Source organism: Phocoena sinus, chromosome 13 (genome assembly GCF_008692025.1).
Source record: "Phocoena sinus isolate mPhoSin1 chromosome 13, mPhoSin1.pri, whole genome shotgun sequence".
Taxonomy (NCBI): domain Eukaryota; kingdom Metazoa; phylum Chordata; class Mammalia; order Artiodactyla; family Phocoenidae; genus Phocoena; species Phocoena sinus.
The window spans coordinates 23,993,576-24,064,911 of NC_045775.1; the positions used below are offsets into that span (position 1 = coordinate 23,993,576).

Genomic DNA, 71,336 nt, shown 5'->3' on the forward strand with positions numbered 1-71,336 from the left:
CCACTTGACATCCGAGAATGAATAATTCCTTTTGTACAGATTCATCAGGGCCAAGCACAGGACTTCAGGAATCCTGGAGTGAATGTTTGGCCCAGTAAGCCCTGGCCACAGTAGAGATAGTCACTCAGAAAGGTGGACACGTCTGGTTTTCAAATCCCTATTGTACTGATGTGTTCACCCCTAGGAAATGCGGTTTAAGATTCTAAATACCAGGAGGAGGTGCTTTGATGTGTCAGCTTGGAAAGAATGCCTCTTAAGGGCCATTTAGGACTGCAGGAGGGAAAGAAAATGCCCCAGCTTGTGTAAACACCAGCGTGAAGGCAGTTGTAATTGACTGACCCACCTGGAGATATTTAAATACCTCCAAGAACTGCGATGTGCCCTTGCAAAACCCAGACAACTTCCGGGTATGAACTTGCATCACATCTGCATCTCAACCAGCAAGGCAATCCAACTAGCTGGTCCTGGGCACACACAGGGCAAAGTGGGAAAAATATGATACTCTCCCCCAGACCCTTGGAAGACCTGAATTCTGGTGACCACTTAGGAAGTCGGACTGCTCTAGGACTCCCATTAGCATTTGAACCTCATCCATAGTGGTTCCAAGATGCGACCATGATTTGTACTGCAGGGTGGGGAAGGCCAGGTTCAGGTCCTCCTGGAAGCCATTACAACTCCATCCTTGTTACACAGAAGAAAATACTCAGAGCAGCAAGTCCCAAGACAAATTGAAGGCCTCCAAAAAGTCACATTTAATTTTGTTATTTACACATTACATCATCCTACAAAGTATTTGAGGGAGTTTACGGAAACCACATAAAAGAGAGCAAAGTTTAAAACAAAATAAGGAGAAGGAATGTGGGAGGAAGGGAAAATAAAAGAAGAGGATTAAGTCTGGTGTGGTCAATACCTTATCAAATATTTTAAGGTCCCACGCACTTGGACTAAGTTATCTTAAATCGAGCTCTGACTTCCTAACCTGCAAAGCAAAAAAGAAAAGCATGGACAGCATTCACTACACCTATGCTATAAAAATGAAGCAACTGCTTCAGAGAAGCACAGCTATTCCTGGTGCTGAGGCTCCCCATGGGGCTTCATGAGGGAGAACCAGAAGACACAGTGGAACGTCATCAGGAGTGTCCTCAACACCAGCTCTATGGGAAATCCCACGGGTTGTTTCATGGGGATGTTTCCTCCAATGCGCCCAGTGCAGGCTGATGGCCGTGCCAATGCCTAGTCCATCGAGAGCAATTGTAAAAGGTTCCAGAATGACCCCTGCGGAGCTGGCTTCGTCCCACGATAAAAATCAGAGGCAAGGAACTGCTCTGGGAATCCGACAGTCTGATTTCTAAGCACTCCTCGCGCCTGCCTTTCTGCGAATCTGAATTTAGTCTGCTCTCCAGGTCTTGTGCCCACCTCACTTAATTTTGGGGTGTGCATCCTGAGCACTCCCAGCAAATCTGCAGACAATGAAGGTGAAGACGGGGCACAACCTATAGCCGATCCCCAAGCTGGGAGCAACGGTCTGCCCGCCATGACTTGCTGGGCACAGAGCAGTCTCTTTTCCTGGGAAAGCACACGCTGAGGAGCCAGAGGACCAGTGCTGGTCCTGAGTTCACGCTCACTGACTGTCAGAACTGAGGAAAGTCAACTCCTCTCTCTGGGCCTTAATTCTGTTGCCTGCAAAAGGGAGAAGATGGGCTGGCATCTAATCTGTCCCTTCCAGGAGGATTCCCCAAGCTGTGGTCCTCCGTGATGCTCGGCAAATGGAACAGAGGCAAGAAAGCAGAGTTGCAAGCTTTGGGGTCTGTGATAGAAATGGAAATGTGCCACCTGGATCCGCTTCAGGGGAGCACCTGCTGCCCAGCTGCTGGGAGTGGGGTCAGCAGACTGCATCCAGCTCCCAGCTTCTTCAAGGTCAGCCTCGGCTAAAGAGGGCCTCCTCTGCCAAGATCAGGCCTTCCCCAGGACAGCCCACACCGCAGATGCAGGAGAACAAAGGCCCAGGCATTTTGTCCCAATGCGGGACACTCTGACAGGTAATATTTCCCCCAAAGCTCCCCATAGGCTTGGCTGAGATTTGTTGAGCCTGCATTAGACTTCCTTCTCGGCCCAAGCCTGCTTCTTCCCCTTCCTTTCATCAGTGTTGGCCTCAAACCCTGTCTCCACAGCTGCCTCTGAAGAACCCAGTCTGCAACAGCTTCAAAGCACCCACGGCACAGAGACTTGCCAGACCTGACCTTCAGAACAGAAGCCTTAGCCACCAGGGATCCCAGAGTGAGAGAAACTAGTGTGGATGGTGTGACAACACTTACAGCCACAGCCGCAACTCAACAGGCAGTCATCACATGGACGCCCCACCCATCTAAAACTGACGTGATCCTCTTCTCCCCAAATCAGTCCCTTCTGGGCTTTGTTTTTCCAGTGGATGGTGGCAGTTTTCCAGTCACCCAAGCTCAAGAACTCCAAGACTTTTCCAATTCCTTCTCCCTTCTGTTCTCACATCCAAACAATTACTGAGTTCTAAAGCCTCCATCTCTGCATGGCCTCTCACCTTGTCATCTGCACCTCCTATGGACACAGCCTCTCTCTTGGGCCATCACAGCAGGTCCCCTTCTGACCTCCCTTGCTCCAGCTCGCCCCTCCTTACTTACCGTCAGATGGTTATACCTGTGCGGGCTCCTGTCACGGTGATGGCCCCCACTGCCCCCGTCATCGCTCTATGGAAGGAAGAGAATGTCAGAGATACTGGAATCACACCAGTCCTTCACACCTGTTTCCCCTGTAGCCACTGGGAGGTTTTTGTTGCTGCTTGTGACAAACACTCATACACAAAGTGGTAAAACAACATGAATTGGATAAGTTTCTATTTCTATTTGGATTGAGGTCAGCGTGATTTCCCTACCTTAGACCCAGAAAACAGAGCACTTGTTCAACTGCCGAGGTGCCCCTGGCATGTAAGTGTATGTGCCTGTGTGGACATGTGGAGGTCCCAAGAACAAAAAAAGAGCTGGGTGACTTGCTGGCATTCAATACCAGGGTATTTCTTAATGTTCCTTGTTGAACAAATAGCTTTCATCTGCCCGTGTCCCCATGTGCAGAAGGGCAGGCTGTGAAGGCGGGATGCCATCTGCCTGCCAATTAAGGCTGGTGGAACCTCCCTGGGCTTTGATGGAAATGCAGCAGTTCACACACCGTGTGCTTCTAGCCAAGGCATTGGCAAGTGCAAGACTAGTGCAAATACTCTGAGAAATGTGCTGGGAAGAGGGAGAGATGGGTTATCAACCATTATATTTGGTATCATCCTCTTCTAAGAGAACTGGCTTGGCCTCTCTTTCTCAGAAAACAAGAAAGGGTTGCTACCTTTGCTATGTTTTCCTGTTAACAAGCAACAAAATGAAATAATTGATGCGGGTTTCACTATCCCTTCTTTTTACTGTTCATCTTCAAGCAGATCCAGTAGAGAATAATTTAACACTGTACCTTTCTGCCAAGGAAGCCGAGTGTCTGCCGTGACTCCACCCTTATGTGTGGCGAGCTGAGGGCAGGGAATATAAGGCCCATTTTACAGAGGAGCAAACTGAGGCCAGACAAGTAAAGAGACCTGTTCATTCTCTTATTAAGAATGTCAGACAACATCATACGTGGTGTGTAATTCATTAGTCTTTATATATTCTTCTTTTTAAATGAGGAAATTAGTAAGAACTGGGGAACATTAGGGTCCTGGAGGTGGAGGCAATAACAGGAGAATAACCCTGGGGAACATGTGTGGAGGAGACCCCCTCCAGTGAGGAACAGGAAGTGAAGTGGGTCAGGGCTTTCAGTTGGGTTCTCCAACTACCCCTAAATTAAAAAAAGCCTGTGGCTAGGGGCGGGGGCTGCCGGCCCCCAGCCTCCTGAAAGACTGGAATGCTCTAGCTTTTTTCAATAGTAACATCAGGGCATTAAAGAGTGAAGTTAGAAAACAGCCTCAGGAGGGTCTCCTTCCCTATTTCTGGTTTTCCTTTCTTTTTCTTTTTTTTTTTAAAAATTTATTTATTTAACTTATTTATTTTTGGCTACATTGGGTCCTGGTTGCTGTGTGCAGGCTTTCTCTAGTTGTGGCGAGTAGAGTCTACTCTTTGTTGCGGTGCGAGGGCTTCTCATTGTGGTGGCTTCTTTTGTTATGGAGCACAGGGTCTAGGTGCGCGGGCTTCAGTAGCTGTGGCACGCAGGCTCAGTAGTTGTGGCTTGCGGGCTCTAGAGCGCAGGCTCAGTAGTTGTAGCGCATGGGCTTAGTTGCTCTGCAGCATGTGGGATGTTCCTGAACCAGGGCTCGAACCCGTGTCTCCTGCATTGGCAGGTGGATTCTTAACCATTGCACCACCAGGGAAGCCCTGATTTTCCTTTCTTAAGAGGATGCCAGGGTGATGAGGAATGAGACGGCCAGGTGCTCTCTCAGAAGGCAGGTGGGGATGCAAGGCAAGAGTCCTGCAGTTCAGGCTTTGATGTCAGGGTGGGGGGGTGGAGGACGTGGGGGCCAGCTGCCCCACTGTCATCAGTAGCTGGTGAGCAGTACTGTTCCCGGCTCTGCCCAAGCCCATGTGCCACGCCGTCCACTCTCAAGGCTTAGAAACCCTTCATGGAAGCCTCTGACACCCCAGGGCCTCATCAAGCATGTGAAAGGGCATTTGGCCTTCCTCGCCATCACGACCTGTCATCAGCTTTGCTCACACTGGTGCAGGACTTCAGCAGTGATGTCAAGGCCACCTCTCCTGGTGCACATGTGGGCTACTTGGCCTGGCCTGGGCAGGGGTGCTGGGTGCCTGGGGTCCACTTGGAGAAGTATCCTTTGGTCTAAAACTCCGTCCCTTCTTAGTACAAAGGAAGGAAGAAAATGATCTGCCCAGACTTTTTATACCCCTCCCCGTTGATCACTGGCGTTAATCTGCTCCAATGCTGTCGTCAGATTTGAGCTGGGGTCAAAGATTCCCATCAGATCCCTCCAGAAGGGCTGTGACAGACTAGGGAAGTCATTTTCTATTGTGCCCATGGTTGCACCCACCCAGCCCTTCTGAGAGGTTCACTTCCTTCTCTGTCCTCGCAGGGCATAGTTTCCCCTCAGCCTCCGACCATCAACCATACTCCAGGCTCCAGGACCACAAAGATCTTCCCTCTCACCCACTCAGCCTGCCTGAAATGGCACTATTAGATGGAGACCCTGGAGGTATTGTGAGCATGTCATTCTCACAATAGTGTGAATTTGTTTGGCAGATCAAGTTCACTTGCGTGGCAGCTGCCTGAGATTAGGGTGTTGAAGAGTGGACTTTTCTTTGGAAAAGAAAAAAGATGGCTTTGGAGCTTGGAAGGCCAGTATGTAGGAGGGAGCATGGGTTTCTTGAGATCAGTGGGTGCCTGAGGCGGCTCAGAAAAAAGGTGTGAAACAAGAGGAGATGGAAAGGGGAAGTCTCAGAAGACACGATTCACATAAATTCAATCTGACCTACTTAACACTTCTGCTTAGGCCCCACCCAACTGGAGGAGAAATGCTGATATTAACTCAAATAATGTAGAGGTGAGGAAAACTGGACTGGTTTGGCTAACAGAAGTTCCAGACATTTTTCCTGCCAGAAATTTGGTGCACAGCCCATGCGGCTGAGCACAAGACCCTTTCCTAACAAATAAGTATTGCATTTCACATGCAGACTTGGAGTCCTAGGGGCCTCCAGTGTCCCCCTCCAAGATCTAGATTCTTTTGCTCTCTCCTGGTTCCCAGCACACCCTGGCACTTTCTAATCCCTGGGTCTTTGCTTATGCTGTTCTTGTTGCTAGCATCGCCTTTCTCTGGCATTTACCCATCCTTTGAGGCCAGCTCAGTAGCATCCTTTCCCTTTAGCTTCTCCTGATACCATTCATTTATTCAACAACTATTTCTCGAGTGCCTACTATGTGCCAGGCACCCTTCCAGGTGGTAAAGGTACAGCAGTAAACAAAACAGACTCAATCCTTGCCCTTGTAGAATTTATATTCTGGTAGTCAGCACCCTTCTCCCCAGGACAAGAGTAATCACGACGCCCCCCCATGCTCACATCTCTATCACAACAGCTATCAGATGGTCCTAGAGGGGCTGGCATCTCCCAATCTCCCCAGTGACGGACACCATGCCAAGCACCAGAGGCAGCCCCTGATTTCTTTATAAAGGGAACTCAGGGATAGAAAATCTGGTAGGAAGGGTAGAGGCTAGGGCTTTTTTGTTTTTGTTTTGTTTTGTTTTTTAGAGGAGGACAACACACTTAGTTTTATTTCAATCAAATCACAGAGGCTAGGGTTTTTATATGCAAACGGTACTTACATAGCACACGTGCTGTTTTTATTCGGCTTTATAATTATTCAGGGGATCACTAAAACAATTTAGTGATTTGTCTTAGATTGTCTTGTTAGCCCATCAGACCCCCTATTATCACATAGTGTGTGTGTGTCTATTTGAGATGGTTTTGGGGGTGATGGAGATGGGAGAGAACTAAAGACCTCCTAAAATAATTCCTTGGAACTCCACCATCTGGCATGTAGTAGGTGCTTAATACCTCCTTAATTCTACCTGTTGGTAGAATTGTTGTTGAAAGGTCAGGAAGGTGTCATATGGACCCAGCTATCTGATCCCAAGGCTGGGCACCATGTGGGTGTGAAGTACACGGGGCACTCCAGTGAGCTGGTGTTAGCTTGGGTTACAGAGTTGGCAGAGGCCTTCAGAAGGAGCTGCTCAGCGTGCATAATTCACTGCTTGTTCCTCCAAGGAGGAACAGTGGGTGTGAAATCAAGAGGGACACAGCTGGCCCTGGAGGAAGCTAGCTGACATCCTGTATATTTGAAAAGAAAACTGAAAGTGCTTTTCTTCACAAGAAACTATTGTAAGTGTTTTTCTCTTTTTTCCTAACCCCACAGGAGCCATGGAGTTTCTCTGGTCCAGAGGTGTGGGTGAAATGACGGGGGGTAGGGTGGTATGAAGGGAATTTGGATTGTTCTGTGGTCTGTGCTCTTTGTCTAATTCGAGGAAGGTATCAGCCTGCTGGAGTCCACCCCGAGGAGCCCTCTGCTATATGATCTGTGTCCTGGTGATAGTAACCTCTTTTCTGGCTGTTAAAGTACATTCCTGCGTAGATGTGGAAAGAGAGAAAGCATGCTAGGGCCAGAGCCAGGACAGGAATGTGAGTATTTCCTTAATTGGACACGAGAGCCTTGAACTGGTTCCAGTTTTAGTGTTTTCTTTTAAGAGCCTGGACCCTAAAGATTCCATAGAGTTTTCTTTCTCTGAAAAAATCCCTTTGGTTCAAAGCCCCCTTGATAGAAATAAAGAATAAGCCAGGGCTGAATCTCTTTGATATTTGGGAAGGCAAGAGTTCATGGGCTGCCAGATCCCAGGCTTCTTTCGGGGGTGAGAACGTTCTGGGCAGAACGGTGGAGGCTCCTCGTGAGATGCACGGGGCTAGAGCATCCACGGGCTTCATACTGGGCTGCAGCGCTCTGATGATAGGATGCAGAGCACTTCGCTCTTGAGCATTTATTAAAGCAACTTCTCTCAGCCTTATTAGTGCCCTGAGAGCTAAAAAGAGATGCTATTGCCTGCCTTATTGCTTTAGGAGTCTGAGACAGAGAGTTTACACAACTTGCTGAGGACTTAGAGCAAAGTCAGTGGAAGGCTAGAGGATTCTGTCTGGTGGGTTTGGGTTGCTCTGGACTGCTAATTCCTTAACGGCCGAGGTGGGAGAGCGTGCCCACACTCTCAGGCCCGCTCATTCATCGTGTGCCCAAAACCCAGCTGAACGCTTGCTGGGAGGCACCGAAAACTCCACGGGGTGTGAGGGGAGCTGCTAGGACTCTGGCACCACAGCAGTGCCCACCAGGCAGAGCTTCACTGCTTGCCTCTGATGTCTGCCCCGCAAAAGCTGGAAACTTCAGTCAAGGGGCTCCAGGGGAAAATGGGGCAGTCTGTGGTTGAAAATAAGTGAAAAACTGAAGCAGATGCAATCATGTCTGCCGAACCCCTTCTTTCTTCCCCCTCCACATCTTAAAAACAAGCCGTGCATCTGCTCAGTGCTTTCCAACTTACCAAGTGTTTTCATAACATTATCTCATTTCATCCTCACATCAACCCACACACATTCTTGCCTTTCAGATTTCTTATATACTCAAATGAGTTTCACTGAAAAATTGGCTAGAAACTCCCTTTCTCCCACTCACTTTTTTGTTTTTTTTTTAACCCCAAGCCTTTGACTGATAGTTTGAGAAATCCCTAGATTCCCAGGGTGGGAAATTTTATTCTGCCAGCCCTACTACCCCACTGGATGGTCACAAAGTAGTCCTGATCTTTGCTATTGGAATCAACACCTGTGTATTCAGTTTATAGATTAGCTGTTAAAACAAACAAAGCCACAGAGGGGAGGATAGATGTCGCATTGTGGGGAAAATATAGGCTTTAGAACCAACAAGCCCCAGAGTCAAATTTTAGTTGAGCCATTTGAGAGTCATGTTACTTAACCTCTCAGAACCTCTTTTTTCAGCTCTAAAATGGGGCAATAGTGCCTCTGTCTTAAAGTTGTTTGTGAGGCATAAGTGTTCTAACAGATGTGAATGTATCTCAACAAACTTACTTTGCGAAGTCCCTTCTAGCTAACCCAAGAAACAGCTTCATCACTACCAGGCAAATTGCGAGCAATACTGCCTTTTTGCAAAGGCAGAAGGGACATAAAGTGTGGGAATATGTTGCTAAATGAATGTGGATGGAGACTTTTTTACTCGATGAGTAATTAGAGACGTGTCCTGCATGCATGGCATAGTGGTGTCTGAGATAATTCTAATAAGATATAAAGCTCAGTACCTTTATTCTTTTTTTAACTCTTATTTTAGGTGAGAGTGAGAAGGAGCTGGGAAATTGGATTTGTGTTATGTTGGAAAGCATTACAACTTGGATTTTTCAAGTTGTAAAGTTCTCATTACACTTGGATTTTTATCGAAGCAGAATTGCAAATCAACTTTCTAGTTCCTGGGGACAAAGGTAGGAGAAGGGACTACAGAAGTGTATTTAGTTCCCTGGTCTGCACATAGTAAATGCTCAATAAATGGTGGTGGTGGACCGAGGGGGTTTCAAGAGACCAGGTCGTGTGTTTGACTTCTGTTGCTGACTTCCTGGCAAGTGCAATGCAAGGCGTGGGGTTGTCGTGGAAAGAACATTTGACCAGCAGTTTGAAGGCCTGCGTTCAGGTTCCATCAATACCACTTAATAGCCTGGCGACCTTGGACATGCCACTTAATCTTCGATGTCTTCTCACCTGTAAAATGAGGAGACTGGACTCGGTGATTTGGAAAGTCTCTTTCAGCTCTAAGTTTCTGCAGCTCAATGCAACTTCATTCGTTTGTGTTTCTGTTTCTTCATTTATTCAAAGAAAGCAGGGATAGAAACCTATCTCATGGGGTATTGGGAAGAAATGGTCAGTCTGCAGGTTAAAATAACCTGTGTCTTTAGAGAGATGAAGGAAACACAGTGCCCCACAGCAATGTAGTAGAGTGGCTGTGTGATCCTTGGAAACCCCCTTCATTTATTTCAGCTTCTATTGGCATATTTGTAAAGTTGTGCTATGGTAATCTTTCTACATTCTTTTGAAAGTTGAGATCATGGAAATGCTTCGAAAACCTGCAAGGTGCTATAGAGAGTATTCGGATTGAGAAATGTTATATTTGTTATAGTTGTATAAAAGTTTAGCCCTATGCTTCCCATATTTTCAAATGAATGAATGTGTCATGGAGACCCAGAGGGGAAACGGAAACTATAGATTTGGCGTCCCAACTCAAGGCTTACTTTCAACTGCATCCTACTGACGGAGGTGAAATTTAGCTAAAATTGGCATTAATACAAAATTTCCCCAAGAGGAGCATAAGATAATTACCTCAATGTTCTCCAATGTAGGAAATTTTTCCAGAGGCCTGATAGGCCAGATATCTGCTGATGGAGGCCTTACTTCCCATCCTCTTCTCAAAAATGAGGCCATTTTGACACTAAGGGGTGTGTGTGTGGGGGGGGGTAGCTTTCTGAGTTTTGCAAGTTTCACAAAGCAATAATCACAAAGATATAATGCACGGCTGTTGGTGTAAAAGTGGTGAGACAGTCTTTCATGCCAGGCCTTGCCACGGGTTGCTACTGGGGAGAGATGGCAGAAGGCATCAGTTCTGCTCACCCAGGCTCTAGCTCAGGCACTCTCCTCTAAGTGCCCCAGAAAGTCCAGCCTGAAAACCAGTTCTCCAAGCACTGGCTTCTCCTTTGGTGGAGTAGATGACATGTCACACCCACCCTTTGAGAAGCTTCCCCACCCTACACCCAAGGCACAAACAGAGCCCCCTGGCGGCAGTAACCTCACACCTGGAATCCCCACCCCACCATGGCACCTGTCCACAGAAGCATCATCGCCCTCCATCAGGACAGTACCTCCAGAGGAGCAGAATGGAGGTGGTACTTAGAAGCACAAATCAATTTCTGATTTATCTTGTGGGGAGGGAGTGGAGATGGGGGTGACGAGAAGCTCCTGAACTTCTCTGGTTGGAGGGAGCAACTAGGGGGCTGATCTTTTTAATTTAATTTAATTTTATTTTTTGGCTGCGTTGGGTCTTTGTTGCTGCACTCAGGCTTTTTCTAGCTGTGGCAAGCGGGGGCTACTCTTCGTTGCGGTGTGCGGGCTTCTCATTGCGGTGGCTCCTCTTGTTGCGGAGCACGGGCTCTAGAACTCAGGCTCAGTAGTTGTGGCACACAGGCTTAGCTGCTCCGCGGCATGTGGGATCTTCCCGGATCAGGGCTCGAACCAGTGTCCCCTGCATTGCAGGTGGATTCTTAACCCCTGCGCCACCGGGGAAGTCCCTAGGGGGCTGACCTTGAAGCTGCATTTTCATCGGAAGTTCACTGTTTTTATTCAGGTTGTATATACGAATGACTAAAAATAGCAAAGTTAGTTTTAATTTAATTATTCTTGTCAATTCTTATCGATTATTTTTATTTGGGTTGGCTTGAGAGGGCTGATCAAATTATGAGGGCCTCCTCATGGCCCTGCCACTGTTAAACCCTCACCATTAATCCTATCCCCCTTTACCTGAGATAAACCTGATGTTTCTACTTTTAAGCGCATATATATGGATTCGATACATTCACTATCTTTCAAAGAGCTGACTTCAATGCACACTTCATTTTGCCTAGTTTTGGATACCGTCCTCCCCCTGTCACCCCTCCTCCCCCCTCCACACACACATGGACTTCCTCTGTCCCCAGTACACACTTAAGTCAGGGTTATAAAGCCATTTTACAGGAGTCTCTGAGGCAGAGGTGTGAAGCAACGCACTCCAGCCACAGAGGGGCAGACTCCCATCCCTGCTCTGGGGGCTGCGCAGCCTGACCGCACGGAGGGACTCCCGGCGTTGCAATTCCCGGGCAGTGTGGGAGGGGTTCGGCTGAAGCTCTTTGTTTCTTCTTCTTGGAGGAGATCTGGGAGCCAAGGCTGGTGGGATGTGCTTGTGCGGCGTCCTCCAGCACCCCCGTTCCCCCGCCACGGGTCGGGTGTGTATGTGTCCAATGGAAAAACCCTACGACGACACCACATCCTTTCGCGCACCCTCCACGGCTCTCAGGGCTGCAGACCAGTCCCTTGCAAGCTAACGTGACCCCCGCGGGCACTCGGTCCCGCAGCTCCGCGTCCCCTCCCACCTTCCCACTGCCTCTTTTTTAGCTGTGCTCTCATTTGCACGCATCTTCCCAGGGATAGAAGAGACGCGTCTCGGGCGCAGCAATCCAGGTGCCACGGGCGAGGATGCCAGGGAAAGGCCTAGTTTGGGGGATGTAGGCTGAAGAGGGGTCCCGAGGTGTGGGCCGGGGACGGCGAGTGGGTACAAAAGAGGGCACTGGTTGAGGGATGGCGCTCGCGCCCGCGCCGAGCGGTCACGTCCGGAGCGGTCCCCGGCGCCCTCCTCACACCACGGTCCTCTGCCCCCAAATACCCACCCCCCCCACCCGGCCCCAGAGGTGTGTGCAGGGAGAGGGGCGCGGGGCACCAACGCCCGCGGGATTGTAGGTCTGAAGTAGCGTTGACATTGAACTCCGGTCCCCTTGCGTGCGTGTGTGTGCGCGCGCGCGTGCCCACGCGCGTGTTTGAGTGTGTGAGTCGTGGGGTGGGGGCCGGGCTAGAAGCCGCAGCAAACCACTGCCCTCGGGGAGCAGAGCCGAGCGCGCCCCCGAGCCGCCGCCAGCGGGAGCTGCGAGCGCCTAAGCCATTCATGATTTTGGTGACGTTATTCCAGGAGTGGGCGAGGGGGGGCGGGGCCTCTCGGAGCCGAGCCCCGCCCCCGCCCCTATAAATACGGCTTCCTGGGCTCTTTGTGGGGCCGCGAGCTCGGTGGAGAGCCGAGAGCTCCGTCTGCTTTGCCGACGCTGCTGGCAGTGGGGCTGTCTCCGGGAGGCGAACCGGCGAACGCCCAGTGCCCACACTCGGCAGCCTGCCGCGCCTGTCTGCGCCCGTGACATCCTTACCCGAGACGCAGTGACCGTGTTTAAATCACAAGGGCGTGGGTCAGGCTCCCCTAGGACTTCATGTCTGTATATTTCCCCATTCACTGGTGAGTATCCTGCGCCCTCGGCGGGCATCCGTCTCGCGGCCGTGGCTGCGGGGCCCGGGCGCCTGCTCGTGCCTGCTCTGTGCGAGGGCAGCGGGTGGCGTGGGCGCCGGGCACTAACCCGCCGCCCAAGCCGGAGCAGGAGTCAACGTCAAGGTTGCAAAGGTGGGGGTGGGGAGGTGGCGCTGAGAGCATCCAGACAAAGGAAGTGAACTCGAAGCTCTCACTTAAGTGACGGCTGGGAGGGTGTGCGTACGGCCGTAGTGGGGTCGGGGGAGAACCAGGGGTCACGGCTGAACCCGGCTAATAAAAGCCCCTTCGCGGAGGGCTGCGGAAGGCGCGCGCCCTGCCTGGCGTAGGGGGCTCCTGCTCTCCCCGGGCCCCTCCCCTTTTCCTTTTTGTTTGCATGCAAGTCTTGGCGTCGAGGCCGGCGGCAGCGGGGCTGAGCTGGTGCAGCGGCGGCGTTTGCAGAGCTCGGAGGGGTGAGGGAAAACGCTCTCCCCACACGTAACCCGACTGAAGCCACAGGCAGCAGCACAGTTCCTCGCTGCACCCTCTCGATCCCTTTTCTCTACATAGACCCTAAACCCGACGCGCCTTGATGGGGGCCCGGGTTGGGGAGGAGCCGCCCTCACCGGGCCCGCCGGGAAGGAGCCCGGGCCGGGTGGGGGGAGGCGGAGGTTTGCACCCGACCGGGTATCGGGGCTGGGAGGGATGCGCCCCGGGCGCCCGCCTCGTTGAAGAGCGAGGCCCACGGCCGCTGGGACTTGCGCACCGGCTGCTGCTTCCTTCCTGCGCTGGGGAAGAGGAAGAGCTGTCGGGGGGCGAGCGCTGGCGGCCTGGAGCTCGCTCCCAGGTGCGGGCGCGGAGAGCCCGGCCCCGCAGGCTCCATGTCCGCGCAGTCCTGCTCAGCTCAGATACCGGAAAGTTCATGCTTCTTGCTTCAACTTTTCGGCCCCGCGCCACAGCCGGGAGCGAGGAGCGAACGCCGGGACACCAGGCTAAGAGCCTGGCGAGAGCCCGGTGGGCGCTCTTCTGGCCCATTACGTTGGGGGTGGGCAGTAGCCTCTCCATAACCCAGGGGGAAACTGACTTTGGAGTCCTGGCTCCTGACCCTAAACTTGCCCGGAAGCCTAGCATCTTCTTTTAGTCTCCCCTCCCCCAATCCAGCCCGTCTCTGTTTAGAAAGGAGACTGAACTCTCAAAACAAAGTAAAAATTTCCTCACCCCGGAGGCTTGCGTACCTCTCTCCTCTGAGCTCTCCTTCCCTCCCACCTCCAGGTACCATATGGGTGAGACTTGGAAGGCAGTGGAGGCTGTGTGCCCCTGGCCACTCAAAACTTGCCAAGATGGTGTTAAGACTCATCAGGGTTATTGTCCCCTGAGAGATTAAGGTTTGGTATTATTTTACAGTCGATTGGCATTTCATAGTTTGCAATGCTTTCCCCCCCAGAGATTAGTCCTTTACCATAACTGTGAGATATGCATTATTAGCATCATGGTAACAGACTAACAGCGCATCTGCAGCTCAGAGAGGTTATATGACCTGTTCAAGATCACACAGCACTTGAGTGGCATAGCTTGGACCAGAACCTATTGCTTCTGTTTCCAAATCCTGTGCCATTTCTACTCTATGTAGTAGCTGTAAAATGAAGAAGAGTTTGGTACCCCTGTTTCCTTAGATACAGTCTTTCTAAGGCCTACCCTACATTTTTTTTTTTTTTAACCATGTGTAAAGGCATGATGGTGAAAATATTGCCTGTTGTGTAGGGAGTACACTGACTTTGGTATGTGCTATTTGGCATTACACATTCGGGACCCTGTACGTGCCCATGGCTTGTGTGAGGATAATGGAACATTTGTATCCTGCTTACAGAGTACAAAGCACTTTCACATGTCAGCCATTGGTGGGCCAGCTTGGCCCCTCTGGAAATTTCCTTTGCAGTCAGAGTCCGGGCATCCTTAAGGCTTTTAATCCAGGGGATGTTTTTCAAGCTGTGAGCTTGCAGCTGCTGTGGCTGGGGCTAGAGAAGGAGGTTGGATGGCAGATGTGAAGCTTTCAGAAAGCTGACCCTTTGGGGCTTTAAGTGGGACATTTTGCAAAAAGGAACACCAGAGACACAGAGAGAAATTTAGGAAGGCAGCATTATCGAACTTGGTTCCTCTGAGGTTGACCTGTTATCATTATGTAATAATAATATTCAGTTCCCCTAGAGACGGGTTGAATTGGTTTTAATATAGATAGACGACCTCAGCTACTTACTGTTTGGTTTTTTTTTTCTAGTTCTGTCACTTAAAAGAAAACCCAGAGTCGCTCTGTGCCAGTAGGGGCTAGTACAGGAGAGGAGGGAAGAGGAGGTTTGCCAGAGCAGGTTTTCAGACAATGGGCTTTGTTGGTGGAGGTTGAGAGCCCTGATGCTCTAGGCTTGTAAGGTGCTTCCTCGGGGCATGAGCTCGTTTTTCGGGGAGTTCTGTTTTGAACACCTCTCATCCTGCTTCCAGGCAGTCCTCTAATTTAACAGCAGAAGGCACTGAGAGTAGGCATGTGAAAGTGCGTGTGTTTGTTGACTTTTGCTCTGGGTTTCTTGGCAGCCCTGACTATCTGAGATCAGCCGAGATGACTGAGGTGATGATGAACACCCCATCCATGGAGGAAATAGGCCTCAATCCCCGAAAGGATGGCCTTTCCTATCAGGTAAGTTCAGTACTGGCTTCCTTCTGGTTCCTTAGCGCCTAGTGTCTTTTGCTGGGGCTGGAGGCAGACTTGGTTCTGTATCCCAGTGCTGTTTGTAAGAGCTATGCGCCCTTGAGAAAGTCCCCTAATGCCAGTAAGCCTCGGTTTCTTAATCTGTAAAATGGGGCAACAAGAGTCCTTACTTCGCAGAATTGTGGTGAAGATTCAACATGATGAGATGACATGGATAAGGCATTCACAGTACCTGGGAGGCAGTAAGCGTTCAGGAAGCATGAGCTGATGTTATTAGTCATCCTGGCTGCTGTGGACTCTCCCCTTCATGGTGGCAAAGGGGGAAGTGATAATGTGCAGTCAGTTCAGATCAGAACTTCCCTCCCCACCCAAGCCTTGGGCAGTAGCAACATTGCTGTGAGGGGCAGCTTATGGGGAAGGGTAGTCTGGTGGAGGCATTGCTGTGTCAAATGTTGCTTTCTTCCTCTGGTTGATGGTTGACCAACTGATTCCAACAGGGTTAATGTTCAAACTACTTAGAGTTGAAGAGACCTTTCCCAGAAGGGTAGCTCTCTCAGGGATGTTATTGCCAGGATCCAGCATAGAGATTATGCTGTGTGGTGGATCCAGAATATATAAGGACCAAAAAAGTGGTCTAAGTAACACCTTCAGATTCTCAGCCCAGTGCTCTTTCTGGCCTGCCATTCACTTTCCACTGCCCACAGCCCGCTGCAGAGACCTCCAGATAGCGCCGAAGCAGTGAACTGTTTTCAGATTTCCAAGAAGAGTGCCTACGTTATTACCTTCAGGGGAGAAAAGAGTCTGTTCTTAAGGGAAGATCTTGGAGCTAGGGAAATTGTGTAGGATGGCTGGCTGGGGAAGATGAATGAAGTGTGATGGGCTCATTGAGCAGATATTAACTGAATGTGGCTATGGGCCGTGCACTTTACAAATGTTACTCATTCACTCTTGACAGTGGGCACTGAGATGGGAATTTTTGTTCTGTTTCACAGATGAGGAAACAGGCTCAGACTGAGTGGATGACTTGAGTCTCGAACTCCAAAACCTTGCTCTTCTGATGTGTCAGTGTCTGTGCCTTGGGGGTGGCTCTTGGCTAGAATCTAGACTTGTTCTGCCTTAGAACCACTGCAGGGGCATTTGTTTTGTGAAGGAAGAGAAAATAGAAAGCTGGGTGGGTGTGATGGAGGGAGGGTGATCAAAGACAGCTGAGATAAAAGCTAAGGTTGGGTAAGGTAATTTGGCAGGTGACAGCAAGAGTCACCTCAGACACACTTGGGAGGTTAGAGAAGGCCCCTTTGTTGTGTGTCAAAATGGCCAAGCCCCTTTTGCTGGCTGGAAATAAGTATTCAGGTAGGCTGAGGGAATTCAGAGGGAGGGGAGGAAATACCCTTTCCTGGTTGGTTTTGTACCTTCCACCCTCAGAGTGGGTCTGAGAGAGACAATTGAAAGCCCCACAGCCTGTGGGAGGGTAGAAGTTTCCTGACCTACCAGCTGCGGTGTTTTTGGATACCAGTTTCCAAGGCACTGAATCAGACTGAATCTCTTTGTGGTTACAGGTGAGGTGTTTTTTGTTTTTTTTTGTTTTTTCAGTTCTGGGTTTTAGATTTCCATCACAAAACCTTTCCAAACACAGTCATCAGTATGTCTGTGTGTGCTTTTTGATATTCTCCTTTTGAACGTGTTCCAGGATAAAGGACCAGGTCCTACAGGGCAGTTTTCTTGACCTTCAGTTCATTCCGCTGGATCTGAGGGTAAGAACAGGTCATGACCCAAGAAGGGGCTGCAGTGCTGGGTGAGGACAGCTGAATTGGGGCTGCCACGGCAGGAGGAAAATAAAATCGCCTCTGGGTTCCTAAGATAACTCAATGCTGCCTAAGAAAAGGGCCCTCAAATCTTACTTTGTGCTGCTAGACTTAGGGCCCAGTTTTCACAGCCTCTCAGGAAATCTGCCCTGCTACCTGAGTGGGGACTACTGCACAGTTCCAAAATATCTTACCTAGAACTTCAAAGCACTCTGTCACAAGATTTCAGAAAGGTCTTCTGGTTGCCTGGTGAAGAGAAAAGGGAGAGGTGGTTATCATCAAGCAAGCAGTATTTATTGGACACTTGCTGTACGTAACATGCTATGCTGGGCAGTGTAGGAAGGGTCCAGGGCTCACATGGGAAACTAGCATATACATAACTGGAACACAGGCCATCTGGTGGAGCAATATGAAAGCTACGGTCAGTCCAGGGATGTGTGGCAATCTAAAGGCTTGGAAGAAGGAGGTCAGACTGGGGCTGGGCCTTGAAAGAGGCTTTGAGAGGACACTTCCACCTCTAATTTTGTTGTACCTTCAGATACCCCTTGGCTTGCCCCTGTTTCAGCCAGGCGCAGGGCTGTGCAGCGAACTGGTCTGCCAATTGTCATGAGACCGGTATTTTCTGGGCCCACTCAAAGCCAGTGCCATCCAATTAAACACATTCCCACCAGAGCTCTGGGGGTTGGCTGGGGCTGCACTTGGCTGGAGCCTGTCCATTGTACATGCTCAGGCTAGGCTTGGCTCTGGGGGCAGGAGATCTTTGAACTCTGTTCTTGGCATTCCTCCTGAGGGTAATAATAGTACATGGCTTTTACTGCGACCTGCTTTTCCAAGGAACTAAAAGTGGGAAGGAGACATCAATCCCAACTTGGCACTTGAAATAGAATCTCAGACTTGTGGTCTGACCTTGAAACAAGGTCATAAAATAAATAGGCACACTGGAATTTGTCAGTTGTTTCCCCACCTTCCAGACCTACCCAGAAGGAAGGTTTCCTGATTTCTCTGCCCCAGATGTGATCTCCTTCTTCTCCAGCACCTGTGGCATTTGTGCTTAAATGATGCTGCCGTGGTCCTGCCTGACCTTCTCCCTGCCCATGTGTCCGAGGGCAGGGGATGACTTATTCCCTCTTTGTGCCCATCAGCCATCACCCCTCCTGCAGCCCTCCCCAACCCAAGGTGCCTGCTGGCCCCGGGCCTTCACAGAGCAGGTGCTACATGGATGGTGGTGCTTTCAGTTAAATTGAGTCTTGGTTCTGAAGCTGCCCGCCTTCACTTCTGCCTTAGAATTTTTAAAGGGCCTCCTCAGGGTCAGATAGATGTCTTTTTATCCCCTGAAAGATTCGGGTAAGCCCGTCTCTTGTGCTTAGGGAGTTAGCATGTATAAAAATCCACAGAGTCGGTGCCTTGTTTTGTCTTTAACATTTATTTGGAGAGTCAATTCAGTATGTGCAATGCACGTCAGCTCTCTCGCTTGGCATGAATTATGACACACCGTGGGGTGGGTGAGTGAATGGTTACTAGAAAGTCGAGGACATGTTGGGCGGGATGGGAGTGGCGGCCAGCTCACAGGGCTGAGTGGGAGGGTCTCCAATGTGGACATTTCTGCCCCTGCTGGCTGCAGCTTGCTTCCCACACTGCATCTGTCAGCCTCCTGTTCTCTGGCCCCTGGGACGGGAACGTCTGCACCTAATGCCTTCTTCCTTTCCCTAATTCAGGGGAGCAGGTCAGTGGCTGCCTTGCAGGCTCCCCTCCCAGCACTATGGACTCTAAGAATGTGGCAATTCAGAATGCCTCTCTGACTGGGTCTCCTTCCGTGCTGGGCCTGAGTTGGCCTGGAGAAGAGACCTGAGCATTTGCCTGTGGACACTGATGCTGCCACCACCAAGGGCTGTGCTGCCCAGCTTCCCCCAGCACAGTTTGCTGAGGCTTTTACAGTTCTATCCCCCTTGCTAAGTTCTAGACAGAGATATGGCTCCCCAGTTTTCACTTAAGATTGTCCCATCTAAAGCAACTGGACCAAGATCTGATAACTTTTATCCTTCCCAAGGCCCTTTAAATTCCTCTCTGATCAGCATACATGTCCCTCCCTGGTCACCTTTTGTATTCCTCTTGCTTTTCTTGGTCTCATACTCCTACCATTTAACGGCCACCCACCAGTCAGATGAGGGGAGCCAGGGAAGATGCTCTGTAAGCCAGAGGCGCTAATTCTACATGTACCACAGTGCCCCGTGTTCTGGGCCTTCCCTAAGGGCTTCCCCTGCATTTCCCGACAGGAGGGAGGGATATCCCGGCGTTTTATAGGATAAGGAGGAGGGACAGTGGTGGGTGACCTTCTCCTGCCACAGCCCTGCCGTTTGCTTCTTGCAGTCTGAGCCTCGCTTTTAGCTCTGCATTAGGACGGGTCTAATGCACTGTGCTGGCTGAGAATAACTCCTCCCCAGATAGGAGCTCTGCTTCTTCCATCTCCAAGGCCCAACAATAGACGACTCCTTTATCTCTCCCTCCTCAAAGAATAGTCTCGGTTGAACCTCTAAAGTCAGGTAGCAACACTCTCTTCATTCACCTCTCTGCTGAGCCTTTCTTTATGAGACCCCCGAGGCTGTCTCTCCTTGCTCCCACCCGTGTAAATGCAGGTGTTGAAATCAATGATGGGCTGGGGTTCCTGTGCCTGTCTCTGTTCGCCTCCCTCAAGCCCCGGCTCACAAGGCCACTCCAGGCATAAGTCATCACCTCCCTTTGTCTCCTCCTCCTGGTGCCTTTGTCTCGTTGGATACTCCCAGCTGTGGCACCCCACATGCTCTCAAGAGTTTTGGAGGCCCAGCTGGGCAGGCGCACAGAAGTCCCACGGTCACCAGGAAAACATCTTTCACATCAGACTTAAAAAAGCCTCAGTTGTCCCTGAAGAAACATAAAGCTAAAATTCCAAAGCACTTGGCAGGAGATGTCCCCCCATGGACATGACATGCTCCTGGAATCCCAGTGAGTTTTCTTTTTCCTATCCCTACCCCGTCCACCCTGCTCCTTGCTTGGTACAATTCATAAGAACATGAGGCAAACAGGCAGTTAGGGCCACAAGGTTCAGAGGCACAAGGAGTTCATGTCTTTGGGTGGCGTTGGGCCTGTGTCTGAACGTGCTGCCTCTTTTTTTTTTTTTTGCTGTACGCGGGCCTGTCACTGTTGTGGCCTCTCCCGTTGCGGAGCACAGGCTCCGGACGCGCAGGATCAGCGGCCATGGCTCACGGGCCCAGCCGCTCCGCGGCATGTGGGATCTTCCCGGACCGGGGCACGAACCCGTGTCCTCTGCATCGGCAGGCGGATTCTCAACCACTGCGCCACCAGGGAAGCCCCGTGTGGCCTCTTTTTGAGTCAGTGCCCAGGTCACGTCAGTTTCATGTCACGTCTACTTTGTATGAGGGATCCAGCACCTTCCTTCAGTGCCCAAGGCCTTGACACAAACATGGTGTTCAGTGTTTTGCAATGCCCCTGGGTGAGGGCCTGCAGAGGGCTGGAATTATTCCCATGGGGTTCCTCCCCAACACACACACTGTGGTCACAGCAGTGAGTCTGTAGCACTGCCAGGGAGAGAACAAGCTTGCTTCACTTCCCTAGCCAACGTGACAAACACTGGAGCCATACAACCTGGCCTTCTCTCAAAGGGCCTGTGTTAGGCCTGAGGCCTCTCAAGTGGTGGTGTGTTCATCCCTCTCCAGACCCAGGGTCTGTGTCTTAGACGGCTCTTTGTTCCCACAATGCCGGGCACAGTGTCCTGTAAGTAGTTGCTTAATGGATGCTGCATGATTGATTGGACACTTCCTCTCTCCCTTTCCTGAACTGAGAATTATCCCTCCACCTTGGCTATCCCATGGCGTGGGTTTTTGTAGAATCAGCATTTTCTCTATGGTGACCCAGTCTCCCAGGTCAGATAGAGAAGAGGATTGTACCGTTAGGGAAATGGATGAGTTTGGGTGGCGAATCTTGTGACTGGAGCCAAGAGCTATTCCTGGGTGTCTAGTGAATGTCCTGAAATGATCTGTCAGGCCCGAGTCCTGAAATAATCCTCGGAGGATGAAGACAGGCCCTCATTCACACGGGGCCCAGAGTTGCCGGGGCTTCGTTCCTTTTCAGTCTCATAGACCCTGCGCCCCCCTCGGCTGTCTCTCGCCTCGCCACTTGCCCTTCCCTTGTCCCGGAGCCCAGCTCACGAGGATTCTTGATCAGTCAATCAGCTCCTGTGTCTGCTCCCCACTCCTTGACTGGAGGAGGGCCCCTCGTTGCACAGACCTATCTTAGAAAAAAATTAATATTTGCCAAAAGTTTCTCCAGCCTATTTTGACCTCAAGGGGAGTTTGGGAGCTGCCTCAGTCCCCTCACTGCTAGAATTAATTGCCTTACACTGTCAGAAGCCCCTTTTAGGGTAAACTGTGTAGAAGAGGCACCCAAGCATTTAGCTGAAGCGACATTGACTACTTGCAACTCAGCCAGTAATTGTACTGGAGCCAATGGGAAGGAAGGTTCCAGATCTCTCATCCAAAGGAGAACTGCCCTGAGCAAAAAGGGAAGTCACAAACCTCAGTCCGGCGGGGTTGGTCTCTAGGTCTGACTTTCTCCTAACTTGAACCTGAAGGTGGTTCCCAGGCAGAATTAATTAGTATACCTTGAATTCATCTCCTGTCTTTACTTTGTAGAGCTTGAAACACATGTCCACCCTGGATTTGAGAGCATCCTTGGTTTTCCCAAATTCCTAACCATTTTCTCCAGACACAGCCCTATGTGTCAGTTCTAATTTATCCGTAGGTGAGCATTAGCCCGAGGTGTGTGGGCAGCCCAGGCTCAGCCGCTGATCCCCATGGGACAGAGCCGGAGATGCCTACAGAGGCTCACACACACACACACTCGCATGCACTTACATGAACTCACACACACATGCGCACACACACACACGACCAAAAGGGCAGACAGCAGAATGTTAATAGCAGTTGTTTTAGATCAGAGTGCTGTAATTACAGGAAAATTTTCTTTTCCTTCCCCTTTTTTGAGTAATTTCATATTTTCACTGGCAAACTATGTATTTTATTATTCTTATGCTTACTTTTCAAATTTTTAAAGTAGCATAGGCCCATTATGGAATTTTTATTTTCTTCTTTAAACTTTTTTTTCCAGTCACCGTAATCTCGCCATGCATAAATCGCAACTGTTAACATTTTAGCATCTTTTCCACAGAAATTGTTTTTATATGGCCAAGATCACACAGGGTTGTGTTCTGCTTTTTTACTTAATGGTATGTAAGTCATCAGCATCACATCATCACAACTTATCTTTTTTTTAATAAATTAATTTATTCTATTTATTTTTATTTTTGGCTGAGTTGGGTCTTTGTTGCTGTGCACGGGCTTTTCTCTAGGTGCGGCGAGCAGGGGCTACTCTTCGTTGTGGTGTGCAGGCTTCTCATTGCGGTGGCTTCTCTTGTTGCGGAGCACGGGCTCTAGGTGCGCGGGCTTCCGTAGTTGTGGCTCACGGGCTCAGTAGTTCTGGCTCGTGAGCTGTAGAGTGCAGTCTCAGTCGTTGTGGCGCACAGGCTTAGTTGCTCCACGGCATGTGGGATCTTCCTGGACCAGGGCTCGAACCCGTGTCCCTTGCATTGGCAGACGGATTCTTAACCACTGCACCACCAGGGAAGCCCCAAATTTATCTTAAAAATGCTTCAAAGCCAGCATTTTAATAACTGCACAAAGTTACAAAGTTACAACATGATTTTTTCACCATTCTCCAATTGTTGAATTATTTTTAAATTGTATATATTTTTCTCTTATAAATAATGTGATAATTTATATATAATTTTATATATAAATCTTTGTCCATAGTTTATACTATTTCCTTAGAGTCTTAGGAATAGAATTTCTGAGTCAAACGGTGTAAGAGAGAGTGTGTGTGTGTGTGTGTGTGTGTGTGTGTGTGTGTGTGTGTGTTATAATTATAAAGGTGATATTAATTCTTTTTAGAAATTTAGGAAACTATAGAGAAGTACAAATGAAATTTTAAATGCCCATATTCCTATAACTGAAATATTTTGGTATGTTTACTTCCAGTATCTTATATGCATTTTTATTAAAAAAATAAAATTGAGGTAAAACTGTATGTGCCAGAGTGAATCTTTTTTCACTTCGTATAATATTGTGACTATGTTCCTGTCATTTGGTTTTCTTTGTAAAATGGCATTTCATTTTGTTATGTACCACTTATTGCTAATATTTAGGTTGTGGCATATTTTGTTCTTACAGAGAACACTGCTTTGAATATCATTTTACACAAATCTCTGCGCAGGTCTGATTTGCTTCCTCAGAATAAATTCTTGGAAGTAGAATTGCTGAATCAAAGAGATTCAACATCATTAAGCCTCTTGATTATGTATTACCTTAATAACAGAAGACAATAAAAGAGTTTATCATAGTATAAGCTCCCAGCATTGAAAGCTCTACAAATAGAATCTCAGGGTTGTAAAATCTATACCAATGGGATGATGGAGGAGCTTTGTGGAGAGAGTCAGAAAGGTGTTTGGTTACTTTAAAGTGTTTGTGAGATGTTGTACATCTTCCCCTTGTTTGTTAACTGCTTATTTTGAGCAGAGATGATAACAGTTAATGATGTTTAGGCACCATTTAGCCAGCATTGCAAATTAGCCAGGGACATTCTTGTCCCATAGTGGGTACGTTGACGTGCTCTGTGAATTACAAATGTATATGAGTTGGTGATTCCCCTACTTATCTCCTTTATTCTGTTAATGACATCGGAGCACCGTGTGACCTTGAGGAAGACCAGGGTAGTTGCCTTGGCTTGGATACCCACGAAGGTTGAACAGACGCACGTTTAGTCCCCTGAACCACCTTGGTTTTCCTGGGGTTCCAGGTCTGGCTTATGGAATGGTCATGGTTTAGAAATATTGCTTCCCTGGAATCAAGGATAAACTGGGCTCTTAGAAGTAGATCTGAACATAATGGAAGTCTTGGGCCAGTGTTCAAGGGCCTTCCACCCAATAGCACTGCAAGGCTCCAGGTTCTTTGCGACAGGTAAATGGCCTAGGCCAATGTTCCAGTAGAGTCCAATATGCCTGGCGGTTTACAAAGTTAATTTAGGTGTTACACAGACAAACTTTGAAAATGTTAGTGTATTTTATGGTTATTACCTATGACAAGTAATACTACTTTTCCATTTATGTAGTGATAGAATTTTAGTTTATTTTTTAAATGTTTTAAACAAGTGAGTAAAGAAGAAATATAATTGAGCCATAGTGTGTATGTGGACGGGAAAGCATAACCATGGTGGTACCTGACTTCCTGGGACTGGCGTCACTGTTGTTACCATGAAGGAATTTTTTTTCTTCGAGAGTTGAATCTGTCCTCTTGGATGGAAGCATTCTTAAAGATAAGCTAATACTAAATTATGATTTCTGTATTTCTTTGGTCATTTGCCCCGTTGAATATAGCAGTTAAAGCCATATCAGAAACGTTCTTGGCTGTTTTCCTTGGCACCCTAATATTGGAGGTTTTAATGCCAAATTACTTCTTAATCAGGTTCTATGTATACACCCCTTCATGTTTTAACAAAGTGTTAAAACCTCAGCTGCCCCTGAGGTTCACAGAAACTTTCAAGGGATACGACAGCAGAGAGCATTTTGGAGAAATCAGTTTCCACATCTTTAGCTTCCTTCTGTTCCTTTTCTAAAATTGTGTTTCCTGAAGACAGGCTTCACCAGTTTTCTTTTCCTACCTTTCCTATCAAGATTGCCCTCCACTCCCTTTGTAAGAGGACCTGCTTCTCACCTACGTGAATCTTTTAAGGTGCCTTCCCAGGGTATAGAAACCTTAGGAGAATCGAACAAATGGACCATTTAAAAATGTTACTGTCTAAGAAGCTTCATAAATCCCACCTATCTATAAAAAAAACAGTGAAAAATTACCTTTGCGTTTAATAATTATTTGTGGTATGTTTATTGATTACTTATATACTAATAGCTGCAATAAGCCTATCCAGAATTTTATTTTTTTAACTAACAAGCCTTAGGGTCATGGGACATAAAAACATTAAAAGCCAATTTACAAATACATCTTTTTATTGCAGAGAAGTATGAAAAAAGCTAATGACTAAAAACTTTCAAACATGAAAATACATTAATATAAAATTCTATGGATCAGTAGAATGGAAATACATTTTCAAGTAGAGAAAGGAATAAGATTTGACTTACGAGCTTGTTTATGAGTTTTTAAAATAGGTGATGGTAGATATCAAATTGCTATGGTGTTTATAAGCCATTGAGTACTTATTTAAAGGAGTGGCATAAAAGTTTATTTTAAAATGGTAATATTTATAATATAGCAGAAGTTTTAGGTGTCGGTTTTAAAAGGTGTGAAAGGAGACAGTTTTTCAAAATTCTTTCAAAATTCTTTCAAGATTCTTTCAATCTCCAAGTTTGGAGATCGTGGATATAGATATTTTCCTTGGGATCAAAACTGAGATACCGTAGCATCTCAGAGTGGGAGGGTACCTTGGAGACTGGGCCAGTCTCTATCAGATGTGAGAATGCACTCTACAGTAGCGTGGCACTGGGTCACTTACGTGTTCTTTGGACATTGCCAGTGATACGGAGCTCAGAACCCTTCAGCGCAGCGGGATTATGAAGTATGAATCTGGATAACTGGTTTCTAATCTTGGCTTTGCTACTGTCTATGTCATTTCAGGCGACTCCCAGCATCTCTTTGGACCTTGCCTTCCCCTTCTGTAATGGAGAGAGTTGATTCTATCATTTTTGTTAGAAGTTGTATAATGCAGTGAAATCCTCCATTCTGATCTTAGATAGGCCCCCTGGAGTTAAAAAAAATCTGCTCTCTCTCAGACTTCATGTCAGCCTTTTAAGTATTTGAAGGCACCTCTTATGTTCCCCTCAAATCTTTTCCAGTTTTAAAACATATTATCCTTCAACCTTGACTTATGGAGTCATCTTTGGGAAGGTATTTTTTTCTCCAGGCCATTGGCTCTCAAATTTTTAAATCTCAGTCCCTTTTACTTTTTAAAAAATTATTTAGGACCCCCAGAGATATTTGTTTATGTGGGTTATATCTTTTGATATTAAAACAGTTTAAAAATTTTATTATTTATTAATTCCTTTAAATGACAATAAAACCATTACATGTTAATATAAGTAATGATTTTTAACAAAAATAAATATATTTTCCAAAACAAAAAAAAAGTTCAGCACAAAGAAAGGTTTCACATCTTTGCAAATCTCTTTGATATCTGACTTAATAGAAGACAGCTAGAGTCTCACATCTGCTTCTGCTTCCAATCTGTTGTGATCGGTGTTGGTTGAAGTACATGAAGAAAATCTGGCCTATGCAGATATGTACTTAGAAAAGGGAGAAATATTTTAGTAACCTTTTCATATATTTTTCTTTGATACTTTGGCAAAACTCAGTAAGTGGTAGTTTCTTAAAGGTTAGTGGTAATGTGGAATCTGAAACCTTATCAATGAACTTTCTGTACTCTTACATTAAAATTCATTAGCCTATCTTGCACTTTGAACGAATCTTTTACGCATGCTTGTTTTCATAACATGCTGTACTGATCATTTGGAAAATATAGGTTCGCTGAGTTATGCACATCTTCCAAAGTTAACACATTTTGTTACATAATATCAAAAAAAATCACATTAGTTAATATGTGGTCTCATCGAAATTCTTCAAGTGATAGGAAACTGTCAAGATTATGGTGGCTGATACAAGTTTTACAAAATTCTAATTTTTGCTTGAGACCTCAGTTTTTAATCATTGGTAACAAATACCATCAGTCATTTTTTGGAAATATCAGGCTCATTTTCTTTGAAATATTAGGCTCAGGTCTGCCAAATACCCAAGTCTGAATAACCATGGTTATTGGTCATTCTTTCAACTAAAAATGGCGTCCCATGGAAAAAGCGGCTAGTTCAGCTCGCCACTCAATCCCATTAATGCTTTTCTGCGAGACAACTATTGTACTCTGATGTGCACCAGAACTGCTGTATGCTGACTTTGCATTTCATCACAGAGTATATTAAACCAACATGTACTTAACAGTCAATATTTAATAAAAATTAATCTTTACTGCTTCATCAAGGACATGAAGTTTTTTGTTTTGTTGCTGTTAGTTTTTTTTTTTTTTTTGCTGTACGCGGGCCTCTCGCTGTTGTGGCCTCATCCCGTTGCGGAGCACAGGCTCCGGACGCGCAGGCTCAGCAGCCATGGCTCACGGGCCCAGCCGCTCCGTGGCATGTGGGATCCTCCCGGACCGGGGCACGAACCCGCGTCCCCTGTATCGGCAGGCAGACTCCCAACCACTGCGCCACCAGAGAAGCCCGAAGTTGTTTGTTGTGTTTTGTTTTTTTTTAATTGCAAGTGGGAGGTGGTGAAGAATACAATGACCACCAGCACAGTTTGCAGCTGCCACCATCATTAATTCTCGCTCAGGTGCCAGCAATTTCACCCACCGTTACTTTTTATACCATTAGTGCAAGTATCAGCACAGGAAAAACGGCAAATAACATCTTAGTATTACTAAGAAAATATTTTAACTCCATGGACACTCTGTCCCTGAAAGGAGCTCAGGAATTAAGCTTTGAGAACCACTGCTCTAGACTGAACAGAATGTGTCTGATCAGACGCCAGCTGGGCATCACCTCCCTATTAGTGCAGGTGGTGTAGATGGTCTCCATGAGATTAGCGGACCTCTAGGAACATAGCCCTGTTTGCTTCAATGTTTTCACATCAATACTGCAGTTGCGATCAACTATAATCTCCAGGCCTCTTTTACTGGACCTACTATCAAGCAAGGCTTCCTGTTGGAGAGGGGAAGAAAAGTTTTTAACTTAAAGAAAGATATAAACTAGCTGATGACCTCACTTTGGGAAAAGGTGAGTTGGGGGTGATGGATGTCATCCAAGTGGAGACTTTCACAGATGGTGGAAAGGGCAGTGAAGCCGTGGATTGGGAAATCCTCAGCCTAAGATGGACAGTGGAAGCCAGGAAGCTGCCTGAGTCCAGAGAAAAGCCTAGGCTGACACCAAGTCCAGGGAGGGCACAGGGAAGGTGAGGTTAGACAGGTCAGGTGAACCTGAGCAGGGTCATGAGAATCAGGAGAGAAGCAGTCTTGAAGCAGGCTGGCCTGGTAGTGTGCTGCAGAGGTCGTGGTGACTGAAGGCCAAGCAGGGCCCTGGGCCTGGGCTGTAAGCAAGTCCTCAGAGACTTGAGAGTGCTTTCCATCCAGCGATGGTTTTGGAAGCCATGTAATAGGGGAACCCCCAGACAAGAAGAGAATGGGAGGCTATGGGACCAGGCTAAATATTTAAGATTTTTGTCTCCAAAACAAAGAATGAGGGAATGGTTGGAAATGGCAGCCCTGTCAGTCTGGGCTTTCTGAGAGAGGGTGTGTGGCTGTGGGACACCTGGGTGGCACCAGCAGGAGAGAGAGAGAGAGAGAGATAGAGAGAGGCCATCCCCCAAGGCCCAGAGATGACTGGGAAGCAAGTCTTCTTTTCAAAGGGCAATAATGAGGTAGTCGGGGGGATATTTGGATGGGGGTATTTGAAGTCATCCTATACCAGAAAGCTGCAGTGTTTTCTTACCACCCGGAGAACTTTGAGAGATGTTCTGTAACGTCACAAAAGCCCCATCAGCTCGCTGGGCCTGAATTATCTGCAGCAATTCGTGCTAATTAATTGGAATTTGGAACTCCTGACTTGCAGGATGGGTGTGTGTTGGAGAGATGTTTATGAAAGATGGTGTTTATCCAGAGGATTTCCTTTTCTTTTAAGTTTCAAGGCTGGAGGCTTAAGCATCTTTAATCCAAAGGAAGGAGATCCAACAGTTGTTAATAAAGCCCCAAATCTCTGCTCAAGTCTCCAGTAGGATTAGAGACACCAGAGAAGTGTAGGAGAGGGTGAGGTGGATAGTCTATAACTCCAGTCCAGGGGAGATTTGCGTGAGGTGAGTCTCAAGGATGGAGAATGAGGTCATTAGCATCTGAGTGGAGGTGTTAGAATGTTCTTCCCCGTCCTCTGAATCCAGGCAGTAGCCACTGTGCCCCTTTGCTATAATTCTTTCTGTTCTTGCCAGCCACGTTTCACTCTGAAAAGTCAATTAAATGCAAATAATGATGATGATGAGAAAATAGCAGGAGGCGAGGATTTCAAAGAACATATTTCTTGCCTTCACATATTGTTAGGGGACAAAAAGCAGGGTGTACTTTTCTTTTGAATTAGCTGCCCCTCATTCACTCAGCCTTTGTCAGAGCAGGAAGCTGGTAGAGATCTGCCCATTGTTAGAAACCAGCCCTTCCTAGGAACGAATAAACACACGAGGCCAATCCATTGTTATTCTCCAGGAAAAATAAGAAACCCAGGCAGCAGGCCCCTAGAGTAGGCTGGGGGAAGGAGGGGAGGGTGCGTAATGGGGAGACTTAACGCTGCAGGGGCTTCCACTGAAAGGCCAGGATCTGGACAAGGCAGTGGCTTCCATTCCAGTTGGCCTAACCCATGCCCTGGGAAGGAGGGAGAAGTGATGAACCGTTTGTCCAGAGAACCTGGCCTAGACTTTGTGAGCACAAGCCCAGGAGTGCTGCTAATTTCCTCCTGTCCCAAGCCACAGCTATAGACGTTCCAGCGCCTTACTGTAAATGCTCCCTGGGGACCCCAGCTTTACCTAATAAGAACCATCATTAGGAATTTAAAGTTTATAGAACATACAGACATACCTGTATTTAATTCTCTCCAAAGCCCTATAAGATGGGAATTAGTAGTAATCCCAATTTATAAATGAGGAAAGGGGGGCGATAGGCCTCCACATCTTTGAGCCTGTTGGGTTCCGTGCTGGCACTCAACCTGAAGGATCATGTAATCCTTTCAACAATACTGTAGAGTGGAAATTCCTTCCTCATTTTACTCACGAGGCAGCTGAGGCTCAGAGAAGTTAAAACGACTTGACCCCAGTCATAGAGATAATAAGGCACGGGGACAAGGGAAAAGCCAGATCTTTCAGACTCCTGGTCTACCTGTGGGAGTGGAGATTTTCCATCACAGGTTTGAGGTTCAATTCTACCCCCTCCTCTGGAACCAGAGAGGGGAGAGACACACTGTGTGGTTTTGGATGCCGAGGCAGATCCCTCTTGGGGCCTTGGAGAGCCACCTGGTTATTCATCGCAGGCCCTCTGTCCCACCTGCCCTCTCCCCCCCACCCCAGCATGCCTCCTTCCTCTGTTCCACCCCAGCAAAGAGGAGCAGGATGGCCGAGCTCCCTGGGTCTCAGCTTGCAGAGCTGGTAATTAGCCCTTTGTATCTAGTTAACCACCTTTCATCTCCTCTACCTGCTGGTGTCCGCTTTCCCTATTAGCATCTCTCAACTCTTTGCCGAGCCCTCCACCTTCTTTGTGGCCAGCTCGGGTTGTTTGTCAGGGGTGACGGCTGAGGGATGCACGCACACAGGGGAGGGCTGCTCCAACCAGAGTCACTCATTTTCCATCCTAGGTGCCAGGCATCTCTCTCCTCTCCCACCCCAGAGGCAGCCAGGTTTAGGTCACCTGGCTTAGAGGCGGACAGTCGATAGCTAGGCCCCCAAATTTCGGGCCTTTGGAGCCCTGGTATTACCTTTCAGTTCCCCTCCGTGGGTGAAATGGGAGCCGACTGACCGGTGACTTTTATACTTTCAACAAAAGTCTGCTGACTAATTCCGCGTCTCCAGGGGCTCACCTTCAACCCCAGACTTCTCTGCTCTCAGGCCTCCCATGTCGGTCTATTAGCCAAACATCCTGAGCTTTCCTGGACGGCCCTGCTTTCACTGTCCTCATATTTATCTATTTATTTGTGTAGCTATTTCAATTTATATTAACTTTACATATTTCATATAAATTTATATTAATAAAAATGAAAGGGAATTAAAAATTTTAGCCTCAAGTGCTTAAGAGACACATGTGGCTGGTGTTTACCATTGGACAGTGCAGATAGAAAATATTTCCATTGTTGCGGAAAGTTCTGTTGGACAGCTCTGATCTACAGGCAGCAATTCCAGTATATTGGCATCCGAACTACATCTCACAGACCATTTCTTCCTAGAAGGTCCTAAAGCTCCTTTGACCTTTTTTTTTTTTAATTTATTTTATTTATTTAGTTTTGGCTGCGTTGGGTCTTCCTTGCTGCGTGTGGCCTTTCTTTAGTTGTGGCGAGCAGGGGCTACTCTTTGTTGCAGTATGTGGGCTTCTCATTGCGGTGGCTTCTCTTGTTGCGGAACACAGGCTCTAGGCACGCGGACTTCAGTAGTTGTGGCACATGGGCTCAGTAGTTGTGGCTCGCGGGCTCTAGAGAGCAGGCTCAGTAGTTGTGGCACACGGGTTTCGTTGCTCCACAGCTTGTGGGATATTCCCGGACCAGGGCTCGAACCCGTGTCCCCTGCATTGGCAGGCGGATTCTTAAAACCACTGTGCCACCAGGGAAGCCCCTCCTTTGACCTTTTGACTGAACTCATTTGAGTTCCCAAAATGTCAGATCCTGTTGGGATTGGAGGCCACCTGGCAAAGGATGCCTTTGAAGAAGTGTCTGCTATAAAATTGACCATTACCAAGTTTTTTGTTTGTTTATTGTTGTTTTTGTGGTACGCGGGCCTCTCACTGTTGTGGCCTCTCCCATTGTGGAGCACAGGCTCTGGACGCACAGGCTCAGCGGCCATGGCTCACGGGCCTAGCCACTCCGCCGCATGTGGGATCTTCCCGGACCGGGGCACGAACCCGTGTCCCCTGCAAAGGCAGGTGGACTCTCAACCACTGCGCCACCAGGGAAGCCCGACCATTACCAAGTTTGTTTGTTTGTTTTTCTTTTTTGCGGTATGCGGGCCTCTCACAGCTGTGGCCTCTCGCATTGCGGAGCACAGGCTCCGGACGCGCAGGCTCAGCGGCCATGGCTCATGGGCCCAGCCGCTCTGCGGCATGTGGGACCTTCCCGGACTGGGGCACGAACCTGTGTCCCCTGCATCGGCAGGCAGACTCTCAACCACTGCGCCACCAGGGAAGCCCGACCATTACCAGGTTTGAATGCCTGCTGTTCCCCACAGTGGGACATGCAGGGCCCGGGATGTTCTTGGTGCATGTGATCTCCAAGATGTCATTTGCAAAGGAGGGAACTTGGTGTCCATTAGTTTCATCCAAGCCATCAGCCCTGGCAGCCGAGTGTAACAGTTGGATGTAGAGTCCAGTGTTGGTGGACAGAGGAAGGGGCAGGGCTGAGAGAATCACAGCTGGGATGGATGCTTTGTGATCTGTTCTGCCCTGGAGGGTGAGGGTGGGAAATGCTTCTCAGAGCCTCCCCATCTTCCTTTCCGGACACCTTAGAGAGGAGCCTTTTGCTTCAGAGAGAAACAAAAAGGATTTTTTTCCCCTTCTCCAGTCCAAGGAGAAGGGACGCTTTGGGGTAAGAGGTTTAACCAGAAGCAGTTTCTTTTTGGAACAGGGGCAGTGCTTTATTCCTGGCCAGTTCCTGCAGGCAAACAGCATGTTGGGCTGGCCTGCTGCCCCAACTCTACCTGTCATGTGCTTGGCAAGTCTGACTTGAGTCCTTTTTTCCACTGCCTTCCCCACCCCGTCAAACTGCCGTTGCAACCTCTCATTTTTCTGCTGCCTAGATGATTAAAAAGCATGACTTAGTGGAAAAATCTTGACCTCCTTGGGGTCAGCCTCTTAGGCAGCTGTCAGAGATAAGATTGTACTGGCAAAATACTCAGCTTTGCTCTGCAAGGCTTTCTGTCTGGATGTGAGGAAATGAGAAGCTGGTTGGTTCTGGGTGCGTTTTGTTTGCCTTTGGAGAGAGCTACAATTTTCAGAGGCATAAATTGGTATTATCTGATAATACAATATAATCTCTGATGGGAGGGTTAGATTATTATAGTGATTTTTTAAAATGTAATTAACAGGCTTTGTAAAAGAAAAAAAAGTTTTTTTTTCCATGGCGCCTGCTTTGAGCAATTCAGGGAGCAAAGTTCTCTGGCAAGTAAGCAGTATCAGAAGTTCAATGCTCAGACTTCCCCCAAGGACTTAGAAGACTTAATTGTGTGGCTCCTGGTATGAAAGGCATTGTTTGGAGTTATTTTAATTACTGTGTTAGTATTTCTGCCTCTTGCTTGGAGTTTGAAACTGCTGTTGGAGACTGCTCTCGCAGTCCTGTTGAAACTGCTCCAAAGAGGACATTCCGATTTGAGTTTAGCATATGTCTTCAAAGCATTTTATCATCTCTGTATTTGCCCAGGCTTTGCACCCACCTAGTGAGACCAGAAGGCCACTTCACTTCTTAAAAAGAGAAACTGAGGCCCGGGCGTTTGAGAGGTCTTGGTTAGGGTTGTACAAGTGATGTCAAGGTTGATGTGGCTTGACCCAAGTGTTGTCAAATGAGTGCCTCATTCGAAGTCCTGTGGGTCTGAGTTTGGGTCCCTGTTCAGCTGCTTCCTAGCTCTGTGGCCTTGAGTAAGTCACTTGCCCTCTCTGTGCTTCAGTTTCCTCATCTATAAAAAGTGATCACACCACTGCATACTTCAGAGGATTGAGATTGAGATTGAGATTCTGCTCAGCAAACGTGCCTGGCATATATCTTCCATCATCAGCAGCCTCCTTATTTTAACACTTTTCCCCCTACTTTTAGTTAAAGACGCATTCCCGGCTTAGAACAAAATCATATGCTCTCCGCCCTTGTCGTTGTCCTCCTCCTTCTGCTGACCTTGCCGCTGCCTCTCTCTCTGGCTCTTCCTCAGAGGGTGCGATCCTAGCTAGGAGCCGGGCGCCACCTCTCTCAGCCAGGGGGTCACAGTGCAGGCCCAGCCCTGGGCTTGAGGTCAGAGGGTAGAGGCAGGGGCCCAGGGCTGTCTTGGGCCAGGTGTCCATCCCCTCTTGATATTTCGCAGCTCTGTCCTTGAAGATTTAGAACAACTGTTTGGACAGGGCAGCTCATCTTCTGGACCTAGCTGCCCAGATGGTCATCCTGGGGCCTGAACTGCCAAATGGGCCATTAAAGCCCAGGGTCTTGGGCTTCCCTGGTGGCGCAGTGGTTGAGAATCCGCCTGCCAATGCAGGGGACACAGGTTCGAGCCCTGGTCTGGGAGGATCCCACATGCCGCGGAGCAACTGGGCCCGTGAGCCACAAGTACTGAGCCTGCGCGTCTGGAACCTGTGCTCCACAACGAGAGAGGCCGCGACAGTGAGAGGCCCGCGCACCGCAATGAAGAGTGTGGCCCCCGCTTGCCACAACTAGAGAAAGCCCTCGCACAGAAATGAAGACACAACACAGGCAAAAATAAATAATTAATAAACTCCTACCCCCAACTTAATCTTAATCAATCTTAAATTAATTAATAAACTCCTACCCCCAACTTAATCTTAATCAATCTTAAAAAAAAAAAAAAAAGCCTAGGGTCTTGCCCACCCTCCCTGGTCAGTTTTCTGTGAAGTGGGCATGTTGACCCAGTGGTGTCCATTCATTGTTCAAGAGGCACAGGTGTTGAAGACAGGAGATCTAGGTTTGAATCCTGGCACTTCCTTGTGACCCTCAGAGCCCCAGGTCTCTCTGCTCCTGGGCAGCGGGGGAGGGGGAGAGGTGAGGCCTACCGGAGGTATCTGAAAAAGCTTTGTAAACTGTAGCATACTTTCCACTCGTGGGGGTTCCCCTCACTCATGCCCAAGGCTTGTGCTCGGAAGGGCACCTGTGTCCTCACCCACAGCAGGAGGCTCCGGCTCCCCAGAAGAGAAGTGAGGAGGGGCCCAAGTAAGCCACTTGACCTTCTCCCTGCTCGGCATGTGGGTCTGTGCGCAGAGCCCAGTCCAGGGGCAGACCTGTAGGGCTGGCTGCATCAGGAAGAGAAAGCCCGCAGAGGGGCATCATCTTTCCCGCGCCTCCCTTCACCCCACTAGCCTAGCCCCTCCCTGCCTTGTTTTCCTCCTGGCCGCCATTACGATCCTGTTTATAAGCCCCGTTAAGTCTTTAATGATGCCTGGTTGTGCAGCTGGCTTAAGACTTAATCCCTCAGCAATAGGGCTTTATTGGATAAATGGTTAATAATCACTCGTCTGCAGGGATTGGGGAGGTTGTGTTGGCCCCCTGATTCCCGGAAGCCCCACGTGGCCCCTGACATGGTCAGGGACTTGGTGGGGACAGCACTGCGTGGGGCTAGGTGCAATAAGATTGGGTACCCTCATAACACCCCAGAAGTTGGGAAGGCCTGAGTTTCCAGGAGAGCACTTCTGCTACCTCCAAGGAACAGAGCCAGGCACAGGGAACCCCTGGGATCTCTTCAAATGTGTGTCTCCACCCCCTCCAGGGTCTGCTTTCCTTTCTTTTGCCATTAACAAGCTGTGTGACCCTGAGCAAATCTCCTGACCCCTCTGGGCCTCAGTGTCCTTATCTATCAAATGGAGAGGTTGGAAGAGATGGCCTTGCAGGTGCCGTGTGATTCTGTGAGCCCAAGCGTCCCAGACAGTCTCCTCTCTCCGGCTCTCTGGCGTGTCCCCAAGAGCTATGTGTGGCGGGAGACCAGCAGCCCATTGGATTAAGTACTTAAGCTGCTGGGCAAAGAATTGGGTCAGCTGTAGTCACAGGGCAGTGTGCGCAAAGGGAATCCACAGAGCCTGGATTTTATAGCCTGGTTTGGGGTTTCTCCCAGCTCTGGTCAGGACACACAGTAGGCATCAGAAAAAGGAACCTCGTTGACAGGACTGTGGAAAGAGAAGTAGACTCTTTCAGGTGTAGAGCTGTCAAGGAGCCAGGTGTTGTTTACAGGTGAAAAAAGAGCCTGGGATTATGTTCCCATGTGCCTGTGTCTGGGGCCATGCCTTCAACCCTGATTTGACTTTGACTTTACAGCTGCAGCGAGATCAGAACCCGTCTCCTTGAGAGGCACGTGATACTGGCCACGGACTTGGGAGTCAGGCAGACCTGGGTTTGATCCCATTCTACCACTGCTCGTTTCCAGGCTGAATGGTTTGGGCAACCTCCTTCTCCAGGAATCTCCTGGGATTCTTTCAGGTGGCGTGAGCAGCACCTATGTTTCTGCCTGACCGTGTTGGGTCCAAATTATATATGTAAAGTACCTGGTAGGTGCCAATAATTATCCTGGGAGGAATTTAATGTTATGGCACCTGTTGTATGCATTGTACTTCTAGAGTAAAATGCTTGCTGCAAATGGAGATGTGACTCACTGTGGACATGATTTTGAGTTCTTTTATCTGAAAACAAGACCAAAAAGTACAAACGCAAATTTGGTGGCACTGCCATGAAAACTTTCAGCTTCAGGATTAGTCTGGGTTTCCTTTGTTGCCCCAGAGTTTGTTCCCTGGCTCCTGCCTGATGCTCTGCAGTATCCCACCTGCTGCTCCCCAGTATCCCAAGGGCGTAGCACGGTCTCTGGTGTATAGCGGGGGCTCGGTCCTGCACGTGTACCTGATGGGGTTCTCCGCTTTTATTTCAGATCTTCCCTGACCCGTCAGACTTCGACCGCTGCTGCAAGCTGAAGGACCGTCTGCCCTCCATCGTGGTGGAGCCCACAGAGGGGGAGGTAGAGAGCGGGGAGCTCCGGTGGCCCCCCGAGGAGTTCTTGGTCCAGGAGGATGAACAGGACAACTGTGAAGAGACACCGAACGAAGACAAGGAACAGTAGAGTCCACGCCGGCTCCCACAGGGTCACACCAGACAGCATCTGTACCTGAACTGTGTTCTTTCCCGCTACCATGGAAGGAGAGCATGAGCCACAATAGTTCTGAAAAAGTCAGACGATGGCTTCCGTTTTGCACCTGCAAATCACTGAGTTGGTTTTCTTTTCTTTTCTTTTCCTTTTTTGAGATGTCGGGCAGCGGAGCCCTCTGCGACAACACGCCAGACCTTTGAGAAAGGAAGCTGCTTAGAGCAGGGGTTGGGGGGGTGCGGGGAGGCGGGCGTCTTGGAGATCTTTATCTGAACTCAAGCAGGCTGGGGGCAGCCGTGGGATTCCAGTGGGCTCTGGGGGTGGGCTGGGATGGGGGGATGTGCAAAGCTAGCAAGGAACGTCTGGGGCAAGAAAACAAACAGGAGATGAAAGAGAAAATACACATTTTAAAGAAAACATTGAGCAGAGAAGTGCAGCCAGGAAGTACCGACCCAGCAAGCATTCGCTCTGGCTGCTGGGACATCAGACAACAAAGTCTTCATCTCTCTCTAGTTTTGCCCACTGCCAGCCTTTGTTTTTGTTTCAGGTGTGTTGGTCTGTAATGGGGAGGCAGGCAGAGGAGAGCAGTGGAGGCTGGCTACCTGCAAAACCAGCTGGAGGTGATGCCGATGCCAGGAACGCCTCCCGTTTCCTTCTCCAGACCCTCCCCTCAGGCCCTAGCAGGTGCGTGTGCCCCTGTAATCTGGAGGTTTTTAAAGAGGCTGCAATGTTGAGCGCTCCCCTGATTTATCCTTTTTGCCCCCCAGCTCTTCTGGAAGTAGCGAGAGCCCTTCCCACCCTTGTTGGAGGGCCGATGTAGATGCTTGGACACCAGGGTCCATCCCCACCTGCCCCCCCACACACTTGCTCTCCCTTTGGGCAGAGGCACAGAGTGGTGGGCTCCCCCAGGCTGGCCCTTCCTTCTCATCTCCACCCTCCCAGCCCTGGCACAGCGGTCAGGCCGGGTGGCTGCCCGCCCTGCCGCAGATTCCAGCCAGCCTGGCCAGCCACAGCACCCATTCCCACGTGGGATCTTGGCCTCTTTTTCCGGTGGGAGCTGAATGGCGAACGGAGGAGGCTTTTTCTGTTTCTTGTGGGGGAAGTGAGCTTTAACGCAGGTCCTGAGAGCTGGCAGAGCCTGGGAGTTATTGGATGGCAGTGACAGGCTCTCATGCAGCAGCCTGGGGATTGAATTTGAAACTAAAGGGTGTCATGAGGTCTTGGGCTTCTTCCGCGGTGTGTCTGGATGCAGGGGGCAGGACGAGGGAGCATGATAACCTCCTCACCTCCCACCTGACCCCTGCAAGGGCAAGTTGCAAGAGAAGGCTAGCTTGGACTTAGAGCTTCTCGTCATAGTTAAGAACCATCTGGAGCTGCAAAGATTGCAGGACAAGCCCTTCAGACCATCTCTATCTCAGAGCAGGACGGTGCAGCCAAGAGGTGTGCTCAAGACCCTCCCTTGGGGCTGTACTCGGCCAACGGAGGCACCCACCATGTCCCCTCAGGGCTCCAGTCAGTCCAGCTTGATCCCAGCTGGGACATGCGTGTAGAGTTGTACTTAATACCTCAAGGTTAGTGTGGCTCTGGAGAACGCTGGTGCAGGAGGACCAGCGTGTGCTGTTGTCACATCAGCAGGACTTGGTCCTGGGAAGCCAACGCTCACCCCCTCACCCCTCTGCCCCCAACCTCTGTGTTGTCTGCTTGTGTTGCACACACCGATGGCAATAACTTCCTCCAGCTCCTCGAGCAAGTGGGAGAGGCCTGCAGCCTGCCCTGCGAGGGGGCTTCTCACTCTCGCTCTCCCTCTCCTTCTGTTTTGGCTGCAGGGAGCCTTTCCCAGTTACCCTCACACCCCTGCAGCTGCAGTTCTCATCCCGTGCCTCCCTGTGTGGATGGGGTCTTGCCTTTGAAAATCCCATGTTTCTGTGTCCCCCTCTCATCTGCTCCCCTGTATCATCTGTCCTGGTCTTGCCGTCTGATGGGAACGTGCTTGTAAACTGCATAACAAATCTACTTTGTGTATATGTGTGTTTATGGGGGTGGTTTATTATTTTTGCCGGTCACTAGACCCCTTTGTACGGTCACGTGCAGTCTGAGCAGGCCAGGGGCTGACAGCTTAAGTCAGGACCCTCAGCGGCGAGCCTCTTGGGGCGACCCAGCTGCTCTTGGACAAGTGGCTGAGCTCCTGTCTGGCCTCCTCTTTTTTTTTTTTTAAGTAACTTGTGTGTATTTCTAACTGATGCTATTGAAACAAAACAAAACAAAACAAAAAACCCCCTAGTATTTCAGTAAAAATGCCTGTTGTAAGATGAACCTCCTATAACTTCTATCTGTTCTTTTTTGAGGCTCAGGGAGAAACTAGCATTTTTTTTTTCCAAACTACTTTTTGTCACTGTGACAGTTGTAAATAAAGTTTGAAAATGCTTTCCACTCTTGTCTGGTTTCTTTCTTTCTTGCTGCTCCATTGGAACAGACAAAGCACAGGAGATACTCTTGCAGGAGGCTGAGTTCAGTGGAGCCCCATGTGAGGGTCCTTACATATCTCACCTTCTGGCCCTTCTGGGGTGAGCCCATCCATGGTTTTTATCAGCTGGTTGAATGAAAGCAGCTTTTTTCTTCTATGCTAGCGGTTCTAACTCTGGATGTGCATCAGAGTCACCAAGAGAGCTTTAAAAAAATACAAGTAACCTGGATCCTACCCCCACAGACTTGCATTTCAGTTGGTCTGGGGTGAGGTCCAGGCATTAGCATTTTTTAGAATCACCTAGATTTTAACACACAACCATGGTGGCGGTTGTTTTTTTTATTATTATTTTATTTATTTATTTTTAGCTGTATTGGGTCTTCATTGCTGCACGTGGGCTTTCTCTAGTTGTGGTGAGCGGGGACTACTCTTCGTTGCGGCGCACAGGCTTCCCATTGCGGTCATTTCTCTTGTTGCAGAGCATGGGCCCTAGGCACGCAGGCTTCGGTAGTTGTAGCATGTGGGCTCAGTAGTTGTGGCTTGTGGGCTCTAGAGCGCAGGCTCAGTAGTTTGTGGCACACGGACTTAGTTGCTCCACGGCATGTGGAATCTTCCTGGACCAGGGCTCGAACCCGTGTCCCCTGCATTGGCAGGTGGATTTTTAACCACTGTGCCACTAGGGAAATCTCACAGCCATGGTTTTAAACCGCCCTTCTAAGGGAAGAGAAACATCCAAAATATATTGTAAAGTTGTTCACAAAGACTGGGAGTGAATGAATGGGTGTGTATATAGCTTGAGAGAAATCCAGGAATCATTCAAACCGTTGACTGAGTGCGTAGGACTTATCAGGCATGGTTAAAGAGTTTGGGTGAACAAAATAGCAGTGGTCGCAGCTCTTACTGCACTGCTTTAGTGTAAAATTAAAGGAAAAACAGGTGCTCTGAGAGTAAGTGTCTGTTGGAAGGGTCAGGAGAGGCATCTGAAGAAGTGACAAGGGGTAGGAGAGGAAGCGGGTGAGGTGCATGGAGAGAGTACTTCCGGCAGAAAAGGCTTGGGATGAGCTTGACTGGAGGGAATGGGGAGGAGGAAACAGTGCAAGGAGGGATTCTTAGGCCTGGGTGAGGAGTTTGGGTTTTATTCTAAGTGCAGGGCCTAGGACAGCATCATTTACATTTTTACACAATCTGGCTTTATGGAGATGGGATTGGAGCGGGCAAGATGGAAGGCTAAGAGACCAGGAAGGGGGCTTCATGGAGGTCAGAGTGAGAGAAGGTGGTGCTTTGTGGAAAGGGTTTTTGGACATTTGTTGAACCTGAGGCTGGCTATTTTTGCCTTCACTCAGCCCACATCTGGGCTCTTAACCATGGGCAGTATAAGTGATCTGTGCTGAGCTCAATTGATATTAGTGGAAGATCAGTCCATTTTAACATTAGCCTGTCAGACCATTAGATCTATGGATCTGCTGCCCTGAAGATAACGTTCAAGCCTTGATCATCCTCATCTTGGATTGCCCTCTGTGTCCCCCAAACAGCCTGAGGATAGAGTTTATTACAACACAGCCTCCTTGAACATAGCCCCACAGAAAACTGTCTTTATTCACAGATGATATCATTTATGTAGAAAATTCCTATGAAACCTACCCCAAAAATCTACTAGAGCTGACATGTGAATTCAGCATGGTTGCAGGATCTAAGATCAATATACAAAAACCGACTATATTTCTGTATACTAGCAATGAATAATTGGAAATTGAAGTTTAAAATTCCACTTATATTAGCATCAAAACATAAACTATTTAGGGATAAATCTGACAAAAGATCTACAAAACCTATTCAATAAAAACGACAAAACACTACTGAGAGTTATGAAATAAGACCTGCGTAATCAGAGGGGTATCCCTTCTTCATGGCTCTGAAGACACCATGTTGTTAAGATGTCAGTTCTCTCCGAATTGAGCTATAGATTCAACACAATCGAAATTCCAGCAAGTTTTTTTTTTCAGAAATTGGCAATCTGATTCTAAAATTCCTGTGAAAATGCAAAGGACCTAGAATAGCCAAAACAACTTTAACAAAGAACAAAGTTAGAGAACCCAAATCTCAATTTCAAACTTTATTACAAAGTTACAGTAATCAAAACATTTAGCATTGGCATCAAATAGACAAAGAGATCCACGGAACAGAGTCCAGAAATGGACCCAAACGTAAATGGATGATTGATTTTTGACAAAGGTGCCGAGGCAACTCAGTGGAGAAGGGACGGTCTTTTCAACAATTGGTGTTAGAACAATTGTACATCCACATGCAAATATCCCCTGGGGATGGAAACATGAGTCTTTACTTCTGTCTCTCATTGTCTCCATGTGACTTTCTAAATAGAATATTTATTCATTTAGGAAAAAATTCATGTTCATGGTTGGTCAATCGCTTCAATGCTGTCCCCACTCCACCCCAGGTCACCTCCTCTGTCCCTAAAGGAGGAACATTGGTGGCAACCGGTGACCTTTGCTGTGTTATTCAGGATGACTTGTATTCAAGTCCTGCTCAGCCCCTCCATATGTTATCTGGGGCCAGTTTCTTAATGTCCAGGATCTTCAGGTTTCTTTTCTAGTACCTCTTGCACAGGGATGTGAGGATTGAACACTCAGTAGGCACTCCACAAGTCAGGGTTTTACCTCTCTTCCCCTCAAAGATCTAAGGAACCGGCCCCTTCCTTCTCTCCCCTGTTTTTTGCTCTGAGTCCTGTGTGCACACCAGAGTCAAGGAGAGCTTCAAGGTGAAGACAGCTCCCTACTCACAAATGCACCTCCCTTAGTCTGCCCCTTTTATTTCTCACCATGAAGGAGGGGAAAACAGGGAGAAGAAGGGAACTTTAATGCCTTCTGTCCACCGAAATATTGGAGAGGGAAGGGGGAGACATCTCCCATCAAGCTAGGCCTGATGTCTGGCTCCTTTTTGGAGAGGAGATCCTTGGGCAGAAACCTGTTTGAAATGATGCTTGAGTTTTGTGTAGAGATTCCAGGTGTGGGTGACCGCAAATGCAAAGGCCCTGTGGTAGACATTGACTTGACTTTTTTGAGGAATGTCTGCAAAGCCAGCAGGGCTAGAGTAGAGGAAAAGAGAAGTAGCTGAGGTCAGATATCACAGAGCGGAGTTTAGAATCAATATTGCCCACTCTGAGAAGCCAACTGGGGAAGGAAGCAGGCTCGTCAGGCATCCCAGCCCCTGGAAATCCACTGGTCAGCCCACCCAAAGTTGTCTGACCGGGTGGCAAATGGCAGTCAGTATTGATGGACCTGAGGCAATATCACTGCCTGAAGGGGCTTCTGGATCATCAAAGGAGAATTAAATTAGGTAGAATTCAGTTTGTACATCTGTCTTCCAATTACTGAAGTGTGGTTATGGCTAAGAGAATGGGCTCTGAGCTCAGGGCCCTGGATCTGTAGCTCAGGCCTGCCTCTTTCTAGCTGTGTGACCTTAGGTGAGTTACTTTTCTTCTCTGGGCCTCACTTTCCTCCTCTGTAAAACGGGTACCTACCTCACAGAGTTGTGGTGAGGTTTAAATGCACTATTACAAGTAACATGCTAAGAACTGTAGCAGGCACACAGTGAGTGCTCAAAATGTTAATCATTGCGGTAGGCAGAATAATACCCCCAACTCCCAAAGTTGTCCACATGCTAACCTCCAGAGCCTATTACTCTGTTATGTTACATGGCAAGTGGGAATTAAAGTTGCAGGTGGAGTTAAGGTTGCTAATCAGCTGCCCTTGGCTTGGGAGAGCCTGGATTATCCAGGTGAGCCCAATCTAATCACAAGCGTCTTTACAAGGGGGGAGGCAGAAGAGTGAGTGCCAGAGTCAAAGAGAGATCTGAAGATGGCGGAAGGGGCCACCAGCCAAGGAATACAGGTACCTCTAGACGTTGGAAAAGGCCCGGAAACAGTTCTCCCCGAAGCCTCCAGAAGGGACACAGCCCTGCCGACACATTGACTGTAGCCCAGTGACACCCATTTCGGACTTCTGACTTCTAGAACGGTAAGATAATAAATTTCTGTTGTTTTAAGTCACTACCTTTGTGGTAATTTGCTAGAGCCACAATAGGAAACTAATACAGCCGTTGTTATCATATGATGATGGTGACGATGATATAGACTTTTCCTGTGTGGCCTCAGAGAGCAGGGTGGCAAAGGACAGGAGGGGTTTCAAGCAGGCCGAGGCCACTGTCCAGAATTAGAGCCCATGCTGTCCTAAGGCTGAGTCTTCTCTGGGTGTCACCAGGCAGAGGTATCTGTCGGATGGAGGGGGCACCGCTGCACTGGGACTGGGTAAATTTGAGGCTGTAAAGAGCTTATTCTAGAATTTTCAAAATTAGTGATTGATGTGAGATATGTTTGTCATTATAGCCTATGTATCAGAATATTCACTAGAACACTCCCTTCTCCCCATTTACCTGCATAGAAGGTCCTGCTTTGAAATGTAATTCAATTTGCACTACTTCTGTTGCCATTTCCAATCAGAAAAGTATGAATTCACCCTTTTCTAATATTGGCTACTATTTATAGAGCACTGGGCTATAGGTTTACCATAATTTCTTCTAACTCTCACAACAGTTTTACAAAGTGTGGGTTTTTATATAGAGAGGTTATTTTTCTGTACAAACTACAATTAGCAATGATGGAAATTATACAAGACGGTGGAGTTTGGGGGCCTCATCTTTCAAATCCCATTACGGTGGCAAGTGATGGGATTATTTGCATTTTTGTTTCCTTCCATTGTCCCTCATACTTACCAGAATGTACTCAATGTATTTTTTTCCCATGAAGTCGGCATTTTTAATGTTATTTTACAGATGAGGAAGCTGAGGTCAGAGGGCTTTAAAATATACCGAAAGCAGGGTTAGAATCAATGATGTGCTGGTAAATGTGTAAAAGCTGGCGCTCAAGGGAAAAAAACCCAGAAAACCTGATTTAAAGCTTTTGCCAATTTCCATGGCATAAATGCTCCCACTCTGGCTGACTCCGTGGGCAAGCTACTCAGCCTGAGTCTCAGCTTCCTTTTCTGTAAAATGGATATAACTCCAAAACCAGGACCATGCCTAGTTCAGAGGCCCTCTATAAACTCAAGTGCCCTTCATTCAGAAGAGAGAAATAGCTCCAAAGATATATCTGGTACAGTATTTTTCCAGCTGAATCATGAATCATTATTGGGTTGTGAAATCGATGTATTTGTGGTTTGCAACCAGAATTTTTAAAAAGAAAGATGACAGAAAAGACTAGAATAGAACAGGAAAAATATAGCAGAGTGCAACAGACATGGGAAGATTGTTATTCCCTGAAAACTTGGTTTCATGCCTACCTGTGTACGGATGTGTGTACTGGGTCATGAGAAATTGTGCTGCTGTCGAAACAGTTTGAGAGTCACTGAGTGAACCTGGCTTTCTAGAAAGCAGTGAGTGCTTTTACCTTACAGAGTTGTAGGGTGGGAGAGAGGCAACTAGAAAAAGTACCTTTATACCCTTCTCTGCAGCGGAAATGAGGCTGAGGTACCCAAGGGTGGGGCCGGGGTGGCCTGTGTTGAGGGGACCAGCCAGAGAAGAAGGCCACGATGCCCTTGGCGTCCTCCTCCAAGGCCAGGGTTAAGCTCCAGGCAGCCCTCAGATTGCCTCCTGAGCGCTAGAGGGAGGGACCCTTGCATGAGGGAGGAGGAGGAAGCTGCACAGGAAATCCTGGCTGTAAGTTCAGTGCTGCTAGACCCACCACAGCAGCTACCAGGCAACCAACAATAGCGCCGTTAGATAAAAATAACCCATGGGCTTTGCAGCTCTGCCGTGCGGGGCAGGGGCATGCGGTCTAGAGGGCTGGATTCTCACCACTCGACAGCTGGGGTCATGCTACTTGGCGCAGTGCTATGCCTTGATTTCCTGATTGCTAATTAGAGGGCAGTTTTTCAGCTGGAGGTCATTTGGGCTGGTGCCAGGAATGGGGCCCCTTGCCCCCAGGGTCTCTGCTCCCCTGCACTCTTAAGCAGGGTGATATACAAAATCGTTCATGCTGAGATCTTGAGATCTGAATGCACCACCTCTCCCAGGTGGACTTTCTTCTTAAAAGAGGGCCCCAGCCCAGGAGGGCTTACCTGAAACCTGTCTCGATGGGGGTTGGGGGGATACGCGTGGAGTGAGGACAGAGGCCTTCCCTGCAGTCCTCTCCCTTGGCTATGGGCACGGCCTGACCCCGAAGCACCTCCCACTGTGCCCCCAGAGTCCTCTCTCCAGGCTGAAGAGAGAGGTTCCCTGTTCCCCTCAGTGCTTGAGCTCTGCAAGCAGTCAGTCTCCCTACACACTGGGGAATGGAGGGCGGGGTGAGGTCTGGCCCAGTGTTACTTTACTGGAGCAAAGCCTGCTGAGGATCAGCCGCCAGCTCTGAAACACACAGACTAGGTGGCCCTGTTTGCTTCTGGCCTCGCAGTTTGCTGGCTAATAATCTGGTTTTAGCCTGCTTCTCATCCTCCCCTGCCCATCCCAGAAGTACCCGCATCCCCCAATGACAACAATATTACACGGCACTGCACTCTACAGTTTACAATACACACTTCTGATCTTTCATTCACTTACGCAGCACTTTTTTATCCTGGGCACATGGGTAGAATTCAGGGGTTCATGTGAATTTGGATTGGGACAGAAAGTACATCTATATTTTCCGTAACTACTAAGTGAAATTTAGCGTGTCCTGCTATTAGGGATGTACGCAACAAACCACTGTAGTGTCAGCAGCACCTGTGATTGTCGCCCACAGATATCACAGGTATTTTCATTTTCACGGCACACTTGTTGCAGGTATCATGAATTACCATCTGTAGTCATGGCTACCTCAGTCTATCACACCTGTGCTTCATTTTGTTAAAGCCTTAATAAAGGACACTTATGACTTTGTCACAAATGCTTAGCTGTATCTCAGCATAGTTGATTTTCTTTGCAACACTTTGCATTTTATTTTATGCATATAAAGCATTACTCTGAGAAGAGGATTAAAACTTTTTCCAAAAGGATCCAAAAGCTGCCAAAAGGATCTATGGCCCCAGAAGATGAGGAAGCCCCTGAGGGCCTGGTGCTGGGGCCCTGAGCAGAGCTAGAGTACAGCATGCAAGGGCAAGGAAGCCTCACCCATAACCCCCAGGGGCGCAAAGCCAAGAGAAATACCCATAAGCAAATAAGCAATTGCAAACTAGCCTGATGGGTGCCATGAAGGCAGAGACTGGACAGAAGCCATATCTAGGATGGCTACGAAGTAGGTGGCCGCTGCCGCATTTCAGACTCTGCGGAGTCACAGCCACCTCGGGCTGAAGAGGAGAGAGCCCATCTACCTAACCGTCCTGGGGGCCCTGGGTGGGGCAGCTTCTCCCTGGACCCGCTCCATTTCCCTGCCAGCCTCAGCCCAAGGCCTGGGAACAGGGTGATGAACCGTCCCCACTGCGTTGGCCTGAGATGTTTCCCAGAATGCAGAACTTTCAGGGCTAAAACCAGGAGTCCTGGGCAAACCAGTATGGTTGGTCACCCTACTTGGAAGCCAAACCCCACCCTTTTTACCTAGGACTAATTCAGCCACCTGGAATTTGGGTCAGCTTATTCCCTTAAGCACCTTCTCTGTCCATCTCTGTCTGTACCTGTCTCTCTGGGTCTGTCTCTGGCTCTCCTTCTCTCCCCACCTACCCAGTTTCTGCTTTAGCTCCCAAACCAGCCAAAGTCTCCCAGCTCCTGGCTATAAAGTGATTTGAACTTTTTATTCCCCTGGGGGCCTGCCGAGCACTACTTGCTCTTTGTTTTTAATTGAGGTATAATTTACATAGTCTTCAGTTCCCAGGTGAATAGCTCAGTGAAGGTTTATACACCCATAAAACCACCACCCAGGTCTAGATATAGAATACCATCACTCCCCAGAAGGCTTCCGAGTGCCAATTTGCTGTCAATTACTCCTCCAAAGGGTAACCACTACTCTGACCCCGCCACCTTCCTGTAAATGAAATCATGCGCTCTACCCGTCAGGAGCACACCTGCTCCACCTGAAGCTGCTTCAAGCCCCAGTGTTGCCAGCCCAGCTGGGAGAAACCCTCTTCAGCAGGACCATAAAGCAGGAGGGACAGAAAATGTAGGGGAAACTTTACACCTTATGGCTGGAGGGAATAAACAGCCTCATTTTCAAGTGATGACACCAGGACTCAGAGAGACGAGTCATTTACTTGGTCCTTCTTTTGGCTAGCAGTGACTGGGCTCAGGGACACAGCCTACTGGGGAGGCAGAGTTGGGATTAGAACACAGAATCTCCTTCCTTTAAACCCCGCAGCCTCCTTTAGGCAAAAGCCAGGGCCGACTCCTGCTGTGGCAAGGAGGTTTTGCCTGGGAAAGCTGAGCGGGCAACCCGTTCTTTCGGCTTCACCCCCTGCCCAGATCCCCCAAATACCTGAAAGCCCAGGGATGCAGAGTGGTGGTTCTCAATGCTTACTGCACATTAAAATTACAGAGGAGCTTTCAAAAGACTCAATGCCCAGACCAATGAAATCAGTGTCTCTGGAGGTGAGACCCAGGAGCCCGTAGTTTTTAAAATACCTCAGGTGATTCCAATATTCTCAGGCAAGTTTGTAAAGCAACAGCACTTCTCAAATTTTACAGTGCAGGGCTTTTGTTAAAATACGGATTCTGGGCTTCCCTGGTGGCGCAGTGGTTGCGAGTCCGCCTGCCGATGCGGGGGACGCGGGTTCGTGCCCCGGTCGGGGAGGATCCCACATGCCGCGGAGCGGCTGGGCCCGTGAGCCATGGCCGCTGAGCCTGCGCGTCCGGAGCCTGTGCTCCGCAACGGGAGAAGCCACAACAGTGAGAGGCCCGCGTACAGCATAAAAAAAAAAAAAAAAAAAAAAAAAAAATTACGGATTCTGATTCAGCAGGTCTGGGGTAAGGGCTGGGATTCTGCACGTGAGGCTGATGCTATAGTCCAGGAACCATGCCTGAGTAGCAAAGATTTAGAGGACCATTCTGTATCCCAATTCTTCTTCACACAAATATATTTTGCAGTGATGCATTTTTCAGTTTGTCTTTTAAATATAAGGCTCACCTAACCACACCCCCCCAGTAATTATATGTTTACCCACCTTTACCAGGAAAGGGTACAATGATTTATCATGTGCTTTCTATGTGCCAAACATTGTCCCTCAACAACTTTGAGGATAGAGAAATAAAGAGGTTAATAACATGAAAGCATGGAGTAGAAACAGAGAACAGAGATAAAATATCTCATATACATCCAATTGAGGCTTATGAAGGTGGTAAGAAGGAAAATAAAAGGGATACAATATTCAACAAGAAAATGGATAAGGAGGGAGTGGCCAAGATGGTAGAGTAGGAAGACCCTGAACTCACCTCCTCCCATGAACACACCAAAATTACAACTGCTTACAGAGCAACTATTGATGAGAATGACCTGAACACTAGCAGAAAAGATCTTCTAAAATTAAAGATATAAAGAGGGAACCACAACGAGATGGGTAGGAGGGTGGAGATATGGTGTAGTCAAGACCCACACCCCTGGATAGGTGATCCACGAATGGGAGGATAATTACAATTGCAGAGGTTCTCCCCAAGGAACAAGGGGTCCAAGCCCCACATTGGGCTCTCCAGCCCAGGGCTCCTGAACAAGGAAGACCAGCCCTCAGAATATTTGGCTTTGAAAGCCAGTGGAGCTTACTTTCAAAAGACCCAGAGCACTGTGGGAAATAGAGACTCTACTCCTCAAGGGCACACACACAATCTCACATGCTCTGGGACCCAGGGCAGAAGCAGTAATTTGAAAGGAGCCTTGGTCAAACCCACTTCCTGATTTTGGAGAGCCTCCTAGAGAGGCAGGAGGCAACTGGAACTCACCCTGGGGACATAGACGCTGGCAGTAGCCATTTGGGGGAGTTCATTCTACCATGAGGCACCACTGTGGAATACTCCCTATAGCTTATTAGCACTGGGACATGGTCCTGCCCACCAGCTGGTCAGCACCAGTCCTGGGAAGCTCATGGCCAAGCAGCTACATGGACAGAAACATAGCCCTGCCCAGCAGCAGACCTGCTGTCATAGGACCACCAGAAACATAGCCCCACCCACTAGCAGACCTGCTGTCATAGGACCACCAGAGGCCCCAGCTACCCTGGGGTCTGGCCCCACCCACCAGAGGGCTAAGGACCCAGCCCCACCTACCAGGGGGCCGGCACTAGCCCTAGGACTGCCAGGGCCCTACAGCCAGTTAACCCAGGACCTGGATTCACCCACCAGTGGGATGGCACCAGGACTGAAACTCCTCAGGCTATACAGCCAGCTGTGCCAGGACCTGGCCCCATCCATCATTGGCTGGCAACTTCCACACCAGGTAGGGTCTAGCAACCAACCAGACCAGAGGTCAGTCACACCTAATAGCACGTCCACAGTAGTCAGCCCACCACAACAGAAGGGCCCATGCAGCCCACACAGAGGGCATTGCTAGACCGTATGGGTCTGGTGACCAGAGGAGGGTGTGTTACTGGGCCCCAGAGGATGTCTCCTTCATAAGGTCACTTCTCCAAGATTGGGGAACATGTCTGACCTACCTAATACATAGAAATAAAAGCTGCAAATTAGGCAAAATGAGGTGACAGAGGAATATATTCCAACATATTCAAGAAACAAGATAAAACCCCAGAAGAAGGACTAAGCAAAGTGGAGATGAGCAATCTACCCAATAAAGAGTTCAAGCTAGTGATCATAAACATGCTCAAAAAGCTCAGCAGAAGAATGGATGGACACAGTGAGAAGTTTAACAAAGAGTTAGAAAACATAAAGAACCAAAGGTAGAGAATACAATAACTGAAATAAATACACTAGAAGGAATCAGCAGTAAATTAGATGATACAGAGGAATGAATCAGCAAACTGGATGACAGAGCAGTGAAAATTACCCAAGCTGAACAGAAAAAAGAAATTTAAAAATGAGGATAGTTTAAGAGACCTCTGGGACAACATTGAGCATACTGACATTCACATTGTAGGTGTTTCAGAAAGAGAAGAGAGAGAAAAGGAAACAGAGAACTTATTTGAAGAAAAAATAGCTGAAAACTTCCCTAACCTGGGAAAGGAAACAGACATCCAGGTCCAGGAAGCACAGAGTCCCAAACAAGAACGACCCAAACAGGACCACACCAAAACACTCTGTAACTAAAATGGCAAAAATTAGAAAGAGAGAATATTAAAAGCAGCAAGGGAAAAGCAACACTTTATGTACAAAGGAACTTCCATAATGCTGTCAGCTGACTTTTCAGCAGAAACTCTGCAGGCCAGAAGAGGGTGGCACAATATATTTAAAGTGATAGGGACTTCCCTGGTGGTCCAGTGGTTAAGACTCTGTGCTCCCAGTGCAGGGGTCCCAGGTTCGATCCCTGGTCAGGGAACTAGATCCTGCATGCCACAACTAAGACCCAGTGCAGCCAAATTAATTAATTTTTAAAACCTATAAAAAAAATAAAGCCATAAAAGAAAAAAAAAACCCTGTAGCCAAGAATACTCTGCACAACAAGACTATTATTCAGATTAGAAAGAGAGACCAAGAGTTTTAAAGACAAGTAAAGCTAAAAGAGTTCAGCACCACAAAACTGGTTTTACAAGAAATGTTAAAGGGACTTCTCTGAGCAGAAAAGAAAAGGCCACAACTACCTATATGAAAATTATGAAAGGAAATAAATCTCACTGGTAAAAGCAAATATATAAAAAAATAGTAGATCAACCACCTATAAAGCTAGTAGAAAGGCTAAAAGACAAAAGTAGTAAAATCATCTATATCCACAATAAGTAGTTAAGGGATTCACATTAAACATGGGCAGTGGGGGTGGGATTTAGTGAAAAAGCAGGATTGTTAAAATGCATTTGAACTTAAGAGATCAGCAATTTAAAATAATCATATACATATATATATATACATATATATATATATACGGTTATATATAAACCTTGTGGTAACCACAAACCAAATATTTGTAATAGATACACACATAAAAAAGAGAAAGGAACCCAAACATAACACTAAATGTAGTCATTAAATCACAAGAGAAGAGAGCAAGAGAAGAAAGGAATGAAAAAGAAATACAACACCAAAACAATGAACAAAATGGCAATAAGTACATACCTATGAATAATTAATTTAGATGTAAATAGACTAAATGCTCCAATCAAAAGACATAGAATGGCTGAATGGATACAAAAACAAGACCCATATATATGCTGCCTATAAGAAACTCACTTCAAGTCTAAAGACACACAGACTGAAAGTGAGGGGATGAAAAAAGGTATTCCATGCAAATGCAAATGAAAAGAAAACTGGGATAGCAATACTTATATCAGAACAAAATAGATTTTAAAACAAAGACTGGAACAAGAGACAAAGAAGGACATTACATAACAATCAAGGCATCAATCCAAGAAGATATAACTATTGTTAATATATATGCATTCAACATAGAAGCACTTAAATAAAGCAAATAATAACAGACATAAAAGAAAAATTGACAGTAACATAACAATAGTAGGGGACTTCAACACCCACTGACATCAATGGGCAGATCATCCAGACAGAAAATCAATAAGGAACCACTGGCCTTAAATCAGCAGCCCCGAACCTTTTTGGCCACAGGGACCGGTTTTGTGGAAGACAATTTTTCCATGGACTGGGGTGTGGGGGGGGATGGTTCAGGCGGTAATGCAAGCCATGGCGAGTGATGGGGAGTGGCAGATGAAGCTTCACTTGCTTGCCCGCCGCTCACCTCATGCTGTGCGGCCTGGTTCCTAACAGGCCTGGGGGTTGGGGACCCCTGCCTTAAATGACACATTAGATCAGGTGGATTTAATTTATATATATAGAACATTCCATCCAAAAGCAACAGAATACCATTCCTTTCAAGTGCACATGGAACATTCTCTAGGATAGATCACATTCTAGGCCACAAAACAAGTCTTAATAAATTTAAGAAGATTGAAATCATATCAAGTGTCTTTTCTGACCACAATGCTATGATACTAGAAATCAACTACAAGAAAAATACTGCAAAAAACATGCACACATGGAGGCTAAACAATATGCTACTAAAAACCAATGGGTCAGTGAAAAAAGTCAAAGAGGAAATCAAAAAATACCTAGAGATAAATGATAATGAAAACACAACTATCCAAAATCTATGAGACACAGCAAAAGCAGTTCTAAGAGAGGAGTTTATAGTGATACAAGTCTCAGGAAACAAGAAAAATCTCAAACAACCTAGCCTTACCCTTAAAGGAACTAGAAAAAGAACAAACAAAACCCAAAGTTAATAGAAGGAAAGAAATAATAAAGATAAAAGAAGAAATAATTGAAATAGAGACTAAAAAAAAATAGAAAAGATCAATGAAACAGAGATATGGTCTTTGAGAAGATAAATCGATAAACTTTTATCCAGACTCACCAAGAAAAAAAGAAAGGGGCCCAAATAAATAAAATCAGAAATGAGAAAGAAGTTACACAGAGGATCACAAGAGATTACTACAAACAATTATATGCCAACTTAGAAGAAATGGACAACCTAGAAGAAATGGACAAATCCTTAGAAATGTACAATTTCCTAAGACCGAATCAGGAAGAAAAAGGAAATGTGAACGGATCAATTACAGTAATGAAATTGAACCAGTAATTTTAAAATTTCCCAACAAACAAAAGTCTAAGACCAGATGGCTTCACAGGTGAATTCTACCAAACATTTAAATATTTACCACCTATCCTTCTCAAACTATTCCAAAAAATTGCAGAGGAAGGTACATTTCTGAACCCATTCTATGAGGCCAACATCACCCTGATACCAAAAACCAGACAAAGATATTGCAAAAAAAGAAAATTACAGACCAATGTCACTGATGAATATAGATACAAAAATCCTAATGAAACGATTCTAAAATTTGTATGGAAACACAAAAGACCCTGAATAGCTGAAACAACCTTGAGAAAGAAGAACAAATTTGGAGGTATGATGTGCCCTGATTTCAAACTATAATACAAAGCTACCATTATGAAAACATTATGGTACTGGCACAAAAAGAGACACATAGATCAATGGAGCATAATAGAAAGCCCAGAAATAAACCCACACTTATATGGGCAATTAATTTATGACAAAGGAGGCAAGAATATACAGTGGGGAAAAGATAGCCTCTTTAATAAATAGTGTTGGGAAAACTGAACGGCTACATGAAAAAGAATCATACTGGACTACTTTCTCACATCATAAACAAAAATAAACTCAAGATGGATTAAATATTTAAATGTAAGACCTGAAACCATAGAACTCCTAGAACAAAACGTAGGCAGTATGCTCTTTGACATTGGTCTTAGCAATATTTTTTTGCATCTGTCTCTTCAGGGAACAGAAACAAAAGCAAAAATAAACTAATGGGACCACATCAAACTAAAAAGCTTTTGCACAGTGAAGGAAAGTATCAACAAAACAAAAAAGGCAGCCTACTGAATGGGAGAAGATATTTGCAAATGATATGTCTGATAAGGGATTAATATCCAAAGTACACAAATGACTTATACAAATCAACATCAGAAAAAAAAAACCTGATTAAAAAATAAGCAGAGGACCTGAATAGACATTTCTCCAAAGAAGACATGCAGATGGCCAACAGGCACATGAAAAGATGCTCACCATCACTAATCATCAGGGAAATGCAAATCAAAACCACAATGAGATATCGCCTCACATCTGTCAGAATGGCTATTATCCAAAAGACAACAAAGCACAAGTGTTGGCGAGGGTGTGGAGAAAAGGGGACCCTCATGCGTTGTTGCTGGGATTGTAAATTGGTGCATCCACTACGGAAAACACTATGGAGATTCCTCAAAAAATTAAAAATAGACCACGTCTGAGTATTGAGCTGAAGAAAACAAAAACACTAATTTGAAAAAATATATGCACCCCTATGTTCGTTGCAGCATTATTTACAATTGCCACAATATGTAAGCAACCTAAGTGTCCATCAACAGATGAGTGGATAAAGAAGATGTGCTGTATATATACAATGGAATATTACTCAGCCATAAAAAGGAATGAAATCTTGCCATTTGCAACAACATGAATAGACCTAGAAGGTATTATGCCAAGTGAAATTTGTCAAACAGAGAAAGACAAATCCTATGAGTTCACTTATGTGTGCAATCTAAAAGGCAAGCATAAAAAAACAAAAACGGAGTCATAAATATGGAGGACAAGCAGGTGATTGCCAGGGAGGTGGGGGCTGGGGGAGGAGAGAAATAGGCGAGGGAGATTAAGAGGTACAAACATCCAGTTACAAAATAAGTGAGTTGTGGGTGTGAAATGTTGTATGTAGTGTGGGAAATATAGTCAATAATGATGTAATGTCTTTGTGTGGTGACAGATGGTAACTAGAGTTATCGTGGTGATCATTTTGAAGTGTATGGAAATATCAAATTGCTGTTGTGCACCAGGAATTCCATAGTGTTGTAGGTCAGTTATACTTCAAGAACAAACTCAGAACAAAAGAGATCAGATTTGCGGTTACCAGTGGCAGAGGGTGAGAGGAGGGGGAATTGGATGAAGATAGTCAAAATGTATAAATTTCTAGTCATAAATACTAATGATGTAATGTACAACATGATAAATACATGCTGTAGGTTACATGGGACAGTTAAGAGAGTAAATCCTAAGGGTTCTCATCACAGAAAAAAAAATTGTTTTCTATTTCTAATTTTGTATTTATATGAGATGATGGTAATCGTTGTGGTAATCATTTCTAAACTTACTGTGGTAATCATTTCATGAATATATAAGTCAAATCATTATGCTTCTCACACCTAAAACTTATACAGGGCTGTATGTCAATTATATCTCAGTAAAACTGGAAGGAAAAAAATAAATTTTAAAGAAACAAAAAGGAGAATGGATGAGAATTTGTCACAAATCATTAAATAGAATAATCCATAAATTTGAGAAGGCTGCTGAATCCCCCTAAAAAAGATGAAGAGAAATACACACCTAGACAAAACAAAAATTTAGAACACCTAATATGAAAAGGAAATCTTAAAAGCAGCCAGAAGTAAAAAGATGATTAACTTCAGTGGAATTAATAGTAAAGTGACTCCTGAACTCTCCCCCACTTCCTTGATGCCCCCGACAAATTAACTTTGAGGAACGATAGCCCCCATTTTAATAATGAGTAACTCAGAAGCCCATAGTATTAAAGGCAGTTTTAACTCTAAGTCACCAAGGCTCTTTCGAATAAATAACCTGTTCCTTCCTACCCACCCCTTTTTAAAATTGTGAGTATTAAACTTTCCTATATAAATAAAAATTTACCTTGGGATCCAAACCTCACCCAGTCTTTAGTGCAAACAATTAGAAAAAGGTCCTGCCATTTTTCTAATCTCTGCCTCAGATCTCTTGTTCACTTTCAGTTCCCTGATTCCTTGCCCTGCCAGCCAAGCCTTCACGGAAACTTCCTTCCCAAACACCCCTTCCATCTCTCACCAGTGTTTCTGCCCCACCCCAGCCTGGCCCCATTGCTACACCCCAGGACTTCTCACCAAGAAGGGTAGCTAGAGCAGCCCAGCTAGAATGACCTGAAACAGCTGCCCAAAGTACCACCCCAGTCCCAGCTTGCTTTTCCACCCTTTACCCAACATTGCCAGCTAGGGTTGGGTTATGGGATCCCGGCCTGGGGGGTCCCTGCAACAGTCCTGTCACCAAAGAGAATTTCCCCACAGAAATGAGGGCTGTGCCCCTGGCAGCGTGATGCCAGTCTAAGGGGCTGTCCTCCTGTCCCCTTGCCTGTGGGAGGATGGATGACAGCACACATCAGTGATACTCAGCAGACCTCCCCAGCTGGTTGTGTCCATGGTCACTCCCTAGCAGGCTGTGAACCAGCAACCAGTTAATGAATAAAGCAGGTTCTCCTTGAAAGCCTGTGTCTCTGTGGTTGGTGAGGAGAAAACCATGAACCGCTACATTTTGTGGAATACCTGGGAGGTTCTATTACATTGTCACAGCTGGGCATTGTCATAGGGGCCATCGCGGGCCAGCAAGGCCAGCTCTCTGATGGGAGGCAGCCTTGTGCGGTGGTGAGAGAATGGATTTTAGAGTTAGACAGACCTGGGTTCAAACCCCAATTCCCCCACCGCTCCCTAACTGGCCACGTGACTTCATCCTCTGTGTGTGTGTATAGTGTCCTGATCTATAAATTGAAGGAAGATAATAATAATTAATTGGAGTAATGATTGTAAAGATCAGGTATGTATAACATCTGGCGTTTAGTATGCATTAGGATTAAGCAATTCTCTACTGTTGTGAGGATTACGTGAAGTGATCCACGTGGAAGGGGCTAGTTAGCTTAGCTCCTGCCCCACAGATGGGGCTCACCAAATGTTATAGGTCTTCTGCCCCTTTCTTTTTTTTTTTTGCGGTACGCGTGCCTCTCACTGCTGCGGCGCCTCCCGCTGCGGAGCACAGGCTCCGGACGCGCAGGCTCAGTGGCCATGGCTCACGGGCCTAGCCGCTCCGCGGCATGTGGGATCCTCACGGACCGGGGCACGAACCCGTGTCCCCTGCATCGGCAGGCGGACTCCCAACCACTGCGCCACCAGGAAAGCCCCTGCCCCTTTCTTGATGACCATCTTTCTGATGCTGAACAGCCATTTCTCTGTTCTGTCTTCATCCCAGGTACAAAGGAGGGGTGGGTGGGGCTGAGGGTCAGGCCTGAGCTCACAAGCTTCCAACCCCCTACTATGGCCACCCTTCCCAGACAGCCTCTGACCATTCGCAGCCTGCAGCTTTGCTAAAATTCCTGAGACCGAAGAACCTCTGACCTTAGGCTTGGGAGTGGTTATCTTAGGTGTTGGGGGTGGGAGAGAGAAAAATTTTGGCATGTGGACTGGTTCACAATGGCCCCAGCTCAAAAGCTGCCATGGATAATCACTGTTTATCAACTCATTGGAAAAAATGACTACAATTACATTTCACACATCAACAAAAAGGAAAAATAAAAGCCCCATTGGAATGTCTGAGTCACTCTTCAGAGCCTTTAAATTACCCATTCGTTATGACCCTTCTCCTGGCTGCTTCCCCCCCGCCGCCTTGCAGGGATGTGCAGTGCCCAGCGGGCTGGCATTTACCTGACGCACCAGCCTGGCCAAAAGTCCTCATGGAGCACCTAAGACTCTGTTTGGGGGCTTAAAATAGACCTCAAAGAGTTATTAAAGAGATCAGTGGGGCTCGGGCTCTGGGGTGACTGGCGACACGGGTGTGTCATTTACCCATGTGTACAAAAGCTGGGAGGAATGAGGAGGAATCATGGTCCACAGGAGCCATGGTGTCACTTGGTGCCAGCGTTTGTGCACAGATGTAAAGCTTGTTTAAAAACGATTGGCTTCGGGCTTCCCTGGTGGCACAGTGGTTGAGAGTCCGCCTGCCGATGCACGGGACACGGGTTCGTGTCCTGGTCCGGGAAGATTCCACATGCCGCGGAGCGGCTAGGCCCCGTGAGCCGTGGACACTGAGCCTGCGTGTCCAGAGCCTGTGCTCCGCAACAGGAGAGGAGGCCACAACAGTGAGAGGCCGGCGTACAGCAAAAAAAATAAAACAAAAAAAAAACGAATGGCTTCACTTAGGAGAAGAGGGTGGGAGGACTGAGCAGTGACCCCCACTGAGGCGTTGCCTTCTCTGCTGCCAGGTGTGTACAGTCCCACACATCATTTGAAGTAATCCAGACGTCCCCTTCTGAAAACTGGGTATAAGTTAAATACTGATCTTTAAGATCACATTTTAAATTCACAGGAACAGTGGTTTTAAAAGCATTTTGTAGGGGTCATGCACTCCTTTGAGAATCTGATAGAAGCTACAGACTTTCTCTCCACAAATACCGACAAATTCCAGGTAGTTCACGGGCTCCCCTGAGAGGAGGGGTGTCTCTGGAACTGAAATGGCTCTGGACAGACTTCTCTGTGGGGAATTCGTTTGTGAAGTGTCCTCTGTCCTGGGAATCCCACAACCCACCTCACTTCTTGTGTGTGTTTTATAAGACTTCATCTTGGCAAGTAGTGTCCGTTCATGGAAAGAGAAGTAGCTCTGCCGCTGAGGCCTGTGGGTCCCTATCCCAGAGCTCCCTTTCAGCTCATGCAGATACCAGGACATTCCTTCCAAACCAGGATATCAATCAGGCTGACCTCAGCACAAAGTACCCATTGTCGGGGCCTGATGGGTCACCTGGCCCCTCACGGGTCCCTCCTAGAGCCACCAACACCAGGACTGTCTTAGCTCTCTCGGCCAAGCCCGTGTCCCTCATCCCCAGTAGGGAATACTGTTGGAGGGCACGGAATGACAGGTCTCCAGGATGAAAGTGTATGCTCGATCATACCCAGTGCTTCAAGAATCTTGGCCATTGGCCATTCATTCTTCCACTTGGTCATTAAATCTGCTGGCTGCATGGGTGGGGAGCTACAGGTCCAGGCTGGAGAAAGGCTGTGTTTACAAAGTAGTTTTATGCCTGCCTATCTGTCTGAGAACTTTGGAACGCTCCTCCACCACAGCAATACAATAATGATGGATAATGATAATGATTTCTTACAGTTGTATGACATTTTACCCTGTGCAGAGTGCTTATGTATAGATTCCATTTTTTTTTAATTGTGGTAAAATGTACCATTTAAACCATTTTAAGTGTCCAATTCAGTGGCACTAAGTACATTCACTATACTGTGCAACCGTCACCGCCATCTATTTCCAGAAGGTTCTCATCATCCCTAACCGAATCTCTGAACTTCTGTCGCTGTTGAATTTGCCTATTCTAGGTACTTCATATAAACGGAATCACACAGTATTTGTCCTTTTGCATACAGTTTAGGTCACTGAGCATAATGTTTTCAGATTCATCCATATTGTAACCTGTATCAGAATTTCATTCCTTTTTATGGCTGAATAATATCCCATTGTATGTATACACTGTGTTTTGTCTATTCATCTGTCAGTGGACATTTGGGTTGTTTCTACCTTTTGGCTAGTGTGAATAATGATGCTGTGAACATGGGTGTAGAGGCATCTGTTTGAGTTCTGCTTTCAATTCTTTGGGATATATACCTAGGAGTGGAATTGCTGGATCGTATAGTGGCTTTATTATGTTCTCCTGTTGAGACTGGATATACAATTCTTGATTATAACCATTTTAAACATGAGGATACTGAGGCTCAGAGAAGTGAAATCACTCGATGGAGGTTGCCAACTTAGAGACTGTAAATATTCCTGCACCCAGAAGTGGGACTAGGGTGAGACAAGTGAGACATCTAGGGTACAAAATTTAGGAGGACTCTCAGGTTTGTGTGTCCCCCCCTTGCCAGGGCCGTCTTAAACATGAGACATGGTAGGAACACTGCCTAGGACCCTTTTAGAGGCCATGAAAATGTTTTAATTTATTTTAAAGTCAGAAGAAAAAAATATAATCCAGCTTGGATTAAATTTGTCTTTATACCAAGTTGAAATATAATTTTTCCTATATATTTCTTAGTGGAGGGAAAGGATGACAAAGGTGCAAGTGCCCAGGACCCCGGAAGTCATGGTTCCTGTCCTGAGAGTAAGCATTCTGTTAAGGGTTTAGGAGCCTCTCATTTTCAGGTTCCTATGAGGAAGAACCCTGCTCTGTCATGAGCCTCAGAGTGGGTGCCTCCTTGAATTTTGTGCCCTGAGCCCCTGGTTTGCCTCACCTGGGCCTGGGTCTGCCTGGGTCTTGACCAGACTGGATGGTTCCTCCTGGTTTGCTGGGCAACAACATCTCAGGCCAAGATTATGTTCCCAAAGTAAGGAGTCAGGCCAAGGAAGACAACTTTAGTCATAAAAAGCTATGTGTTTGCCCATGGGGGGTCGCTGGGGGACCACAATGAACCCCACTGCATGGCGGCCCTCACTAATAATGATAATAAGCCCTCACCCCTTATTCCATTTCAGAGAGCTTGTCACATCTGTAATTATTCTTACTTTACCTAGAAAGTCTCTCTTTGTCTTCATTCCCAAACGATTAGCTAACTCTGCCAACCCACAAGGGCCAGAGAAGGAAAAATTGCCTTTCTAAAGGACTGTGTTCTGGATTCATAAGCTTATTTTCTTCCTCCATTCAGGGACCCCATCGGCCCCCACTTCGTAAGACACAGTCATTTCACATTCACTTCTGCAGGGAGAAAGCATTTGGGAAGACAAGATATATTTTACTTATGAATTAGTTCATTCAGCAAATCTTCATTGAGCACCTACTGTATGCTTAAGCAATGGGGATACAAAAGTGAACAAAACAGTCAAAAATCCCTGCCTTCATGGAACTTACATTCTAGGAGAGGAGATAGACAGTAAAAAGATAAGTAACTAACCAAATGTATGGTGGGCCTGACAGTGAAATATAATGGGGAAATTGAAGCAAGTGATAAGGAACGCGAATGGGGCTGGGAGTGCAGTTTTAGGCTTTAGACTGGGTGGTTGGGAAAGGTCTCACAGAGGAGGTTACATTTTAGCAAAGACCTGAAGAGCAGGAGGGAAAAAGCCACATGGATATCTGGGAAGTACATTCCAGGAAAGAGCAACAGGCAGGTGCAAAGGCCCTGAGGCTGGAGCGTGCCTGGCAGAAGGGAGTCACTGCTGTGTGCCTGCGGGTGGACGCCTCTGTTCAGCATCAAACAGTCTGTAATACCCCTGCTGAGGACTCCAGTTCTCAGGTGTCAACCCACAGGGTCCCCATTCTCTAAGCATCAAGGGTGCAGTTATGTTTGCTGTCCCTCGGCCTACAGGATCCTGTCTTCCAGGAGATTCTGTTAGCGGTCTGGTCTGTTCTGAGGTACGGCTATGACGGGCCTCTAGAGCCACATGGTGGGCCCATTTGCACCCTTCCCCCCACCACCTGCCACACAAACACCTACAGAAGCAGAGAAAACAGTTGGCGAAGCGAAGGTGAAGCAGATGTGCAGAGACAGGAGAGGGGCAAGACCTGAGGCAGAGAGACTGACACAGAGAGACTGGGGGGCGGGTGCTGGGAGAGAGGCCACCTTCGTGATTCCTAACAGCTTCAGTGTCCTGATTCCCATCCCTCCCTAGAGGGGCCCCACTGACTCCCACCCTTGGATTATCTGCTCCCACCCAGCAGATATCCCTGTATCTTCATAATGACTCCCCCCGCCCCACTTCGTTTCTCCTAAGTGAGCTCCAGAGCCTACCTTCTGGGATTCTTCCCCTTCTAGCTGCTCCTTTTTCACACCTAGAAGCCTTTCTGCCTTTGGCCATCTGTGTCCCTGGAGGAGTGGGACCTACCGTACGGGCTGCCGGCTCACTTTAGGCGGCTGTGAAGCGGGGAGCACGGCCTGGACTCAGTTGCCCTGGGTTCACCCTCCAGCTGGGCCTCAGACGAGCTCCATAAACTTGGACAAGTCAGCTGAATTCCTTGAGTGTCTTTCTTCACCTCTACCGTGGAGGCTGTAATCCCTGCCCTGCCTGCCTCTCCTCACTGCTGTGAAATTACAATAGGACCTGTGTGGAAGGGTTCTGCCACTTGTCCAGTGGGAGTGGTGGTGGCCCTGCCCCCCAGCCATGGCCATGACTTAGCCGGCTTCCCTGGCCCAGTGCCCTGTCACTCAGCCTGGGTTCCACCCAGCCGCTCTCTCCTTCCTGTTTCCTCCCTCTCTAACCCTTGAAGTTCTCCTCCTGACTCGGTTACTCTGAATCAGGCCACCCTCCGTTGGCTTCTCAACAATCTGCGTTTTTTCCTAAAGCTCCTTTTGCTCTGTGAAAGTCCCCACCCTCCCTGAATGACTGGGCCCGTCTACTACCCTACCCACCCTCTCGGAGGCTCATCCACCCCTAGGCACGCTCGTGTCACAAAGAGAAAACACCTTTTCCCGGCATTTCAGACCAAAACCCCCAGCTCAACTCATTGTCAGGAACAGCCCTTTGGGCCACCAGCGGGAGGGAGGGCTGCAAACTCTGTAAAATTGCTCAGCTATCTCTTGAACCTATGTTTTTCTCCCCATAACCATTCTCATTCTTCAATTTAAGTCACCGTCCCCTCTCGAGACTATTGCCATGATCTCCTGGCTCTTCTACCCAAATCTCTTCTCTCTCCCCAGCCGAGCCATCATCTACCCTGTCCCCAGAATAAGCCTTTGAAAAACTGATCTACCCAGCCTCCTCCTGCCTCAAAATCACCCATGACTCCAAATAGTCTACAGGATGAAACTCCAATCCCTCAGTTTGGCATCCATAGCCCTGGCGAAAGCCCTTCCCTAGCCTTCTTTCCTATACTGCACGCTCCAAACAGTAGGGCAGGCAGCCTCTGAGATGGCTCCAATCATCCCCGCCTCCAGGTACTCCCAACCTTGTATCATCCCCTCCTCTTGAGAGTTGCTAGGCCTGGTGATTTGCTTCTACCCTATGAGTAAGGCAAAAACAGTGGGGTATGAGTTCTGAGACTAGGTCACAAAAAGACTGTAGCTTCCATCTTGCACACCCTCCCTCACTCTCACTTGGTTTGAGGGAGGCCAGCTGCCAGGCTTTGAGCTCGTCTGTGGAGAAGCCCTCATGGCAAGGAACTGAAGGAGGCCACAGGCCAAAAACCCGTGAGGAGCTGAGGCCGTCAGCCCAATAGCCTGTGAGAATCCACATTCTGCCAATAGCCACACGGGTGAGCTTAGAAGCAAGTCTTCTCCCATTTGAGCCCTCAGATGAGACCCCAGCCCTGGCCACCATGTCGACTGCAGTCTGGTAAGAGATTTTGAAGTAGAAGCACTCAGCTAAGCTCTGTTTGAATTCCTGACCCCAAACTGAGATAATAAATATTTGTTGTTTCAACAAGTTTGGGAATAACTTGTTATACAGCAATAAATAATTAATGTAATACAGCCTCACTAAGTCTCACTACATCTCAGAAAGTCACTCTAGAATTTAACACTACTGTTTTTGTTTTTATTTATTTATTTATTTTTGGCTGCGTTGGGTCTTCATTGCTGCACGTGGGCTTTTCTCTAGTTGCAGTGAGCTGGGGCTACTCTTCATTGCAGTGCGTGGGCTTCTCATTGCGGTGGCTTCTCTTCTTGTGGAGCACGGGCTCTAGGTGCCTGGGCTTCAGTAGTTGTGGCTCACGGGCTCTAGAGCGCAGGCTCAGTAGTTGTGGCACACAGGCTTATTTGCTCTGCGGCATGTGAGATCTTCCCAGACCAGGGCTCGAACCCGTGTCTCCTGCATTGGCAAGTGGATTCTTAACCACTGCGCCACCAGGGAAGCCCTACTGTGAACTGTTGATCAGCATTTTCTACAGGCTTGTCATACAGCCTCACATTTTCCTGTTTCTCTGCCCACCTCAGTCTTCATCTTTCCACAACAGATACTGCTGATCATCCCAACTCTTCAAATTTCCAACACTCTCACCCACCCTCAAAGGCTCCTTCCCAATATGCACCTGCCCCTTACTCCCAGTAGATGACTTCATCAAGAATATGAAAGCTATCAGAGGAGAAGTCTCTTACCTTCCACTCTAAAGAGATAGAGTTATCCACTTCACCCAACCACTCATCCTTCTCTCCTGGGACTCCTTAAAACGGATCCCAATCCCTCTTCCAGGGCTCTGGGTCCCACCTTTCTCCTGTATTTGCAACCCCTCCCTCTCCTTTCCAGCATTTAAAGTCACTCAGTTCTCTCCCATCCTAGCAAACATTTCCTTGATCCCACAGCCCCCTCCAGCAACCACCACCCTCTCTGTCTTCTTCCTACAACCAAACTCTTGGTGTGTCCCCTATCTTTCCTTCCCTCCCATTCACTCCAGTCTGGCCTTTGCCCTAACCACCACACCAAAACACCTCTCTCTAAAGTCATCAAGGAACTAGAGGTTGCTAAATCCAATAAACATTTTTTAGGACCCCGTCCTTTTGACCTTCAGGAACATTGAAATATTGATTCCTTTAGGCTTCAAGGCTCCCCCAGCCTCTCATTTATAGGTGCTGTTGCTAACTTCTGTCCTCTCCTCATCCTCCAGGGCTGGAGGACCACAAGCTCAGTCCTGGGCCCTGTTCTTTCCTCCCATCCCACACACTTTCCTTTTGCTAGGAAATCCCAGACGCATCTCACTTACTGTCTCTACATCCATGACTCAGATTCATACTCCTAACCCAGACTTCTCTGAGCTCCAGATCTATGTATTCAACTGCTTGCCATCCACGTAGATGGCTCATAGGTACCTTACACTCAACATGTCCAAACTTGAATTCATGTCATGAACCTCGCAATTGGTACTCCCCAGTGTTCTATTTCTCAGTGAATTGCCCAAGCCCAAAATCTGGCAGTCCTTCTTGGTTACTACTGTCTATTCTGCCTCCTAAAAGTACCCATTGTTTGCTCTGCATCTCCATCACCATTGGGCCAACCACCATCTCCTATTACCTAGAGTAAAGCAATGTCCTTTTCTTTTCCTTTCTTTTTCTCTTTTAAAATCAATATCCTTAGAGCTCAAGTATTCTCAACCCTAAACATACATTAAAGTAACCTGCAGAACTTAAAAAAAAATCACCATTGCCCAAGCCTCATCCCAGAAGTAAAAAAAATCTGGGAGTGGGCTCTAATCATCCTTATTAAAAATTCTCCAGTTAAATCTAACAGCTAGGATTGAGATCATTGATCTGACTGGTCCCCACACATCCATTATGGCTCCACTTCATTTCTTGATTTCTAGATCACATGGGACCCCTCTCTCTTTTACCCCATTCATGCTCCCATAGCTCCTTTCCCTTCCCCTTCACAGACTTGGCACAATTGTAAATATAGTTATCTGTGTGATTTTCATTTGTTTAATTTCTGTTTTTCCGCTAGAAAGAGAAAAAGATCTTGCCTGCCTTGTTGTTTTCTGCACTCCTGGCACCTAACCCAATTACCTGGAACCGAGTAGGTTTTTAATAAAAGTTTACAAAATGATAATAAAGAAACACATGTTCCTTCATGCCCCCAGTCTGGTGTATTTTTCCATCTGCATAGTATGCACCAATCCTGTCCGCAGCCTCCTCAGTTTTTTCCCTGGAAAGCTGCTGCTTATTCTTCATGACCCAGTGAAAAAAGTCCTTCTCCACAGTTTCCTCCTTCTCTTTAAGCCGACAGTCTTTTCTCTCTCGTGGTATTTTTGCTTATGGACTTTCGTCCTGCTGTAGCTGGACTTCATGATTATGTCTCTCTTCTGGTGTTGATAATTCATTTTCTGGATGAATGAACAAATCAATGATATAATGGGATCACATTACTTAATCGTAACTTTAATAAACACACCTATGAATTGCCGCACAACATTGGTGCTGGTCAGACTTAAACTTCTTGTGCCGCGCTCCCCTGGCCAGAGCTTGTGGGATTTTCTTTTTGGGCCTCTCCAGACAGATCTGGAGCAGTTCTTTGATGCAGGCTTCTAGAGTAGGGAAGGCCATAGGACTCTCTGCCCCTGGGGCGTGGGAAGAGGAGATACAGTCTCAGCCCCGTCCCCCTTCTCCCATTACTGGTGAGCTGTTTTCCTCGGGGAGCATGACTCTGCTTTAGGCCCTGACTTGGAACACTGAATTGTTCAAAGCCAGCAGACTGATTAAGGCTGTAGGTAGAGACCAAGTCCAGGATAGAGTGAGGAGATGGTCTGCCTCAACGATGAGGAAATGAGGAAGAGATGCTTCGTGGCCAGGCTCCAGTTGCCCTAGAATGGAAGTTTCTAGTGTTTTCCAGCAGCTGCTCCCTCCTCTCCAAGGCACTCAGCCTGAGGAAGTGCCTCCGCACCCTCAGAACTCCTGCTGTACCGTATGTGAGTCCCGGCCCCGGGCAGCTGGGTGAGAGGCCCGCTGTGTTGGTTCACGTCTGCTGACCAAGTAGAGAGAAGCAGAAGCAGGGCCGGGCAGGGCTGGGGCAGCCATCTGGGGAAAGGCAGCTGAGGGCCCCTTCCCGCATGGCCCCACCCTGCCTGCCCTCAGGCCCTCTTTCTCTTCCCTTGACCAGCTCCACTGCTTGAATTACAGGGGTGATGTGCGGGCAGGCAATGCCTTTGGAAAAGGACCACCTGTAAGGTGTTAAAAACAGTGCTGGGGGTGGTCAAGAAACACCTTTTCCAGGTCAGAGAGGTGGAGCAAGGTTGACATTGGGAATGACATTAGTAATAATAGGAGCTAATGTTTATTGAGCATTTCCAAAGTACCAGGCTAAGTACTTGACACAACTGTCCTATCTGAGAACCTACACCTCCTCACGTGCCTTTTGAGAACCCTCTGCCCATGGTGGATGCAGGGCTAAAGTGTATGTGAGACGCCTCTTTGAACCCCCTTGACCCTCTGAGCCTCACCATTTCTGGGTCCTTTGGCCGTTGATTGCGTTCCAGCTGCTTCTGAGGTGACCAACCCAGCAGCAGCTCGGCCAGTTTTCAGTGGGCACAATCTTGCAAGGCCCTCTCCTCATACACCTCTTTCCTATCATGGGGCTTCCGTGTTGCCTCTGAGGTGTGAGGTGCCACTAATGGGCCTCAAACACACAACCCCAAAGAGTAAGACCTTAGACCAGTGGGTGCAGGAGACCGTGGACACATTTCCCCCCTTCCTTCCCCGGAATGGGCTGTCCTGAGACTCAGAGGTTCATACAGACTCTTGGAAGATGGTCCCACAACATCGAGCAATCAGTCTATTCAGTCTAAGTGAGGCCGGCTCAGAAGCAAGCACATGTTGGCTGTCCTGGCTTTCTTCCTCACCCCAGTTTTCATTTGCTCTTCCTCCACAAGAACTGCAATCCCTAATAAAGCAGTAGCATGTCAGCGTGTGCCTTGAGCTCCGCTTTCTGAGGTAATAAAGCAGTAGCATGTCAGCGTGTGCCTTGAGCTCCGCTTTCTGAGGTATCCAGGCTCAGGCAGGCTAGTGGGGAAGCGAAAGGAAAAAATAAAGACTGGTGGAGAATTCCAGGCCGAAGAACATGGGTTTTGTTCTGTGATAAGACGGAGCTGAGAGGTGCAGGAAGATAACTCTCTTAGGTGGGTGGAGGGTAGAAGTGAGAAAGCAGCAGCTCAGACAGAAAGTCTGGTTGGTGGCCATGGCACTAGTCTGGGAGGAGCTGGGCTGCTCAGGCAACTTTGGGGTACTTACTCATCTGGTGACCTGTGGGTGACTGTTCATTTCTGGAAGAAACAGTGGGAGAGGGAAAGAAATGAGGCCCTAGCTGTGGAGCCTCACGTAGCCTTGACCTATATATCCTGCCATCTGGTTACATCTGAGAGTGAGTCCCTTACTCTCTTGGGCCCCACCACCATTCACCTACGTGGAGATTTCCATGCCTTGTCAAGTGTAGAGGGTTATAGGTGAGCATCTCTGGTATGAGACCTTGAAATCCAGTTCTGATAAAACATTGCCTAAAGTGGCTAAACATTTCAGAAGTGCTGCTCTGAGTCCAAAACTCTTTGCCCCCCAGGACAGGATAATCTCAGCCCTTGTGTTCCCCCTCTTCCCCCACAAAAAGAAGGATTTTCTGATAGGAAGGCCAGTTAGCCTGGGCCTGATAGAGCTTCCTTGGTCCGATCCTGCCCCATTGGCCTTGACTTCATCCCTCAGGGGTTTGGCTGTCCTGCTTCCCCATCTGTCTGACTCTACTCAGTGCTCACCGACAGGCATCATGGAAGCTCCCCTCACAACCACAATGCTTCCTGTTGAGACAAAGGTAATCACCCATAGCCATGGCAGGAAGTGCCAGAATCTTAGATTCTGGCTTTGCCTGCATGGCCAAGCTGTGGTGGAGGAAGGACTAATTCAGCTTGAACAGAGTAGGCAGAAATTGCTCTCTACCAGGCCTGAGCTCACACTCAGGACCTGGGAAAATCTCTACCCTCCGGATGGCCCAGAGCTCCCAGCTTGCTAACATTCTTCACCCAACGGTGTAAAAAAATGGTTTGATTAATAGGAAATAATACCAACACCATAGTCCCTCAAGGGGGCCTTGGGCTATACTAAGCTCTCAGGTCTCCCCCTGGCTTGGGAGCGTTCCTGACCTGGCATCTCTTCTAGTCACTCCCTGTGGGCACTTTTCTAGAAGCCAGTCCTGCCCTGACATGAAGACAAAACCAGTCTTTCACCCAGATGCCTTCTCTTCTCCACTTTCCCCATTGGCTGCCCTTACCAGGCGGGGTCACAGTGAGTGTTGGGGACCGCAGATGCCTCACTCTACAGCAGTTCATGGAGGGAGGAGATTCTAGCTTCCCAACAAGGCAAAGTGCAGGAGGAACACTGCTGACGTCTTTCTTTGTTCATCCCTTCCCAAGCCCCTGCCTTCTTACTACTCCCATGGTTGGAGAAGAGGCTTCTCACAGGGTTCCAATGGACAGAATATAATTAGAGCTTGCCTTTTCAAAATCCAGTCTGACAATCTCTGCTTTCAAAATGGGACTGTATATACAATGTATATGTAATGTTATTATCGCTATGGTTAGTTTTAAATTACGATCTTTCCCTTTGTTTGCCACTTATCCCCTGTTTATCCTATTTTCGTCTTCTTTTAGGTTAGACTGTTTTCTATACTTCTGTTTTATTTCTTACACTGGCTTATGACTGATATCGTTTTATTTTGTTTTTGATGGCTTCTTCAGGGTTTATAATACATATCTTTAATTTATCACAGTCTACCTTCAAATAATATTATGCCAATTCGCATAAAACACAAGAACATTATAGTATACTTTCATTTACATTAGCTCCACCCCCAGCCTTTTGTGCTACTCTTGTCAAACATTTTACTTGTACATATAATATAAACCCCATAATATGTTATTATTTTTACTTTAAACAAGTGTCTTTTAAAGATATTTAGAGTTTAAAGTGTTTATTTTTGAAAGTATTTATTCATGTACTTCACCCTTACCATCTCTTCATTCCTTTGTGTGGAACCAGATTTCTATTTGATTACTTTCCTTCGGCACAAAGGGCCTTCTTTAACGTTCTTGGGAGGATTGGTGATCAGTTCTTTCCGCTCTTGTATGTCTTTAAAAAATCTTTACTTTACTTCATTTTTGCAAGGTATTTTTACTATGTAAAGAATTCTAGGTTCACAGTGCTTCTGGTTCTTTAAAGAAGTTGCTCAACTGCCCTCTGGATTGCATTGTCTCCAACAATAAGCCTGCTGTCATTCTTCCCTTTGTTCTTCATGGCTGTTCTCTGGTTCTTTTAAGATTTTTCTCTTTATCACTATTTTTAAGCAATTTGATTACATAATCACATACATTGGTGTCTTTTTTTTTTTTTTTCATGTTTCTTGTGCTTGGTGTCCATTGAGCTTCCTGGATCTTTTTATCAAACTAGGGAAAGTTTTTAAGCTGTTTCTTCCCTCTAACTCTCTACTTTCCTTTTGGGGCTACAATTATTCCTATATTAGGCTGCTTGAAGTTTTACTTCGGCTCACTGATACTGTATTTTTTTTCTTTAGCCACAGTGTCTAATCTATTGTTATTCCTATTCAGTATGTCTTTTGTCTTAGACATTGTAATTTTGTTTTGTTTTGTCTTGTTTTGTCTCTAGAAGTTTGATTTGGGTCTTAAAAAGAATCCTTCATGTTTCTCCTTAACATGCTTATGCTTTCCTCTATCTTCTTGAACATATGGAGGATACTTACAATAACCTTAAAAATGTTCCTATTATTTCTACCATTTGTGTCATTTCTTTTTTTCTTTCAGTTTTATTGAGATATAATTGGCATAGAGCACTGTATAAGTTTAAGGTGTACAACATAGTGACTTGACTTTCTTACATCATGAAGTGTTTATCACTATAAGTTAGTGAACATCCATCGTCTTATACAGATACAAAATGAAAGAAAAAGAAAAATTTTTTTCCTTGCGATGAGAAGTCTTAGGATGTACTCTCCTATCAACTTTCATATATAACCTACAGCAGTGTTCATTACATTTATCATGCCGTACATTATATCCCTAGCGCTTGTTTATCTTATAACTGGAAGTTTGTACCTTTTGACTACCTTCATCCAATTCCCCCCTCCCCTGACTCTTGGACTCTGGTAACCGAAAATCTGGTCTCTTTTTCTCTGAGTCTGTTTGTTTTTCTTTTGGAAGTATAATTGACCTACAACGCTGTGTTAGTTCCAGGTGCACGACACATAATTTGATATTTATATACATTAGGAAATGCTCACCATGGTAAGTCCAGTTACCATCTTTCACTATACAAAGATATTACATTATTATTGACTATACTCCCCACGCTGTACATTTCATCCCTGTGACTTATTTATTTTGTACCTGGAAGTTTGTGCCTCTCAATCTCCCTCACCTATTCCTTTCCTTCCCCAATCCCTCTCCCCTCTTGCACCCACCTGTTTGTTCTCTGTGTCTATGACTCTTTCTGTTTTGTTATGTTTGTTCATTTGCTTTGTTTTTTTAGATTCCATATATAAGTGAAATCATACAGTATTTGTCTTTCTCCGTCTGACTTAATTCACTTAGCATAATACCCTTTAGGTCCATCCATGTTGTCACAAATGGCAAGATTTCATTCTTTTTTATGGCTCAGTAATATTCCAGTGTGTATGTGTGTGTTTATGTTGCTCACATGTGTGTGTGTGCACACGCGTGTGTGTGTATCTGACATCTTCTTTATCCATGCATCTGTTGCTAGACACTTAGGTTGTTTCTGTATCTTGGCTATTGTAAATAAAGCTGAAATGAACTTAGGGGTGCATATATCTTTTCAAATCAGTATTTTTGTTTTCTTTGGATAAATACCCAGAAGTGGAGTTGCTGCGATCTATGGTAGTTCTATTTTTAATTTTTTGAGGAATCTCCATACTGTTTTCCATAGTGGCTATGCCAATTTACAATCTCAATGACAGTGCACGAGGGTTCCCTTTTCTCCACATTCTCAGCAACATTTATTTGTTGTCATTTTGATAATCGCCATTCTGACAGGTG

General features: G+C 47.1%; 1 protein-coding gene across 2 annotated transcripts; it reads left to right on the forward strand.

Moving 5' to 3' along the window:
• The first annotated feature begins 12,389 nt into the window (after positions 1 to 12,389).
• Positions 12,390 to 39,284, forward strand: LBH (LBH regulator of WNT signaling pathway). 2 transcript variants are annotated; one of them, XM_032652747.1, is made up of 3 exons: positions 12,390 to 12,624; positions 15,214 to 15,316; positions 36,642 to 39,284. In XM_032652747.1, exons 1-3 carry the CDS (start codon positions 12,599 to 12,601, stop codon positions 36,828 to 36,830), a joined length of 318 nt encoding a protein of 105 aa, XP_032508638.1. In that variant the 5' UTR covers positions 12,390 to 12,598; the 3' UTR covers positions 36,831 to 39,284. The 2 variants fall into 2 exon arrangements, with proteins under 2 accessions (XP_032508638.1, XP_032508639.1); XM_032652748.1 differs by lacking the exon at positions 12,390 to 12,624 and adding an exon at positions 13,981 to 14,015.
• The last annotated feature ends 32,052 nt before the right edge of the window (positions 39,285 to 71,336 follow it).

Bases quoted from the DNA above. Each gene is read 5' to 3' on its own strand.
- LBH (XM_032652747.1), top strand. From the start codon at position 12,599: ATGTCTGTATATTTCCCCATTCACTG. The intron at 12,625-15,213 runs GTGAGTATCCTG...GTTTCTTGGCAG, and splicing joins GTATATTTCCCCATTCACTG to CCCTGACTATCTGAGATCAG. The intron at 15,317-36,641 runs GTAAGTTCAGTA...CTTTTATTTCAG, and splicing joins AGGATGGCCTTTCCTATCAG to ATCTTCCCTGACCCGTCAGA.